General features: G+C 40.9%; 1 protein-coding gene across 2 annotated transcripts; it reads left to right on the top strand.

The window, feature by feature from the left end:
- Nucleotides 1–18175: 18175 nt before the first annotated feature.
- Nucleotides 18176–59166, top strand: RFX7 (regulatory factor X7). Of its 2 annotated transcripts, none has more exons than XM_026060865.1 (9): nt 18176–18237; nt 27688–27721; nt 35248–35330; nt 36113–36235; nt 43588–43704; nt 46121–46205; nt 46880–47087; nt 50560–50855; nt 51853–59166. In XM_026060865.1, exons 1-9 carry the CDS (start codon nt 18191–18193, stop codon nt 55144–55146), a joined length of 4287 nt encoding a protein of 1428 aa, XP_025916650.1. In that variant the 5' UTR covers nt 18176–18190; the 3' UTR covers nt 55147–59166. The 2 variants fall into 2 exon arrangements, with proteins under 2 accessions (XP_025916650.1, XP_025916651.1); XM_026060866.1 differs by lacking the exon at nt 18176–18237 and adding an exon at nt 18977–19112.
- The last annotated feature ends 11682 nt before the right edge of the window (nt 59167–70848 follow it).

Here is a 70848-nt window from a genome sequence, read left to right as displayed (position 1 = left end):
GGGGGGGGGGAGATTGTTTGTTTAACGCGCCCGCCCGCAGGCGCCGCGCTCCCCCCGCGCGAAGGTCGGTTACGCGCTGCTGCGGGGGGGCGGCGCGGGCGCCTTTGTGCCGCGGAGCGCGGAGCCTTCCGCGCCCCTCCGCGCCCCGCGCAGGTGGGCTTTCTGCGGGGGCAGCACCTCCGTACTTCATTTTATTTCATTTCGCTTCATTTTGTTTCATTTTATTCCATTTCGGGTTTTTTATTTTTTATATTTTATTTTATTTTATCTCCTCCGGGAACAGCCTGCAGCCCCCGGTGCTCAGGGGCTTGGCTGGCGGCGTTGCGTGTTTATGTGCATTTGCATTCCGCGATAATGGCAATTTCGGCGTGGCCCTGTGGGGAGCGACGGGGACGGTCCCACCTGCCGCGGCGCGGCGGTTCCGCGGCGCGGTCCCGGGCTGCTGCCTGCGAGCCTGGTTTCTATATTCAAATGAGACCCCAAACGCGGAGCGCGAATGCAGCAAGGAATGCAGCACGTCGCAGTCGGGGGCATTTCCCAGCCCTTACAGACCTCTCCTCCTCTGAGTTTGCAGGCTGGCAATTGAAGTGCAATTTTGGCTGAAACTTGTCACCGTGGTCTGCAAGTACCTGCCCAGGAATCCCGTTTTTGTTTAAAAATTAAAACAATATTCATAATAAACCTGCATTTTGCTTAACTATGATACTGATTTTATGTGTGTTTGGGGGAAAGAGGTAAACTGGGTTTAGCTTGCCCTGCAAATAAAATTTATTATTATTTTTTTAATTCTGCAAGTGGCTGTCACCTGCAGTATGTACATTTTTTTGGTATTCTTTTAAAAGCTGCTTTTACCAGAGAGGGCTGATACAGTATTTTGAGTCTGGACCTGTGTAAATACAGGTTATTTGTTGTATATAGTATTTATGTATAATATACACATACACACATGTATATGCACTTTGTATGTGTGTGTATATATATATGCATTTATTCATCTTAATAAAGATATATTGATCTAGCCTGCATATTGCTTCATAGTACAGTTAGCTTTTATAGTCTGAGCTGATGTGGCTTTAAGAGAAAGAAAATCTAAATATAATGTTTCCTTCATTTATTTTACTGTATGGCATAGTGAAATTGCATTTATTCTTTTTTTTTTTAAATCTAAATAGTGAATAATAATTGTTACCTTTTGTTTTGTTTTGCTTTTCTATGCAACAAAGTGACCTTAAGAAGGAATACAAACTGCAGAATTTCCTGTCTATTTAGATGGTGAAATCTTCACACTGTCCTGATTTATTATGGGATTTTGTGATGTCCGTTTCTTCTCTGTCATTTTCTTCTCTTTCCATGAACATGCTGTCTGGAAAGCAGCCTGAGAGCGTGTTTACATTGCATTCAGATTAGGTATCATGTCCAAGTTGAAGACAAAATGGCTACTAAGTAAAACCTCTCCTTTTATTATGGGCTTTCTTTTAAAGGAAAACGAGTGCACGTGTTAGCATTTTATATCAGATTGCTCATTTGATTCAGGTAGGCTCGATGAACAGCCTGACTTTGCTTTCAGTGCACAGGAATGTAGAGTTTTGCCTCATGTAGGTGGCCAGGCTGGTGCCAAGTGTCTGTGTCCAGCAGCGGCTCCGCCAGTGCCTCCAGCCCTGTCTCCTGGCAGTTTAATAGATATTCCCCACATCGGCCTGACCTTTCCTCCCTGGCCACCCGACAGCTTTCTGCACGGGGCTGCAGCTTCTCTGCTCCTTTCAGACAGTATCAGTTCCTCGCAGCTTATACTCTAGATATGTGGTATTTGGAGATAAGGTTATTTTTATAATAAAACTTTTCTTTGATATGTTCAGATCTTACTTTTGTCTGCAAATAATAGAAATTCTGTGTGTTTCCCTGCTTCTGGATTACTAGCAAGCAGTCTTCATTTGAAACTCCAGTTTAATGTTAATTTGTGTCTTAGTGTAGATTCAGTTATTCTTTTTAAGCAGAAAGGATAAAGAGCATTGCAAAGGAAGTCATGCATGCTGCATTTAGAGTAAACACTGGAAGGTCTCTTCTTCCCTATTTGCCGCCTGGGATCTGGTATTCTTTTAGTAGGTGCAGGGTGCTGGTAGTTAATAAACTGCACAGGAGATTTGGGAAGGCTTGCTGTGAAAATGGCAGGACTCTATTGTTAAAAAGAACTAGGTATGACTTGTTGAGGAGAGCTTCCTCTTTTCTGTATTCCCTCCTCTTCCTCCCCCCTCTTCCCCTGCCTTTCCAGTTATATGTGCTGGGAGGCTGGTGGGTAGAATTCCTCCTTTGCTTCCCAAAGGACTTAGCACATCTAGATTAGTACTCTTTTGTGTAGTTTCCCCCACTCCTTCTCCTGCACTTGTTTGTGCATAGTGGATGGATGTTTTTAACTTTTTTTTTTTTTTAAAGTTTCTAGTCCTCAAAATGATTGTCAATGAAAACAGTATAGCAAAATATAGCAGCTACTAAAATACTGGACTTGAGGATGACAAACAAGTCTGTGCTTGTCCTTCCACTGTACAGACAAATATAAATATAGTATGTGATGTAGGCCTCAAGCGGGACAATGAGTTATTCATTATCGCAACTCATACTTAATTTGTTCTGTTTATTAAATTAAGATGTAGTTTGACAAAAGTAGCTCAAGCAGTTGTGAACATGCAGTGTCCCTTAAAATCAAACAATAGATGAAGGCCTGCTGGTTAAATTTGACGGCATGGTCAGTATATGTATTGAAGACTTTAAAATGTGCTGTCTGTATTTTTTTTTTTTTTTTGCATACCAAGTCACCATTAGTTTGGACAGAGGAGAGGAAGACAGGAGTTTGTATGCTCATGGTTAAAAACAAATCAGGAAGTATTTATTTGCATTACAACTGTATGTACAGGTATGCCAGATAGTTACGGCTGATTAATTATTGTAACCAGACAGATGTTGAAGTTCATTACTGTCTAACCACATCTTTTTCCCAGCTGCCCCACTTGAACACATCCAGCGAAGTGTTGTCTGTTTTTATTTCTTATTATGTATATAACTTGCTCAGACAGTTGGATGTGTTCTTGCAGTGTCAATGAAAAGGACAGAAATAATATTAGACTTCTTTTCCCACTGATGGATTAGAAGTCTAGACGAGAAAGGCTACATCTTGTGGAGCCTAGACTGATTAAGGTCGGTTTGGGCGGGTTTGTGAATTGCCCCAGTCTTTGCTGGACATGGGTCCTTAATCTGCCTGTGTTTATTTCCCTTTAGATTCATTAAAGCTTTTTATATTTATTAATAGCTTTTTGTCCAGACGTTAGAGCCTGAGGGTGGGAAAACCTCCCCAGTCAGCTGTCTGAGCATATAGACTAACGGGCTTTCAATTATTTTCTTCGGTTGAGAATACCGTATTACCAAATGTGTGTTACTTGTGTGTGGTGCTTCTGTACACAAACATGTATTAGTAAAGACCGAGTCAACTCATTACTCCGTTAGGTCGCTGAAGAATATCCTATTGCTAAAGACGGCCAGTAACGTACATACGTAAAAGGAATGAGGCTGGAGGACTGAGCTGCGCAGATGACGGAGGGGGAAAAGTGTCTGCTGAGGTTCTGCTCTGACGGGGGTCAGTGAAAGAGGCCAGGGACTTCAGGCACTTCGATCCCTTTGCTCACTGCACTGAGCTACAATCCAGTCTGTACACGGCCTAGGAGCATTCAGACAGTAGGGTTTGTTTTCTTGTTCACTGTTTTGAATAACTGGGGATGATTCTTAAATGAGTACTTGTTTACTGTTGTAAATAGTAAACTACTGTTTGCATCTGTGCACGCGCTGGCCCCAGTTTCTTTCACCTAGCCTGGATCTCAGCTTTTTTGTCCTAAGGGCATCTGTTCTGATTTGAATATAATAATTTTGCCTGAGATTAATTTCCTTCCTCCCCCTCCCCAATATTTCACGTGTAAAGCATGCTGGAGACCAGGCAACGTGGATCTTGAAACACAAAGCGTTGCTGTTGCAGTATTTTGAACCAGCCGTGGGTGTGGGCTTCTGATCATAATTTTGTCCTCAAATCACTCTTCTAGCTAGTAGTTTTATTCCAAAGCCACATCAGCTGGGCCGCTTAGTGCCAAAATTATATATGTTCTAGGGCCCAGTTTGTCTTGTGTTGAAGGGAGTAGGAGGTGAATCGTGCCCCTGTTAGTTCTTGACTCGTGGTATTGTGTTAGAAAACCAGATTAGCTGATTTTAATAGCAGTATTTTCTAATCTTTTGAAAGCTCCATCCTTTCTTATGACTGAAATGAGTCCTGCTCCCTCCTGCAATTGCATCTATCGCTCCTCATTAGTCATCGTGCGCGAGTGGGGATTGTTGCTGATGGCTCTGCTGTCGAGTGAGCGTCCCACCATTTGGAAAATGCCATTGAGACTTCTCACAGTCGGAATTGCATCTTATCTGTATGCTTGGATGAGCAGGAAAAATGACTGACAGTGTTGGTATTTTTAATGAAATACCTGGCAATGAAGAGGGAAGCTCAGAGGGTATGTGTTTCAGGCTCTTTGCAAATGCAGGCGCAAACAACTTTTCAGCTGTTTTCTTCTGCAGTTGAAATTCCTGTAACACCCTTTTTTTTATGTTGGTTTTTTTTTTTGTTTGTTTTTTTTTTTGGAGTCAGGTTGGATTTGTGTGTAGCCAGTCCATCTGTGTTTCCGTTTCCTGTTGCTTGGGAGAGGGGTGCAGGGAGTAAGAACAACAACTAGATTTTGTTAAGCAATCTATCAAAATTGAGTGGAGAACTTAAAGTTCCTGTAACTAATTACAGATTCTTTCTGGTTTTCCTGTGCCTTCAGCCCCAAATCCACCAACCACCACTGTTCCCTTCTTGATCCTTGTTAGCTCACTGTTGGAGGTGGGAGCAAAACTTGTAATTCTTTTTTTAAAGATTTCCCTACTGTTGTGAGGAACAGTGGATTATTATTGACAGATATAACAGAAGGCCACATTTATTTCAGTAAATCTAAGTAACATTAGAATTGTATCTACTCCTTCTCAAAAAGTACTTTGAGCCCCTCAGTTAAGAGGTGCTGTAAAATTGTGAATATTTCTTGTCACTAGCCCAGTTTTCCCTGCCTTTATGGTTGTTATTTACAGATAGTTGTGAGACTTCCCTGTCCTGAATGTGTTTCCCTACGTGGTGTACAAGCAGTCAAATACAGGGAAAAATTTGAGTGGTGGGCTGTATTTCAGACTTGTTCTTGATTATTTCCATGGAGGCCAGCCTTCCTTGGCATAGCGTTTAGCTGAGTGTAAATCTCCTTCACCCTGTTTCCACAAATGGACAGGAACAGAAAGAGAGTTTTTTCATCCAACTCCATGTGTTTCTGTATGAGTTGGTCAAGGTAGCTCCTGGCAGCCGTTCTGCAGAAACATGCCCCGAAGGTGAGGGCCACCTCTAAGGGCAGATATTTCCTTTAAAAAGAGTCTGTTTTGTGCGCCTGTTTTGCTTTGACAGTAAATGAAGCTTAAACAGTGTGCCCAGGCATAATCATATGTGTTGCTGATCTCTCCAATTTGAGGGGAAAAAATCCTACACCATTTGTCACTTTTTCTCCTTGGTGTCCTTCCCTGGAGGATGGCCGCTCCACCGCTGTGGTGGGCATCCATCCCCTTGGGCAAAGCCCAGGTAGGGCAAAGCACTTGCTGTTCCTTGCTGAAAAGCAGCCCCTTGCTATTGAGCCTGGTCCTTCTTGGCAGCGTGGTGGCACGCGGCGGCCAGCAGTGCCCGGGCAGCGTGGGAGATGTGCACGGGGCGGCAGCTTTCCGGACGGGTCCTGGCCACCATGGTGGTGAAGTTTCTGGGTCAGCAGGTGTGGAAGCCAATTTGGTCTGCAGAAATTTTTACAAGGTTAGAAAATAAACCTGAATAAAATGAATGCTGACCTTTGTATAACCTTTGGAGAATGGAGTTGAGGTTTTATAAAATATCCTGGCTCCGAATATGGCAGAACAGCTTTATAGAAAGAAGCTGTTGTTAATTTACTTTTAGGAAGACTGGGACCACTCTTGTTTGTGATTTTGTTTTTCTTTGTTTTAAGAAACAATAGGATCTAATAAAGTATATGGGGGAGAAAAACAATATTTGAGTAATAAAGATTTGGCTAAGTTTTACTACTGTTCATTTAAAATGCATAGGAGTGCATTAAATTGTTGACTTCACAGCATCAAACATATGCAATTCCTTGTTTCATAAACATTTCACTTTCCACCATTGGAGTTCTCTTTACTGAAGAACATCAGACAGTGCAACGTTGTGGTGCTGAACAGCATTTCTAATGAGTTCTTAATAAGCACCAAATTGCAGGATTGTCTTCTCAGGCCTCCATAGCTGGATTCCCTGAACTTGGGTCAGTTCTGTTTGATTGGCACCCGTATGTATGCCATTGGCAAGTAGGACTCCAAATCTCTATCTAAAAAGAACACTCAATCCCTCCTGAAATTTTCTGGATGCTGTATAAATTTATCAGAAAAATACTGTACCTGGGTAAGATGATGGTACACCTCAGGTTTGGGTGATCAGATTTATACTGAAGAACTGATTATTCTTTTAATTGTTTGGGACTTGGGGTGGTTTTCTTGGTCCCTTTTTTTCTTTTGTCATTTTGAGAGAGGGTGTTGAGCTTAATGTTTTTATACAGATCCTCTAACTTATGTATGTTGCCTTCTCTTGTTACTCCACTCTGCAGCTTGCCAAACAGAAGTATTTGGAGAAGGGCCAGAGCTGCAAAATTCAGATCAGGATCCAAATTTGGATTTTTGGTTCAAGCCTCTCTAATATCTAATATTACAAAGCCTCGTATATAAATAAGATACTTCTTATTTTTTAATTGCAAAGATGGGGAGATGGACACAGCTTTCTCGCATGCCTCTCAAGCAAGTCAAAATAGAATGTTGCATTGCATGTTTGAAAAGTTATCATCAGGTCATTTAAAAGGTAAACTGAATAGATAAAAATACAATGTTCTGTCATCCAGAAGGAGCCCAATCAGAAAACCAGCACAAATTGGTTCTCTCAAGCCAACAAGAAAAATCCCTTGAATGCATCTAGAAATTCTGAAGGTGTTGGAATGTTTTGGGATTTTAGGGGGGTTGTTTTGTTTAAATGAAGTTAGTCAGTATCTCAATTTTAATGCTTTCTTGATTTAATGGAAAAAGGATTATCTGTCATCAAGTAGGATGCTCGTTATCAGCTGCTGTGCCATCAACAGGCTTTCTGTAAACTGCCAAGTGGTTTTTTTGTGTGTGTGTGTATTTAATCATTAAGACAGTGGAAAAACATTCAAAACTTTCCTAGTATTTTCCCTGTTGCCTGTTTTTAATTGCTTGTGGTTGCTGCACTGACGTTATTATCGGTGAAAGGCTGGGGAGACGTTGGTGTGGTTGCAGTCAGGAGAGGAGATGGTCTCTGTCCATATGTGACCCACCCTGTGAGAACTCTTGCACTGCTCTTAAATGACCTGTGGAGTTCTCATTTTGTAGCTGTTTGGACTCACACCTAGAGAAAGGTCTAATTTTTCAGTTTAGAAAGGAGAAATAAATTTTGGGTACACAAACTATTTTCAAGCTACTTTTTAAAGCTGTTAAAAATACAGACTTTTTAAAACACCCGGATTCTGTTTGCTACATAATGTACATTACTAGATTCAGAGATTTTTGGAAGTTTTGTTGTGTGTTGTTTTTTCCGGTAATGTTTGTTACTGATACTGCAGTATTATGTGACTGTCTGACAGATTTCTCTTGAAGCTCCCTACTCTGAGGTGGCCATTTAGACAGGGATAATTTTAAGTCTGTTTTTCAATATATACTTTCAATATAATGTGCTCTCAACATTGTAGAGACAATTTCTTTTTTCATAGGTGAGCATAGGAATTGGCCCTTTTCTCCTTATGCTGCTTTAAATCTTTTATTTTTTTTTTTCCCTTCCCTCTCCTGACCCTAGAAATAAATAAATTCCCAAACCACTTGGGAAAACATCAGGAAGCCCAAGTAACTGGGAGACGAAAGCAATACACACTAGTAAAACAAGAGTGGGATAGTAATGTTTAAAACTTCCTTTAGAACTTTGTGCATAGTAAACAAGGAATAGAATGTAAACTAGATGTTCTTTTTACATAAATGCTTTTATTTTTGCATCACATCCCATACATTAATTTGAGAAAACTGAAGGGTGTTTTCCTCTTACCTTTTAACAAAAGAATATACATTGTTTGCAGCTGCCATTTTAAGTGGGTACTGCTTACAGGCTAGAATATAAGTGCTTAAAATTGGCTGTGGATATTAATATGAACTTTTTTGGGAAGTGCCCCTACCACCCTAAGCATTTTGCTAAACAAAATGTTTTAACTATCTTATGTATAATGATAATTTGATACAGCTGCAGGGGAGAAAGGTCCTTGTTTTGGTTTTAGTTTAGCCCCATATAGTAGTTATGATGAGGAGCGACTTTCTGCTTGTCCAAAGTGGGTTGGGTGCCATTTCCTCCTTACTGAGCCAAGAGGCAGTCGTAAATTAACTTCAGCTATTGGTTCAGTGACTTACGGACACTATTGGTGTGTTGAGAATGATGGTCTAGTTTGGTTTGTATGTAGAAGGAGATTAACCCAGCTGACACTGTAAAGGGATTTGAAGTGTGGCATCCTTTCAAGTTTTTATCTTGCCTTTATATATTGCTGAGGCTACGTGAGATGTTATCTTTTTCTCACTGTAGCCTATGAATGTACTCCGTTGTGAAGTACGTGGCTATTGCAGAGACAGAGGTTGTGTCTAAGGGCAGATGTTTCTTCGAACATGCCAGTGTTCCTCCAGAATGACAGATTCTGCTCTACTTTCCCTGCAGGTGAATGTGGATTATATCACTTACTGATTGTTAGGTACTTCCAGATTGGGAAGAAAATCTAGTTACTGGAGAGAGCTCTGTTATTAAATGAGGCATCTTCGTATTTCCCCTTAGAGGAAATTTGTGGTTAAATGTCAAGGTCCATAATTCATGGCTGTCCTTTTTGATGGATAGTCTCACAGGCATGGGCAATCCATATTTCTTAGTCAAAAATTCCTAAGTGCCATTAAAAGCTTGTTGGGACTCTTGCCAGTGAAAAAGTTGGATTGCACTGGACAGCAGGAATTACAGCAATTGCATTCATTACTTTGGTTGCCTATAAAGCAGTGAATTAACTTATTTTTAAAGCTGTCAGCAATACAGACAAACTATTGGAACTTCTTAATACCAGGTTGTCTGGAAGTGTCTGCCTCAAGAGCATCTTTCTTGGGCTTGAGCAAGAGTTAGCTTGTGCCTGTGTTGTGCTGTGTTCCAGGATAGGCGATTTGTTCCGCATCACCACCTTCTTGCCCTTGTTTGGAAGTCACCTGAAGTTACTTGGAGTAGTCTTTCTGGCTTTAATGAACCAAATCCTGTATATTTTCTCCTTCCTCTTCAAAAATGTTACCATATTAAAATACAGAGTTAAAAGAAAGTTATTCAGTACCAGAAATTACAGCCTACTTGATTTGAAAGCCCGAAAGTAGAAAGAAAAAAAAAATTTATCTACTACAAATTCCTTTTGTTGATGGAATCATAAGACCTTTTTAAATCTGTTTTGAAAAATAGTCATGGCTCCCTCCTCCAGAACCAGATGTTATGTTTTATTTCTAGTTCTGTTGAGAAAAGTATTCAAGTAGCTTGGCTTAAGCTGGGGGAAGAATTGGGCTTGGTGGTGCTTGGTCCTGTTCAAGTATGGAGTCTGAGGTATTTGGGAATGATCTGAAATAGGACTTGAAGCTTTTACTTCAGGGTTGGACATCCATTACATAGGACCACTTTATCATTCGTGCTGGGGATGTGCATGCTGCGGTTTCTTTAGCAGTGCACATCAGCATCAGGTGCCCGTGCGTTTTCCTGTTCCAGCCACGAGAAGGAGGCTGCCTTTCTGGACAGAAACGCTTGCCGAAGCGAGCTGTGTTTGTTGGTACTTACATAGGCAGGAGCTTCCGCCTACAACTACAATCTCCCACGCTCTGTTTAGATTCAGATGTTTCGTACTTCTAGCAGTGTTTCTCAATGAAAGGTAAACAATTACTCCATGAGCCTTATGCTGATTATATAAAAGTCTGTTGCTGCAGATGAGGAGCATGTGATTCGTCCCTCCTGTGCTCAGCCCTGGGAACCGCAGCACAGGCGTCTTTGGTGTTGGTGGACCTGTGTGAGTCGGCATGCGTCGGTTGGGCGAGCGCCTGTGGGCAGTGCTGTGCTGTGCACTGGGATTCTGCGTTTCTCTGCCTGCGCTGGAGCATGTGGTCTTGTAGGAGATGGCATGGGCTGGGCATAGCAGAAAGTGTAGACCAGGGCAGGGCATTCGGCTTCTGAATGTAAGATCATGGGCTTTTGATGCTCCAGCTAAAGAAACACCTCTTTGGAGTAAAGTAGCGCCCATCACCTTGGGATACAGTCCCAAGAACAAGGGCAAGGAACCTTTCTTTTGCTGAGGGCTAAATGAACCTTAGGACTTCCAAAGACATTTGGTGGGTTGCAGATTTGTCATCCAGTGAAAAGCATGAGAAGCCCCTTGGGACTATGGGCCACATCCCTCCCTTCTGCTCTAGCAGGTTAGAGCAAGTGAGGGTTGCAGAAGCACTTTGCTGCTGTCCCCCAGAAAGAGCGGAGTGTCCAGATGAAGACCAGATTTGGATGTGTTGGAGCTGGGCCTGCTGAAAGGACCGTTGTGCCAGCTCTTACTCCATCTCTGATATGAAGAACAGTAGTGCATCACAGAGCAAGCAGTGTGAACGTACAGGTGTTGTAAGAGACACAGAAGGCCAAGTTCATGAAACGCTGGTGTTGGAGTTGCTACCAAGCTTGGTTAGTCTCACCCTGAACTACAGGTCATTGCGTGTGGAGTATGTCTGTGACTGTCTGTCTTTCCTTGCATGAAAGCTGCAGTTCTTTATACTATGAGACTGCTGGAAGCCAAAGCCAACAATCATTTTAAAATAATTTTGCAAGAGTCAGAGACTGTGCCCCAGGAACCTTTTATCTAAGCTCTGATGAAGTATGGTGTTTCTTTGATTAAGGATACATAAAAAGTTAGTGTGTTTTCTTTACAGTTTTGATTTTTTTTTTTAATTAAACCTATTTGCATTTTAAATGGTAAGTGTGTTAGGGCCTACACTTGTTATTAGTGGTCATGTAAACTAAATAAATCAGTTGATATTTAAAAGACAAATTAGTCAGCTGACAGTAATCACTAGTTACGCACCTGGAACCATGGTGTGCGGGAGAACTAAGCCAGCTTTTGCCTTCAGGAGCCTGCTCTGCAGAAGGATATTCATTATGTTTGATTACAATGGTATAGTTCAATAATCATTTCATATACAGTTGAGAAATGAATTGACAGCTGAGAGAAAAGTGTATTTGCCTCTTCAAGTCAATGACCGAGTAAAGTGGGATTGTCAGATCTAGTTCTAAAAACTTGGAAAAGGGTATTTTGAACAGTTGAATTCAACAACTAGAGATAGCTTACTGAGTCAAATAAAAAATGCTAAGTAATTAATAAATGTGCTGAAGACATAAGAAAAAACTTTTTCACTTTTTACAGCCATTTGGAAATGCTGGTTTGTGTGTGTTTAGTTACAATGGACCAAAGTTTGTCTAAATGCAATTTAGAGTGGAATTTCAGTTAAAAATCAGTCTGGTGAATAATATTTCCATTTTCTCATACAAAAATACTAAAATGCTGGACCTGAAGACTTGGTAACCTGAAAAATTAAGTCCCTGACCCATGAAGATACTCAGACAACTATCTGTTATTGATTACTTCTGAGTAAAAGTTAGGTGTCTGATTACCTTTATAGATATGTGCCTGAATGTACACTATAAATAGTCAGTTCTCCTGGTTAATAAAACTTTACAAAAATTGTAACACCACTGAGAATCAGCATCTTTCAGACCAACTAAGAATAAAAGTGTGAAAAAAAGATAAACTTTTCTGTTTAGTACTATTAAGTTTAAGCAGTCCCCACTTAGCTTTCATTACACATGAAATGGGCAGTAACCTGCATCTTTTCCCTCCCAGAAGCTTGCTGCTTTTGGAGGCATCAAGAATGTGAAGGTTTCTCGTCATCATGGTTCTGTACATTGAAGTCAGTGAATCTTGTAGCTTAACTAAAAACCATTAAAAATTAGATGCATGTACAGTGCTTCAGTGTGTGAAAGTCCAGTTTCTATAAATGGTTAGACACATATGTACATACTGGGATGTTGCCTATCAACAATTCCTATATGTTCAGAGTAAACTATTTATCATGGGGTAGGTGTTTGCAGCACAACCTGATAATTTGTATTTGTCACTTTACAGTGATTCTTGTCATTTCAGAAAAGTTCTTAGTTACTACTGAATACTTTATTAGCTTTGTGTCAAAAGTTGACCCAAGATATTCAAGAATGGGGACCTAAAATTGAGCTTCTAAACCTTTGTTTGTGACACCACTTGGCTTCAGACTCCAACATGAATCTGCTGATCGGAGCTTTTAGATCTCTATTGGCAAAGATGGAGCTGCTTATATGTTTAGTAAGTTTATCTGCCCCCATGTTTGCATTTTGAGCTTGTGACTTTTTTATTACATTAAGAACATTAATGAGACCACTGATTTGTCCTTCAAAAACAGCATACAGTGTGTGAGGCAGAATTTTAGATTTTATGTAATAGTAGGACAATTTTAAGAAACAAGTAATAACATTCATATTAGTTACCTCATTTAATAAATTGTGAAGGAAAAACGAGTAGTAGTATGTTACTTGAGCCATTTTATTGAATCCATTTTGTTTCCAGAGCAAATGCATTACCCTGTAGAGGTAAGGAAATAGCTCAAACACACTGTATTTTTCTGGAGGAGATGGTCCTTTCCTCAATTCTGTCAAACTCAGAAAAGTGAGCTACAATTTTGACTTCGTTAATTCAGCTACTCAGTAAAGAAGTGACAAAGCAGCATACAGTTCACCCTGAAAATTGAAATCAAACTTAGTTATAATAATCAGTAAAAGACATTTTAATTTCCTTAACAGAGGCATCTACTCTCCCACTGGCACGTTCACACATGACCATGGTTCACTGGAGTGAAAATCCGGAGTGACTGATTCTGTAGTGCTATTAGACGATGTCTCTTTTCAAAAAGAGCCATCAGATAGCAATCACAGGTAACATTAGTGTGAGACTTCCGTACAAGTATAGTTCAGTAAATTGTTAGATGCTTGATGATAGCCAGTTGTCTGCTGCAGCCTACAGGTGAGTTTCTACAGTGCAAGAATCTCAGTACATATTGCTTTAGTAACTTTCTGTATAAATCCGTCCTAAACTTAATCTCTGGTGTTACGATTTTTGGAAATTCACAAGTTTAATGCAATTTTTCTGAGATCTGTTCTAGATTTAGTGATGGGCAGCCTTTTTTGTTTCTGCCTGCTTTACTAAGTAAGTCATGGTATAACTTCACAGTCTTTTGGGAGAAGTTTGGGATGGACATATTATGAATAATGAAACCATGAGAATGTTCTGCAAGTCATCCTAATATGGTGCTAAACCCAATTTATAACCTGCATGCTTTCAATATGCCATACGAGGGCAGAACGCGTGCTGTCTGCTATGTTTTTGCAAAGAAAACTGATAATATGAGAACTTTAAAATAGATATCAAAATGTTTACTGGCAACACTATGCCTGCAAAGCAGGAATATTACTTAAGAAGATAATGGCCAATTTTTCTTTCTTTTTTTTTTTTTTTTTTCAGTTGTCTACAGAAGTAGGATGGGCAGTAGATCTGTAGTGCGATCTGCTTACAGGGCTGATACAGACTGCATAGGTGGTCCTCTGTGCTGAGGAGATGAAGCAGGGAACCCTAAAATTGTGGGTATTAAGTACTGATTAAGTGCCTGCTATTGATAATTTCCATTCCAAAGTTAGGTTTTAGAGGAAAGATGTAGTCTGATAGACTTGTTTGTTCATTCATCACAGTTGCAGAAGAATTCTAGCAATGAAGGAGGCAGTGGGTGGAGTGAAGGTGATTGAGTGAATGGTGCTAATCTTCCTTAAACTTGTCATTTATATAACACTGACAGTGCAGTTGCTTGTTCTGGTTGCTGTGAAGCTGCATAAGCCTTATGGGTTCACAAGTCAGGTAGTTTGCAAATGTAATCTTGTGTCAGAACAATTGGTTGCATAGCGCAGGCTGACATGCTCATTTGACACGTTTATTTAAACTCCTACCACCTCTGAGTGAATGCAGCTGTTCAAACGTAGCTTTGTAGGTACAGACTGAATTAGATGCATGCAGGTACGATCTTACATTGCTTTAACTTAATTAGATTTTGTATGGCTTTAATTTTAAGCCAGCACACAGGTTTAGACAAGCTCTTGAGCCTGCAAGTAAACTACAGTTCATCTGGGTTGCAAGTTAAGGGAGCTCAAGCTTTGCAAAAGAAATCCTTCAGAATTGGAGTAGCATGTGTTTGTAACTCTTCTCTGAAGTTCTTAAGCTTTGGAATTAAAAGCATTTTAAAACATGTCATTAGGAATTTTTCTTTTTTTCCCCAGAAAGAGGGAGGAAAACTTACAGAATACACTACTCTAGTGTTCCATGAACTGACCTTTGAGGCAGGCAAGACACTTCTGGCTACTTGCCACTTCTTATTTGCAGATACCACACAGTTTCTGTGTTTGGAGTGGGATGAAGTCTGTAACTAGAGGCAAGTGAGAGATTCCCCAAGGTGCAGGTACAGGACTGAAGGATGGAGGCCTGAAGGAACCTATGACTGTTGAATGGAGATGAGGAATTTTTTGGTTTTGAGATGAGAGGTTGTATGGCTGCCACATGTCAGGCAGCAATGCCATATTAATCCTCTATACATTCAGCTTTTAAATTTTAACCACTCCAAAAAAGTCAAGAACAGGCAGCAGGGTTATGGGGTATGCCAGTGAGCCCTGGCATAGGTCAGAGAGATAAGTTGGTTTTCCTGTGATGGAGAACCCATGCCCATCTAGCGTAAAATAAATGAACCTTTGTGAGTAGGCAGGTGCTTGGAGAGTGCTTGTAGATATTCAGGGCATTACTCAGCATAGGGAAACCTCAGAGGTAGCAAGGATTGCATTCCCTGGAAATAATCAAGGTCAGCAGTTGGATCTGGCCCAAGGCCTACAGGTTGCTCCTTAAGGAGGGAAAAAAGTATGTAGAACAATTGTGTGGTGGAAAGCCATGAGAGGAGAGGAACTAACTGGAGAGAAGAAGGAAGACTGTACAAATACGGAGATCAGGGTGCTGGCAGAAGTGGTGGGAATAGGATATTGCAGGGAATGTCAGGAGGTGAGGGCTAGAGAAAAAGCTGGATTTATCTGTAGAAAAACAGGCTGTTGCCTGTAGGTGGATTGTTCAGTGTAAGAGAGGAAAGAAATGGGTGGCTGTGGCATGGAGGAAGAGGAAAAAGCGGGAGCATCAGAGAAGACAGCAGTGGGGTGTGCAATGGAGTGATTGTCCTATGGGTTAAGCTGAACCTCCTCAGTGCAGCATCTGTGGGGGCTAACCAGCCCCTATTATAGCCCTTAAAATCCTTTTGTACTTTCCTAGCATGTTTCAGGCCCCAGGTAGCATTGAAATAGTAGTGATAGTGTAAAGGGCCGCTTATACCTTGAGATGGGATCAAGCAACCTTTCCAGATTGGTAGCAGGAAACCTGCGGTTGTTGCTGACCCTGCTGGTTTTGTAGAGGGGCTGATTGCATGGAGTGTCTGGGTGCTAGTTTGTCGCTTTGAGACTCCTTGAGGCGTGGCGGTGGCGTTGGGTGCATGCTCAGCCCTGGCCTTTGGAGTATGGGAGGTGCTGCTTCGCTTTGTGGGCTAGCCCTCACTGGATAAAGCCATGAAAGAGGTTGGGTATGACTGGGTATGGCACTGCTAAACAGGGGATCCCTTCCTGGGTACCAAATTAACAGCTAGTAGCAAACCTGTTTGTTAACCTGTTTGTTAACAGAAGGCGACTAGGAAGGCTGCGGGTAGTGGAAGTGGCTAAGGGCATCATGAGGAGTAAACATGAAGAAACACACCTGCTATCAGCAGGCTTAAATCTGCTGTCCTGGCACCTGCGCCAGCATGGAGGAGTGTGTGTGCTTGCAGCCTGAAAGGGTAGGAAACCATTGGGATAGATCCTGTTAACATCATAGGCTTTTATAGTGGATTAATGTGAGCTTTGTATAACTATCTGTGTAATAAAAAAAAACAATCTGATGCAGATTTTTACATGTATGGGTGTGTATTAAAGCTAAGCAGAGTGTAGAACCATTCCCATCTTTTCAGGAGTATGTATATCATTTCATTTTGCCATCAGCCGTTCATAGCCACCATTTCCACAGGAGAAGGATCCTACAGCACTAGGTCTTTATTCTGCTGCGTGATCTGTTGTGTAGCAAGGTGCTCCATTCTTCTCACCGCGTCCTGTTGGTGAGGGTGTATGGCTCTAAATTCATGGAAGTGAAGTGTTTTTGTCTTCTCTGAAGTTGGTAGTACAGGGGATTTTTGTGTGCACGTGTTTTGTGGTTTGTGTGTTTTTTTTCTTTTCGGGGTGGGGGTGGAGGCTGTGCTGATGGGGAACGTCACCTCTTTAGTTCACAGGGATTCCTGTCTGGAGTCTTGTAGGACAAAGGCCCGAGGCAAAAAATCTCATCAAGGTTTATAGCATCTCCAGTTCTGACCCCTTAGAAATACTGCCCTTGAGTAATAATGTTGTAACAGGATAAGGCTTCTGCTGAATACGGGCAAAAATTCTGTAGCAGATCTTTTAGCTGTCTTTAGACCAAATTTAGAAACATCGAAAGATTTTTGTTTTAATTAGTTTTGAAACCCAGAAGGCTTCATCCTGAAATAGGTCAGCTATTATGATAGATGATTTGACATTTAGCCACAAACCTGCCTATCTGGTGACTGTATCCATGCTTTCTGCTTTTAGCAGGACCTACTTTAGATGCAGAGTTCCTATTCAAGTAGTCTTCCCCCCCACCCCCACCCATGTAGCTTTAGTGAGATCACCGTGTGCTTTCTGTATTTAGCCTTTCTAGGCAATTGATCTTTGCAGCCTGATCTTAGAATACCCTGCAGTGCCTCATCTAGATTGTTAATAATAAATATAGGATGCAGCTCCTCTGAAGTCGTATTATCTTCCCACATAATGTACAGAGGGCATCACATCCTTCGAATAGTGTGTCCTGGCTGGAGAGAGACCTCCTGAATACACACTGAACAATACGCACTGATTTTATTTCAGACCAGTGCTGAAAGAACCAAGGTGAAAGGTGCGTATAAGCATTTTCTTTGTCTATTCTAAGAGTTCATTAAAGTAACTTGTGGCAAAATACGTATGTTAAAAAAGACAGGTACTTCAAATGTGAATATCTTGTTGCTGAAATAGAGCACCTGGCAGTAAGTGGTTGTATAAATTCTTCCCAGTTATTGTAAGAATTGTGGGACAAGTCTTTAGTGTTGAATACTGTTAGATTTCTTCAGAGAGCTAAAGGCATTGTTTAGAGATCTAAATTTCAGACGCAGGCATTCTGCTGTCTGCCAACTAATTACTTCTTGGTTGTTCTTCACAGTTCATTACAGTGGACTGAATTTGAGATTTGGGCATTTTATTAGCAGCCTTACCTTCTTTTTTTGTTTAGCTATTCATATAATTGGCATTACTTAGTACTCATAAAATTGTCATAGTCTTAGAAATAGTGAAGGGATTAAATTTAATGTTTATCCTGTGTTAAACACTTTGCTTGCGTTTGCTCTAATAACAAGTATTGAAGCCATATTGGACCAATTTTAACCTGCACTAACTTAAAATGTAGCAGCATGCCAAATATTACTTTTTTCAGCACTGTGATCCAGTATTGTTCCTTTTTTGTGTCTGATCTAAAACCGGTCTCACTTACTTTCTTCAGCAAGTGGAAGGACATAGGTTAGGTTACAGGGTACATCAGTCAGTTGCAGCTAGCCCTTGTTCCACTGTTTTATCAGTTTGCTGTTTTTGTTGCTTCCTTATTTTGCTAAGAAAAGTGGTTTGACTTGGATTAAGGAGGAGTCTGCCTTCAAGCTGAAAGAGCCAATATTTACCAGTTGGTGAATGCTGCCTTTGTTTACTCTTTGGAGACCTGAGAGTTGGATACCTCTGTAAGTCTCCAGTGGAGAGAACTCTGTGGCTATTTTTATGCTTTAGGGAAATAACAATACCTCTTGTACTTCCAAGGCACACTTAAAGTCCCTGTAGCTTTTATCTGGAGTAGGAATATTTTTGCATTTAAATACCAAAAGATTTAATTTGTCTTATATTAAATGTTTTGCTTGTGTTTGCTTGCTTTTGTACTATGTTCAGGCAGCTTAAAAGAGTAGGTTGAGGTAAGTTTGCCACTACTGGTAGCTGTCTTGTTTACAGTTCTGGATCTGCTTGAGACCAGGTCTGTCTTCGCTTGTACTAATATTACACTTATTCAAAGATTTCATGACCTGATGTTGTAAGTTGGCATTTTAGAAGTCAGCTGGGCTAGCTTAAAATTGCAACATACAGCAGAGGACAAGGTGCAGCTGGATGTGACAGAAAACTGCTGTTGCATATAAAATGAGTTATCAAATTTACTTTAACATACTTATTTCAGCGGATCTCTTGAAAAATTCTTGAGAGAACTTGGAGCACGTGCAACAAGTAATTGTTTCCTTTCCGCCAGGAAGTCCAACTGTGTTTCCGGCAAGACGTGTGGCTTGTCTGATAAAGATTTTCTTTTTCCCTGTTTTAAAGTAGTCTTCAAATACAAGGAGGACTGTTATGTTCCTGTCTTCAGAACTTCCCCTATGACTCTCACTGTTTGTTTGTTTGTTTGTTTTTGTGTTTGGAATAGTGAATAGTCTGTTTTAGTAGTAGTATCCTGTGGTATCACTGAGAGGCTATTTCAGTGTTACGCTGAACAAGACCTAGCCACCACTGAAAGGACCGATCCTGCAGCTCTGCCCTTCTGCCTTGTGTTGCATCATGGGGCTGTAGGATGAGAAGGGTAAGTTAATTGATTCAGTGGAAAACTGATCTGTTAAAGAAATGATAAATTTTCTGTCAGCAACCAGATCCAACACAATTGAATCCAGCTTATCTCTGGCTGTGCGATTTGCGTGATCTTGCAGAAAGGCATTCTGATGTGGGGAGGAAAATGAACTGCTCCTGTTCAGTAACAGCTCGCAGTTAGGTGGGACTAAGCCTTGCTTGGAGTGGCGCCTGCGGATGAGTGTACTAGGGTGTGACTGCATCTTAATATATGTATTGGCAAGGTATGTTTTTCCCACATCCTTCTTCCTTCAGTTGCACATGGTATTTAGCTGGAAGTGGGATAGGTAGTCTGACATAATTCTGTCTAAACTGATGTTTTGAGAATTCAGAAATAGAGTTTCGCTAATATAAGCTGGATTTCGGTGTATTGGGGTAGGAAGATTAAATAGTTTTGGACTAGATAGTGCTAATTTAATCCTTGAATATGTTTAAAGTCACATGGGGCCAGAAGTCATCGATTATTTTTGTTTACAAGTAGGCACATCTGAAAAGACCAACTTTTGTACACACTCAAACACCCCACCACACACACTGTCACTGAAGTCACTGAGAGCTGCAGAGCTTGAAACTTTCAAGGACTGGCCTGTAAAATGTCCTAACTGGTCTTTAAGACAAGGTTGAATATCTGCAGGGAGAGGAGGCTGCAGGCAGGGACAGAGCCCCTAGGTGGCATCTGAAGCCGTGATTTTTGGCTCTTTCAGTGTCGCACGGTAAGAGGTGAGGATGGGAGGAGAGTGGGTAATTCTGTAATGCCAAGGTTGAGCTGCGGAAGTGAGCTGCCCGGGTGCACTTTCGATGTGCAGTAACCATCTATAGCAGCCTTAGCTAGCCTAAACTCATACTCCATTAACTGGAAGCGTATGTAATCATCACTTCAGTAATTCAGACACATGTATTAACCTTTTGTAACTCTGCTTTCTGAATATTTAATTGAAATGCTTTTACAGCCATTTTACATCTTGTATCAATGCGAGCCAAGCCAGACAATGTAACGTGGCATATGTTAAGATGTTAATTGAGTAGCAACACACATAGGCGGCTGTTTCATAATTTTCTCCTTAGATGATCCTTGGCTCCCGTTTAACACTTCTTTGTGCTTCTGAGTGGAATGTTACATGAAGATATATTTAGAGCTGTTACTCTAAGAAAGAAAAGCATTAATTTAGTAAGATTAAGAATTAAGGGCCGAATCCTGCAGGCACTGTTGGGACGCAGTGCTTGTCATGGTAAGTCTGTAGTAATAGCACCTTTCCGATAGTACCACCTACTGCAGTGCGGTTGGTAATCCTGTTATTGAGTGGTTCCTCACAGCATGCAGAATAAATAGACTTTTCTTAAACATCCTCTGACATTGTCGGAGTTCTGGAAGAGGTATCTGGATCTCTCCAAAAGGATGTGTGTTCAGTTTAATAATTATTCCCTCTATTTTAACATGGCTTTCGCAAAGATGACTTATTCTAGATAAACACTGTTGGTATTTAGTAATGGAATATAACTTGCTTAACTTGGGAACGAAACAGATTTTTGGAAGAGTCAAAGAGGCAGCAGGAACCCGAGCAGGAAGAAGAGCTCCTGGTTGCTCTCAGCACCAAAATACCCCATGACCAGGAGGCAAGAAGCCTGCTGCCCAGAGAGGCCAGGCCGGGCTGCGCACGTAGCATTGGCCCTCCACAGGAGCAGCCTTTTAAAGACTGCCTAGACCTTATCGTTAAATAGTTTGACAAATGGCTCTTGGCGATCACCTGGGGGAACGACTGATGCAGTGGGAGATGGAGACTTTTCATAGCTGAATAATTTTTAAAAGGCCATGTGGCCACAATATTTCTTCCTTGGCAGCCGGCTCCAACTGTTATCTTGGGCATTGTTCATTTTCATATGGAAGGCTTGTTTTCAGACAGCTGAGTAAAAATACTGGGGCAGCATTATGCCACCATACGGTATGAGTCGTACACGTGGGCTGCAAGTGAGCTTTTGGGAGAATTCCTTACGGCTGTTTGAGCAGGCCCTGCTCCTCTTCCTCCTTCAGGGCTCTGCTGGATGATTGCCTTTTTTCCTCTTCTTTCTCCCACAGAAAAAGAACTTGTGTTTTTTCCCACTTTTGCCAAAGAAAACTAATTTTAGAACTTTAGAAACCTCTTATTATTTTTAAAAATTTATTGATTTGGTTAGCTAAAGAAGCCTTTGTTAATTCTGTAGTATCTGGCACTAACAAGAGACTGTTCTGTGAGCATCAGACTGCGGACAGTGGAGTAATGTGATTAACTATCTACTTTAGAGCTTAAATACTGGAATTTAGACTGGGTACTACAGTGTTCACTGTGCCATCTTAGGGTGTCTGTATGACCTTAGTATCAGCGGCAGGAGCCTTGCTGCTTCAAGGTTTTTCCTGCCCTCTTAGAAGGTAAGCTGTGTGTGTTGGTGGGTGGTTTTTAACCAAGAGGAAGAGCCAAAGCTCTTGCACCAATACTTAAATGGGAGAGGTGATAACCTTTAACAGACCAGATCCTGTGGTTGGTCTTTGGCATTAATGCACCCCGTCTGTTTCTGGTTGTTATAATCCTTGAGACTGTGAACAGTTGTAGGTGGAAGCTTTCAGGGAAAACGGCTTTGTGCCTTTGAAGAGGGTGCCCTGTTGCAGGCACTCTGGAAGGATAGGTGATGGGAGGTTGAAGGCACTAAACCCGTCACCGGGGTTTGGAGAAAAGCTGCTGTGTGGAAGCTTTAGTAAACTGCTGTTACCTGCATGTAGGGATTTTTGTTTTTGTGTATTTCCTTGGGGTGGTGATTAGTTAACAGTGCTGGTGATAGGTAACTGCACACTCTGTTTTCTTTTTTCTTTCTAGCTTGCAGTTTTTCTTACTGTATACTGTATGGCAGGTGGTAATACAACTAGATGCATGTGTATTGGCAGCTTGGAAGCCCTGCAGTGGGAAATCCTTGCTGTCCGGTCAGCAGTGGTATCCTGTCTTTGTAATATCTGCGATGTGGTATTAGCAGTGACAGAAAGTGGTTCCTTTTCATGGATTGCATTAGGGTTAGGCACAAATAATGTTTTCCTTAGGCTGTCCAAAATGGAGCCAGCACAAGTAATAAAGCTACAGAGTCTGTTTTCAGGAGGATGTTCCAATTTTATGCAAATATTTGTAGTATTGGGCTAAAGAGGATACAGGATATTTGTTGTAACTTCACTGATAGTATTACAATCTTAATGAAAAAGTGACTCTGGGCTTCCCAAGGATCATCTAGTCAAGCTGTTAGGATGTTTTGAACAGTAATTGTGGCTCCGTTTCTCCCTTGAATTTTGCCAGATTGAATTTATTGACATTATTCACATCTTTCTTCGTCTGAGGGTTAATTTTATTACTCTATGGTCAAAACCTTGCCCTGTGTGACTTTTGGGGCTGGGACCTTCCCTGTGGGAGCTGTGTGCCAGTCTCCTCCTGGAGGTGGTGCTGTCCCACTCCTACCAGATCCAAAGCTGTGAGAGCTGGTTTGCTGGTGTCACCTGTACAGTGGGGCCTGTGAAACAGGAATGCTGCTGCAGCTGATTGGCATTCAAACAACGTGTTCACTGTGCATGCATGCTTCTGCAGGATTTGTTTTGCTGCTAGCTTTAATATTAAATGATGAGCGATTTGCAATCAAAAAGCTGATAAGGGTTAGTTCCAGTGATTGCACAAGCTCTGAGAAGGCATATAGAGTTAACTGGGAAGTAGCTGGTAAGTTTGAGTGCTTTCTTTTTCTCCTCCCAAGTACCTTCCTTTTTCTGGTCTCAGACATAAGGCTTCTCATATCGCTTGTGGCTATATGACTTCAACTATTTACAGCATTAAGGAAATACTAAATATTCTTCGAGCAACTGGATTCTGCTGCCTCTTGTAACACGATATTCCCATATTGCTTAGAGTAGTTAAACTATTCCTGAAAGTTAGGTATTGCTTAATTTGAGAAAGGTTGGCAGCATCTGGTTTTATGCCACTTCGGAAAAAAATTAATTCTCCTTGCCCTCTCTCCGACTTTCCCCTCCATCTCTCCCTCAGTGCAAAATAAACCCAGCTGAGCACCTGAGAAGAGAACACACTCTTCATTCTGCTCGTGCCAAGTCAGGGTCATTAAAATGGAGCTGTTTGAGTAGAAATACATAAATAGGTCAGGGAAAGCAGACACACATACTTTGGCATAAGATAGAAGAGCAGTTTGAGGAAATGCTTTAGTCTGATTTTTTTCTTTTTTTCTTTTTTTTCTTTCCTTCCCCCAAGGTATCTTCAGGAATTTGTCAACGTGGCTTCAGCATTTAGGAGCTGAAGTTATTGCAGCATTCAAAACTTAAGTTCAAAATTCTCTCAAAGGTCTCAGGCTGGTCTCAGACCTAAAGGTTAAGTCAAAAACTGAGGATGTTAAGACTGGCTAGAGTCAGCTATCGAGCAAAAGCTGTCACCATGTCTTCCTTGAGAAGACAGAGGGCTGGAAGTCTCCTCTAATCACAGTGGGCTTTTGCAGGAAGCAGCTCTCTTAAGCACTTCTAAACCACAGGCTAAGAAATGCCCTTTTCTGTGCTGTTTTAATAGAAGCTGAGCTCTTGTTTTTGAGAATTCTGCCTGATGGCTGATGATATTTTTTCAGAGGTGTATTTGTTGAGTCAGGCTGTAGTTTTATTTTGGCGGAGTTCATGTTTTTGAGTAGGATTTCCCTTGACAGTAGAATGGAATTACATCTCTTAAGTAGTTTAGTGCATCTTAACTTTCCAACAGTTTACATGATAGCATCCACTTAATAAAAGTTTCGTCATTAATTGTGATAGTCATTAATTCTTTTGTTATAAAGTTTTGATTTATAGTTTTATACTGTCAGGTTCTTATGGTGAATTGAAACCTCTTGCAAACTGATAATTTGAGAACAGCTGTAAAAAGAAGTCTTCTTTATTATCACTCATAGGAGACAGCCTACCCTAGATTCAGGAAGGTTCCTTCTTATCCTAGATAAAATTGCTCGACTATGCCTGAATTAAGTTTTAGGTCTAGTAAGTGAACTAGTTTATTTTAACTTCAGGGAGACTTTCAGCATAAAGAGCTGCAAAGGAATGAACAGTGTTAGCTGTGCTTTTTGGTTGGGGCTGGTTAGTGACATGTAGATCACAGCAAGCCCCCAGGTGCTGCTAGAAGCAGCTGTCCAGGAGAAGCAATGTTAACTGTTGGCTTATAGTATAATTTCTATTTTTAGTTTTCAAATGGGCTCAAGTCACTAGCAGATTCAAATAGTTATTTTCATTAGTGAGAGCATTTATCGCTTTTGGTGCTCTCCTGCAGCCGTTACGAGACATGTAGCAAAGTGTGTGGATAACAGCCTCCAAATGTTAGAAATAACATCATATAGGGCTTGATTCTGCTGTGCTTTTGTGATTGCTGGATATAGGAGGCCTACAGAATTAACAGTTGCTGGAAGTTTTCCAAGACAGTTGACCAAGTTAAATCTTGGTGCCGGTAAAACTGAGCACAACTGGTGCAGTTACTGCAGCTAAAGTATTAAGTAGTGGATGCATTTCACAGAGACAGAAGCAGACTTATTTGTAAACTAACTTTCAGCTTTCAAAATACATCTGTCCTGTAAGCCTGCAAAGGAAAAGGTAGGGTGAAGTAAACAAAAGTGGCAGATAAATTGCAAATAGGATGATTGTTCCTTCACTGCATCTGTCACTTGCCCTTTTATTTTCCTGGTATAATGGAGATGGTGCATCTTGTGAGTTCACCAGGTGGAGCTTCTCTGGGCGATGTTCCGGACCATGGAATGGTCACTGTCCCAGCAAGTTCCCAGTATAAAGACTGGTTCTTCAGAGTTGCTGTTGCTTAATTTTCACATGGAACGACTCCACTGGCAGTAAATAGGACTACTTATGTTAGCGGGCAGAGGCTTTGTAGAATCAGGGTATGCTCACCTGTGCTCTGATTAGGGTGGAAGAAACCTCAGTTTACCAGTAAGAAATTTTAACAATGTCTCTCCTAATAAACTAGGGAGCACAGAACAGGAGATAAAAAAAATTGCTGTTAAAATAGACATTATGCCTGCTTAACGCATAGGACCTTTGCCTTTTAAATGGCATGACATCTGCTTGCACGTTGGAAGACATGAACTTGGCTATGCTTTTTGTGCCACCATTTGGCAAAAAGGAAACATTACTCCTGCCCACCAGAGTTCAGTACAGGGGGTGTGTGTGTGTATATGTATATGCATACATATATGTGTGTGTGTGCGCGTGTATATATATGTATAAAAATTGTATTCACTGGTCCTATTATTGCTCTTCTGCTTGTCCTTCCAGACACTATTGGTCAGTACTGTGGGAACAGAGGTCAAAACTAGAAGAGCCTGAACCAAATTTGAGAGTTTCCATTTAGTGGCTCAGACTGATTTTTGGAGATAAAAGGAGAGCTCTAGGGGTCTCCTGCCCAGTTGCCTCCTGAAAAGAAAGACTTGCCTCTTTCTTTTTGCAAGAAGAAAATATAAATGCAAGCAGGCATGCTTATGGGCAGTGTGACACAGTCTAGTAGGGCTGTCAGTCATGCTGGCCGAAGCATATTCTCCTGAAAAATTTAACGCGTGATGTTGTGTGCAAGCCTGTGGAATACAGGCTGTGTTCAGCCTGAGTTTGGTCTGTTCATCTCCCTGCATCCCCTTACCTTCCACGCTCCTTTTCTGCATTAAGCTAGCATGTGAAGCCTATAGCAAGGTTTAGGTACCAAAATGGGCATGTGCGCCTGAGCCCTGTTGCCCACTGTCATGAGCAGCACTTTGTAAGAGAGGCTGTGGATTTGTAGCAGCCCGGGGGTCATGAGACCTGATAGGGACACAAGACAGGGGAACAGGGTGCATTCCTGGGTGAAGAAAGTGCTTGTGCCCAGAACAGTCGGATGTTTCGGTTGACTTTTGTCAACATGCCTTGGTCAGCTTTGAGTCTGGAGCAGTGATCTCCCTTAACAGCAGCAGCAGGTTTCTATGCTTGGTGTCATTTGATTTTTGTAGTAAGACAGTGAGATGACATTTGGGTGCTCTTTTCCTTCTTCAGATACTACATTAGACCTAGGCCCCTTCCCCGGGCTAAGAAAAGCTTCCATTTTACTGTCTTTAACACTCTCTTCTCACAAATCCCAGATGCTCTGCTTTATCCCTTCCTTGTCATCCTTGAGCATCTACCCAACTGACTGTCTTCTCCTAGTGCAAAATCAAATGCTGGTGTATCTGCTTCAGTAGATGTCTGCTCTTCTTACCTGTTGAAGTTTTGATTAAATTCTGTTGTTATAGCTATACGCAGTTCTTGTATGGGAATGGGCACTTCCACGTCAGTAATAGCAGCTCTGGCAGAACAGAATTTAGACCTGGTTTCAAAATGAGGTACTGTAGCAGACTGGACAGCCTAGCTCCTGCCTCTGAGCATCTGGTGCAACAGTAGATGTTGTTTCAGTGGGTCTGCTTTCTGTTTCCCCCCTACCACCCCTCCCCCCTGATACTAGAGACTTTTGTTTTCTTTATTTCTTGCTTGTGATTTAACATTTCCATCAGATACCTTACTTGATCTGTCTTGGTGACGTAGCGATGCCTGCATAAAAGTAAAATAATTGATAGTGATGGGCTTTGTTCTGTGTTAACAGTAGGCTGACTTGTATTTTATTCCAGTAGGAAAAGATTGCTCCCTAAACTCAGAAACTAGTTGTTTTAGTGCTTGTTCAGAAGGTGTCCAGCATTACAGACTATTGTTTTTTGCACATTAAAGCTCCTGCTTCTCTTCACAGCAATGGTAAATACCTTCAGATGATGCAGAGTCAGACCAAGCATGTGAAACACAGTCTTAAGAAACACAGAAGTTGCTTATGGGTGTGTTTATGTGAAGTATAAGAAGTTCCATACCATTTGCGCTCCTTGGCACATTTACTGAGGTCATTTATGGCATACTTTAATTTGAGTCTCCACCCAGTCTCTTTTTAATAAACCAACTGGGAGGTGGTGAGATGAAAGTGGAAAACTAAGTTTTCAGTGGAATACCAACTGTGCCTGCTTTGTACTAACTCTTTGGAAAACTAGAAACAAATGCCTTGAGGTGGTGGGATTTTTTGAAGCAGGGTTTTTTTTCTTTGTGCTCAGAGATGAACAAGTAAAATGCATCTGCATTGTGGAAGAGCATACAATCATCTGAACCCAGTGCTGCGAAGTAGTGACATCCCTCCCGACAGTTTGGCTACTTGGGTAGTAGCTCCCAATTGCAATGATACTTAATTAAAACATATACACAGTTTCTTATATAAACTGCTTTTATATAAAAGAGCAAAAAGGCAAGTATTATGACAAACAGTTACATTTGGAGTGACTTTCTACAAAAAAGTAGCAGGATGAGTATTCTTCCATAGATTAGCAGGATATTTCACAGCAAGAGATTAAGCCTCTAGTATAGCTATAGCAATTCTAAAATGTAATATTTTTGTCATTACTGTTTAGATTAATTCAAGATTTCTATTCTCTCTTTCTTCCCTCACATCTAGCAAAACTGTACAATCTAAAGTGGACTGCATTTTGGTAAGTACAACTCCAGAATGCTTTTTAATATTTGATAAAATTGTAAGGCCAAAATAGATGGCTCTGGAGACTGACAGCTATTATGAAGCCTTTTCTTGGTAATACTTTAATGTACTATGCTAAATGTGATCAAAAGTAGTTCCCATTGCCAAAAGAATATATGATGTGGGTTTAGTGTTCATTTTCAGGGGGATTTTGCCCTCTTCACAAATCAGCAGCATGATTACTATGCTGGCCATGGTTTCCACTTGTAGAGCTGTCCATATAGATAAGGCATGGAAAATGTGCCCTACTGCTTTTGTAAGCATGGTTATATTCAATACAGGGTTATGTATTGCACAGATCAGCATCTGCAAGAAGCAAATTGTGCCCTCAGGTTCCATTGCTCTTTTGGCTCTTTGTTTTGTTATAACAGTGATTATTGCCCTTGACTACTTGTTGCTGCTTCTTTAAAGCAGTTGATTAATGGCCAATATTACCTTTTAGGGAAGGAACTGTATTGAACTGCGTGTTTTTACAAAACCTGGCATGCTAATGTCCTGGTCCATGAAAATCTTGCAGGTGCCATAATTGTCAGATTTTTGTTTTGTTTCTTTAAATCCTGCCAACCTCAAAAGTTGCACACCATTTGAGGTATTTTCCCAGAAATGAGCAATACTACAGGTGCTGTTCAGTTATGCTTCTTAGGACAGAGAGATGTGCCATTTTTGAAGAAGAAAAGCCCTTTAAATGTATAAGCATCTCCTTCCTTTGTGCATTTGAAATAACAGGATCTAGACTGTCAGAAAATATTATTTCTGGGAAACAAATACCTAGGACTAACTCAGAAAGTGGTTTTGCCTGCTTCTTTAATAGTGAGCAAGCTCTAAGTTTCTTTAAATCAGAGTCTGAGTTCATAAATCTTAAGACTAGAAGGAACTACTTACTCTGACTTTCTGTCTTTGGCATTTCATCCAGAAGTACCAGCAGGTAAGATAAAATGATGACACAGACAACCATCTGGATACTATCAAATAGAATCTATCCAGCTGAGCAGAGCAGGAATACCTTAAAGTCAAGTTGTCAAAGGCTAATTCAGATGGCACGGAATTCTTTCCTTACAGTGTTGTCTTAATTGTGTCCAGAAGTTTAAAGCTAACTGTATTGTTGTATTGCAAACAAACTTTGGACCCAGTTTTACCTATGCTTAAAAGAATTCTTGGCTGCATCTGACTAAACAAATGATGCAAAATGTCCTTTTTTGTTCCCCTCTTTATTTTTCAGTGGCATCTGTGGACACAAAGTAGGTGAATATAAGATCTTAAATTTGTCTTCAGTGGCAAAAGGGCAAATTGCGCTTGCAAAACTACTTAACGCCAGCTTTTTCTGCAGTACAAAATGGGAAGTGGGGGAGGAATTCTTTTGTAGCATCAGAGAAGGAGTAAATAAGTAGCAGACTAATCTGCTTCTTGGAAATCATTTTTAAGATGAGAGTACAGTAGGACTATTCTTGTATTAAAATCTGCAGACTTGTGGGCCTAGACCACTGAAGCTGGGAGTAGGTGGCAGTTTGTCTAAGCCAGTATTTCCATTCACTCGTATAGGTCACTTGTGGTCCTCCATCAGATGGGCAGGCCGTTTTTCTGAATAGCGCCCTTGCACCCGAAGCAGGCTCCGTAGCCTGACTTTGAACAGAGCAGCAGTTTGATGGTCCGATTTTCTGTTTCTGATGCTTCCTTGCCTGTCCTGCTGATGAGTTCAGAGGAGTCCCATCAGCAATGGCAAGGCCACTCTAGCGTAGTAGAGGTTAGATCTAGTGCTGTTCAGATAGTTTAAAAGGCAAAATCCAAGGTCAGAATAGTTTCAGGAGGTAAATATGAAAGCAAGGTAAACATTCCAGAGAGAAACATTCTGCTAAGATGGTTTCTGCGGTTTCCATGGTTTTTTAAAGCTGTGAGCTGCAGCACAGAGTCTAAAAGTGTTTAAAACTAAAAGGCCATGAATAAATTGTTCTAAATTGCTTGTGAGGAGCTTCCTTTCAGGCCTTTTTGTCCTGCAGAAGGTGAATGAGCAGGCTCCTCTCTGGTTGATATGATACGTATGGGTTTGTCGGAGTGCTCCTGTGATTGGGGTATTCAGACATCATCAGTACCCAACTGCCTGCAGAGAGTCTGAGTCCAAGTTTATGGCCAGATCCATACATTTCCTTTAAGTGCGTGTTCTTACACGTTGAGTTCAGATAGAAACCTCGTCAGAGTCTTTGAATCAGTCTCATGAAGCCTGCAGGGGCAATATCTGTGTTTCTTTTACCCTGAAAAGGAGGTCTGGGAGCAGCTTTCAGTTATATTGGAAGGGTGCTGATGATACCTTAAACCATTTAAACTTCATCAGTTTGCCAGCAACCTTAAAATAAAAAACACCAATGGAGGAAAAACTCAAACTGCACTTACTGTTGTTTGTGTTTGGCAGCACGAGCCCCAGCCGCAGTGCGCAGAGTAGCACACATACACGCAGAGACAATGCTCTTTAGCGTAGAGGCTGCCTAGTTTACAACAGGGTAACAACAAAGAAAAGGGAAGAGACAAAGCTAATGGCAGTGGTCTTTGCTGTGGGGGCAACTAACAGCAGAGGACTATAGAAAACAGCTAGTAGTAAGGGTACTAAGACTGCAATTTTTATTTGTACAGGAGACCAGAGTTACCTGCCTTAAGTTTTGTGCTGCACCGTTTGCATTCTGACATATTGTCAGGTTCTGGAAGAGCATAAGAAAATCATTGTGTGCTGTGCAATCCAGAAAAGATAATTAGCAAGAACTGTGGTGTAAACAGCCATTAAAAATTCATTATAACATCTTTTTAACTGTAGTAAACGTGTCTAGAAGTAGATCCTCTTATGACTTTGCTTGTTATGTTTGTTGCCACATACTAATTGAACTCTTGAACCTGATTTAAAAAATGGTGTGATCCATATAATCACTTAGCAAGAAGGTGAAGGCTTCTTTCCTTAATCTGCTAAAAAGAGGTCAGTGCTGGTGAGAGATTGCTGGATAGATGGCAGTAATGACCAAAGCCACTGATTGTTGGAACAGTTATAGTGTAGGCAGCACAAATACATGGTCTGCTGCTGCTGAAGCAATATGCCCGAGTCCTGCTGCAGACAAGGTGGTTAGCTTGTCACTGCTTTTTGGCCCTACAGAAAACAAGCAGAAGCTCTATGAAGCTTTGGCAGCTGTACTTGGATGCTTTGTCAGTACAAAGCTGCCATGTATTTTTAGGGCTTGTTTGGAATATTTAGCACCTGAAGTATGTTTCTGTTGCTTCTGTTCAGATATAGCATACCAGATGTGTTTATGAGCAGCTCTCTTTTAAAAATAATAGCTTCTGTTTGAAGTATTAGCAATCTTATAGCTATTTTCCAACTTGATCATATTCCCAACAAATCACCTGACCTTGAGCAAATTATTTAACCTTTACTTCTTGCTTCCCTTATTCAAAGTGGGGAGATTATTTGCTTGTCTACTTTGCTATTCTTAGTCTGATTGTTCAATAATAGATGTTTGTTCTGCTGAAATATGACAAGATTTAGAACCAGTCTGCCACTAGGTGCAAGTTACATTGCCATCACAATAGCCTTTTTTACTTTCCAGGCCTGAGAGTTTAGTTATAGTTGTATATAAATACCTAAAAATGTAGATCTGAATATGAAGATCAGTCCATTTTCTCTGAAATAGTAGTATTGCAAAAAGCTTGCAGCAGTGCCCCTGGCCATTGACTCCTCTTCACCAAAATTCTAAGACAGAAATAACTTGTAGTTCTACCTTCATTATGGAAATGTAAAATCATTCAAATTTAATGCTGTTCATCGCTGTGTTAATTAACGAAGCTCTAACTCTGCTCACCATTCCTTGTATTAGTAGTAGTATCCTTCCTCATCTTATTTTACAATTGGCCTGACTGAATATTTTCTTCTTTAAAACAACCCAGAAAAAGCACAATCCCTGGAGATTTCCCTGGTAATTCATTTTGACAACTTTAGGGTGAAACTTCCCTAACAGTTGAGAGCTGCCAGCAGATCAGCAGAGTGTTCTGTGATACTGGAGACTCAAGTTCAAATCTAGGTTCTCCAGTTCAAAGCAGGAACATGAATAAACTCATGTTTCCTACATCACAAATGAATTCCTTAGCCACATTCTGGGTTGAGCTGGTGTTTGTCTCCGTGTGCTGTGAAAAGTTTCAGTGTCTGGTTATTGTCACTCAGAATGGAACCAGATGTCAAAAACTGCTATTAAAAAAAAAAAAACGAAAAAATTATTTTGGCCATCCTGTTTTTCAAACCTGTTTATTTGCCCAAACAAAATGCCAATTAGAATGAAAAAGAAAGTTACTTTTGTTCCTGAGAGCCTTGTTCTGTATCTTTCTTAGGCAGCAAAAGGACAGATTCGTTTGGATCAGATCTGTGCAGTTGCTGTTTTACAAAGATAAATGGATCTCTGGTTTAATTTGTTTGCTATATGTTTTGTGTGTTTCTTTTGTGGAATCATGACTATTGAAACAAACAAACAAAAATCTCAGTAAAGACACCTGCTTCTTGATATGACACTTGAAAGTCTTTGCTGATCTGTGAGTTCAGGTTTCTAACTCTTTGTCCTTAGTTTTTCTGTGTCAAAGTATAAGATAGATAACTAAGATATTTAGAATAATGGACATATTTTTTGTGTTAACTGAAGGAAAGTTGTGAAATAAGTATGAACACTGCCTGCTCCACATCTTCACCGAATCTTCATTTGATGTAATTCCAGTTAGAGATTATAGGAGATGAACATAATGTGTGAAGACCTAAAATAGCAGAGGTGGTGCTTTGTGAGGGCTTTACACCTTGGTCCTGCAACCAGTTTAGCACTTTTATATAGCTTTCTAATGCAGCCTCAAGAAGCATGGTTTATAAATAACCTTTGGAGAATTAGACACCCTTTATTTAACTTGACAGAGAGACTCAAGCCTTTAAGGTCAGGAAACTTGAAGCAAAATTTTTGCTTAGATCCTTTTAAGTAGTGGAAGAGGATTCCCCAGACATTTTACATTCTCTGTGGGTTTTAAAAACTATTGTAGCATAAGCTTTGAAGGGTTACACAAAGGGGAATGTTCTTCCAAGAAGATGCCTGCCTCGCAGTCTTCTCTTGATGGTGTGACTCTTTTCCCTGCTGTTCCACATAATACACAATTTTGATTTTCACCAAACATGATATTGACTATTTTCTTAGGAGAAAAAAGAAACTTTATATTTTGTGGTTTTTTTACTCGTTTATGTACACATCCAGCTTACCACAAAGGAAAACTCAGGATGAATGAATCTTTTAATTATTATTTTTTTCCTCTTTTTCTTTTTCCCTTGGTCAGAGATTCCTAGTCAGTAGGCCAGGTGAAATGATCCTCTGCTTTACCAATGCTTTTATGACTGCATTAAGAAATTCAAAGTTTTGATACTTTGAGCAGTCTCAATAATATAGTTGTTATTGAGTTTGCTGGAGACTTGGCACTGAGAACTGGTAGGTGTCAGCTGAGGTTAAAAAGAAATTATACTTACCAAGGTTGTGAACTAAATTTTGAGAGTTTTAGAAACATTTGGAGAAAATAGTCTACACAAAACATAGTAGTTCTGTTTCCTGAATCTACTTGTGCTGATTGCCAGGTTCCATCTCTTTGGTGCAGCTCCTTCGTTTTTAAGGTGGTTAAGTCTAAATAGATTCAGGCTCATCTAATAAGCTTAGGTTTATCTAATTATCACCCAGGTAGGATTACCTTCATGAACGGCCTCTGAATCCCGGCTGCATATTAATGTTCCTCTCTCCTGGAAGATCCTGCCTCCAGGGCTCCCCCCAAAATGCTGAAGGAGTTGTCCAAAATGTGCTGCCGGTGGCAAGGGGTAGAAAAGAGTGGGTTTTCGATGAAAACAGTGAGACAAAGTTATTACCCAGCTTTCTCAGCGGAAGACGTGAAAAATTCATAATCCTTAGCTGTCTGAACATCAAGGATGCAGTTTTGCTGACGAGTGAGTTGCTGGGTAGCTTCCACTGTCGAGAACGGTTTCTCTAATGTAATCCCAGTCACGTTTCTTCTCTTGACATAGGTTGTTTCTCAAACGAGGGGCTTCACCATGGTGGCCTGCATAGCCGTGCCTCTGCCACTCGGGCAAGGCCTCCTGCCCCCAGCCCCTTCTTTCTGCCAGAGCTGCAGCTCCGGGAGAGCTAATGGGTTTAATATTTCCTAAACTCTTAATATTTCCTTAAAAACCTCACCCTTTATGTTGTACGGTAACACATTAGATTTGAAAGAGAGGCTATCTTCTAAGTCCTTTTGTGGATTAACACGTACCACATGAGGTTATCTTCTTACCTGAACCGTGTCCTGGGGCATGCTTCTCTGGCATTTGCCATTTAAACCTTTCCTTGAAGCAAAGGCGACATAATAAATGCAAATTTTCTTGCTGTTGTTATATTTCCTTTAAATTCTTTCATTGAAGAATTTGTTGCTGTTTTCAGTAGTTTCAATAGGGTTTGTTAAAGGGAAGACCAAAGGCTGTGATTTGTGCAGAGAGAATTTTGCAAAATGCACCCATTAAGAAATTGCTCTTTGGCTGTTTGGTGGTTTAAGCACCATTGCTGTGTAAGCTGCTGCAAAAGCCGCACAGAAATCGGTGTCAACAAATTTCAGGAGTTTGTCAGAGAAAGAAAACAAATGTTGTGGTTTGCTGCAGCTTATAGAAGCAACAAACCTAGCGTATGTTACCTGGCTGCTGCTGGAAATGTTTCTGTTGGCTCTGAGAATGTCTGTCACATTGCTGGTGGCCCACTTCTGTGAAGCTGTTTCTTCGTCATGTTAGACAGCTGGGACTAGAAAGCTCCTGCGTTCTCCACGCTCCCTTACCAGGCAGCGCTTTCCTGGTGGCGCGGGTGGCTTAGGGAACCCCCATGTTCAAGGCAGCCGCCAGCAGAGAGGAGGTGGGAGCTCGCCTCTGTCTTCTCCTCTCGTTAGTTATGAGCCACTGACGGGCGATGGGTCTTGACCTGGCTGGAGCTTGGGAAAGACTCTGCCCAGCCTTTGTCGGGTGGGGACCCCTGGCTTGAAATGCAGTTCAGGTTTTTAGTTTCTTCACTCAATTCTGTTCACTGCTGAAGGAAACTGTCAGGTCTCACTGGCCATTAGCCCTGCCGCCTTCTTTTCCCTTTAGAAAAGGCTACATTGGTTCTGCAGTGTCTTCCTGAAGGAGTATCCCTTTGCTCCTTGCTGCATGGAGGCCAACCGATAAGGCTCAAGTACGTTACCACAACTGATTTTCCTAGTGTGCATAGAGGAAATCAAGGGTCTGCTCCCAGAACGCTCACAATTGCATTCTTTCACATCAGTAACTACTGCCGTTATCTGGAATACGCTGTTGTGTGACAGGTTCTGACTCTCAAACTCAACTCTTATTGTTTGGTTCCCCACCCCCTGCTTTTTCTCCCCCCTCCCTTTTTTTTTTTTTTTTTAAACAACATTTTTGTTATCTAGCAAGAAGTTGAGAAGTTTACAGACCTAGAGAAACTCTACCTCTACCTTCAGCTGCCTTCGGGTCCCAACAATGGAGACAAAAGGTACGTGTGTGACTTGTGTGTGCGTAAAGGAAAGCAGCTAATTCTGAAAACTTTAACTTCCTTGGGACTTATCTGTTCAGAATGCATTTACATGCTGTGTTTGATAGAAACAGTCTTTAATAAATGTTAAGGACTTTTTTTTTCCTGTAAGTTTTTTTTTTTTTTTTAACTTTGAAATCTTTAGTGCGTGGGTAGTTTGTAAACATAAATCTCCTACCACATAAGGCTCATCAAAGAAAGTGTTTTGCAGTCTAAGCATGATTGTTCCTTCCCTTCTTATGTAGGAAGTGATAATGCAGCAACGCAAATGTGATGGTAGGGGAAAGAAAGAATTCATAGTATTTCTGGTAATATTTGTTTGGTTAAAGTAAGATCTAGAAAACCAACCTGGAGATCACAACATCCCCAAATAGCACAGGATAATTATAGGCAGACAGGCGCCTACTGGAAGTACTCTGAGCTCTGCTGAGAAAGTTGGATGTTTCCAAAGACTGAGCAGGCTGAAGCTCAGGTGGTCAGTAAGAGACAATAAATGTAAGAGGGGAAATAGCTGAACTCTCACCCGTCAAAGACCCAGAGTATGGAGTCACTTTGCTAAACTGTAGGTGAGAGAGGAAGATGACAACTGCCCACTTGTGAAGGAAGAGCTAAATGTGTGAGGTGCTGGCTCTCTTTCTCTCTGGTATCTCTCCATCTGTGTAGGTGGTCCATTTTTAAGTTTTGTAACCAAGGAGGAGCTATAGAGTGAAGTCTTTTATCAGAACTGTTTCTTCTTTCACTAGTGATCAGATCTCCATGTCATCTAGCCGTGCGCAGCAAATGCATGCATTTTCTTGGATACGGAATACCTTGGAAGAACACCCTGAGACATCCCTTCCCAAACAGGAGGTTTATGATGAATACAAGTGAGTGCTCCTAAACTGAATCCATATATGCGGCTATAGCAAGTTCTGTGACACAAGCTCTACAGATACTCCGTTGATGTACATGTACAAGTGCATATAGAAGAATTAGGCCTTAGGTACTAATGTAACTAAGAATATGCTAGCTACAGCAAGGCAAATCCTGTTCATTATTTCTGCCATTGAGGGTAGGACTGTACTGTTTAAAATGTGCATTGCATACGCTGAAATAAATGTATAAGTATTTCTTAAAAGGAAATATCAGTATTAATATTGCTTTTTTGTGAACAAACAGTGGCATTGGTTAAAAAGCATCAATTATTCTCTTACAATAAATTTTTCGTCTGGCTTTATGTACATATATACACATACACGTGTGTGTGTGTGTGTGTGTGACTGCCTTACCAGGATGAAGGGTTGAATTTCCAATTTCCTCCTGGAAGTGGAGCTATTCAAAACCTAAGATCAAGCCCATCATACCTTTCTCTCTGGAATAATGCATAACTACTGGACCTTCCTGTGGCAACCCTGATTTCTCTAAAGGCACAGTATATCTGAATGTGTATGGCACCAGTAACCAATCCACTGCAAGTCTGTGCTGTCAAGTCTCAAAGCTACCACGCAGCAAGGAAAGCGATTAGAACCGAGGAAGAGGGAGTATCTGACAGAGGTTGGATTTGAATTCATTTACAGTATGTTCCCCACAGGAGGAGGGGAAAAAAAAAAAAAAGCCCAGTTGCCTGAAGATAAATAAGAATAACAGATCTGTGATCTAGTATGAGTATTTCCATAATCTGAACAATTACAGTAATTTGCAGGGAGCCGAGTCCCTTCACCTCCTAAGTGCCTACAGAAATCAGCCCTTAGTAATTGTTATTGCTGGGTTTCCTTATGTGAATACTTCATTTTAATTAACTCTCTCTGGTAGAGTTTTTTTACTCTGGCTGAGCTGAAACATGATGGCATTAGCTTGCCTGGGGTTGATAAACATGCACGTACCTATTTCTGAAATCTCACCATCAACTCGAGCGGTGACGCAGCCTGGAAACACAGCCAATAGCACAGATGTGCTGGGCTGGCCAATCCCCGCACAGACAGCTACTCACGCAGACACAGCAACAGCGGCAGCAGCTGCTGGGCGGGAGAGGAGTGGAAGCGTTATTCTTAAATATATTTCTTATTAAATAATTTATGGCCTGCTTCAGCAACAAATCTGCTTGGCTTCCATGCTGTGCCAAGCTGCAGATGCCCGGAAAAAATCATCATCTACAGATTGTGTGGTGTGAAATTTGGATGGTTTTTCTATGTAGCTGCATCAAGTATTTGTGTATTGTATTTTTTCCTAACAGAATGAGGGTGGTAAGCAAATTTTCAGGAAAATATCAAATGTTTGGAATCTGTTCTCTTTGAAAGCATCTGTTCTGTTTTTAAAACACTCAGTTTCTCTGAATATTTTCATGAGTTATTCTTGCACACCAACGGAAGAATAGGCTTGGAGTGGGAGGTGGGGAGCAGGCATATAAATAGATATGGGAGTGAGTTTTGATAAATCATTTTCTTTACCTAGGGGGTTTAAGATATATCAAAACTCACTTCTGTCTCATTTATGTTACCATTTTCTCTCCTCTGCTTGCAAAGATAGATGTTGCTTGAGCTCACAGTAAGCAATTTTATGCATTCTACACACAAATCAGTGTTTCAGAAGCGTGCTGCATTGTGCTAGCATCTCAATTCCTGCTGTAAACTTGGGTCAAAATAAATCTTACAAAACTGCTGGGCTTCTGCATCACCTTTGATGTGATTTTTCTATCTTACTGAAATGAGACAGACAGGTACTCACACTCTACACGAATCCAGCATTGGCAAGTGTTAATAGCATTGCCAGCTCCTTTGCATTTCTGTAGGCTCTTGTCTCTGAACTAATTTAACACAGTGATTCTTCCTTTCTGTATTCTTTCTGCTTTCTTATTCTTCTAATTGTAAGCCCACGTCTCTAGGTAAAAGTGAATAGATTTATCTTGCTTTTAAAGGGGTAAAATAAATGAAAAATGCATCGGAGGATAAGGTACTAGTGCTTAAGAAGGTTGAGACCTCGCAGCTGAATTTCAGATGGGAGGTAGATGAGAGATACTTCATCTCTCTTGTTGGCATTATCGTGATACTGTTTACACTGACAGCGTAAGTTGTGCCATAAGAAGATTTTTTTTCTATAGGGGACACGTTTCTTCTGTCAGCTTTGGGACTTATGGGAGAATACAGATTAGAAAATATTATAGGGACTCATGGGGAGCTGCTTAACATGTAATACAGAATGCAGAGAGTAGATGCTTCTGCCCATCAAATCCTTCCACTGTTTTCCTACAAATCAGTTTTACTGAGGCACCTTCTCCCTATTAGTAAAAATCCTTTCACAGGAATCCAGGTGTAGGTCTAGTTAAATCTAGAGACTTAGGATTTAGAGTCTGAGTGCAGTCCTGCAGTATTTATGCAGACAAAACCCCCATTTGCCCACAAAATGATTTGTTGAGCCTTCAGTAAACAGTTGTGTCCTCTTTCTTGCTGCTACTACAGTGATCCAAGGAAATGAGTCGTATCATTCATATTTATTTGGTGCCCAAAGATTCACTTGATACACTTAAGTACAAATTAGGAGGTCTTTGAGTCAGCCCATATCTCTTTCTTCTAGTCTGTAAATTGTTAATTTTTGCTTTACTGGCTGCTGGGCCTGCTACTTGATGTATAGGTTGCATGCACTAAATGTTAAGGATGTTAACCAATAAGTTAGAGGAACATTCAGAAGCTAGAACAGAAGAAGGCAGTAGATCTAGGAATACTATGTATGTTAAACAAATATATAGTATGTTAAACAAATGAAATGCACAAGAAATATGTTAATCTTGTTCGATAACACCTAACCAGTGTTTTATATAATACTCCCTGATAGGAACAGCATGGAACTTACTGTACTGTCAAGTCTTCTGTCACGAGCAACTTCCTATATATTCCCTTTAAAAGCTGGTCAAATTCTGTCTAAAACAGTTGTTTCCCACCTCCGTTGCTGCTGTTGGAAGTCTGACCTAGAATTTTATTTCTCTGATGGTTTTAAACCTTCTAGTTTCCATCCTACCTCGTTTGAAGGATTCATTTCTGTGCCAGCATTGTTCTTTTGCTTAAAGAGAGCCAAGCTCTTCCTAAGGTTCTTCACTCTAATCCATTTTTAGAGACCGGTTGTTTTGCTGGTTTAAGCCAAGGTCTTTGTTTCATCTCATGTAATAGGCTCTTTATCAATTGCTATTCATAATAACCTTTCTGCACCTGTCTTGTTGAATTCATCTTTCCTGAATATGGCATGCAGAATGCATACAATATTCTGTGTGAGATTTTGCCTGTACCTACAGCGACAGTAATACTCTCCTATGTCTGCCTCAAATTCTGCTGTTGTTTTGCACTGAGATTGTATCCACCTTTTTATCAGCTGCTATTGATAGATCATAATTAATAACAGGATGACTAATACATTCATTTTCTCTTTTGCCATATTCGGTTGATGAGTGCCTACTTAACAGCAACAACTCTTGCTGATTCTCATGTGTATTATTTTGCATTTTGAACTATTTAATTTATTCTTTTTCTATTCCTTCATCAAGGCTTTTCAGCTTTTCCCTGTAACAACCTAATCACTTTCTGTATTAATGATGCCTCCAAACATTACAGAATGAGATGATTTTGCCACTTTTTTCTGCTGACATCATTTAATACAGCACTAAGCAAGATCAGTAGCAAGACAGATTTTTGAGGCACTGTGTATGTAGCTTTTCTCTGGCCCTTCTGTTTCAATACAGGCTTTTATCTCCATTTTATCCAGTTCCGTGCCCAGGAAGCTGTTTAAGCTGGGCTGTAGAGTCTGATGGTCTTTGCTGGCTTTTAGATAATCTTTTTGGTCATTTATTTCAAGTCTACGCTCATTGTATTTTATGTCTTGAGTACATTTAATTTGAAGATCTCACAAAAAAATACTTTTCTTGCCAAATTTACTGTGTGGGGGAGCTCTGTGCAAAGGAACGCAAGCAGTCGTGTGTCCATTGTGGTTCCTGCCTCTGATTAGCGTTTCCCTCCCCCATCCGTTTCCCACCCATCCTTCGAATCGGCAGAACCGCTCCTGGGCTCAGCGATGTGCCAGGAGTGCAAGTAGCAGAGAGAAGAGCTGCAGGCAAGAGGCTCCTGGTACGTGTTGTCAAGTCAATAACAGACCACAGATGGACATGGAGGGATCTCGGCTGAGCCAGGAGGAGGAGGGGCCGTATGGAATGATCTGTCTGAAAACTGAAATTACATGATAATAATAATAATAGCTTAGAAATCACAAGCTTGCAGGAGCTGCCAGTATGGATACAAGGGGACCGTGTAACTGTATGTTTACTGCTGCTAGCAAGTAATTGTCCTGAAACAGATGTGCTAGACTTGAGGGGCTGATTTTTTTTCCTTTTTTATTTATTCATTTTCTCCTGCGTAGAGAATAGTTTTCACTTTAAAACTGACTGACTGATAGGCTCCTAATTCTGTTGTTTGCTAAATTACTTTTTCTATTTTGTTTTGCATATATTGTATATTTTTCAGTCAACGATATTGCTGACTGCAGCAGAGAAATTTAGAGAGCCCTCCTTGGCGTGCTAGTTGAGACTTAATGTCCTGTAATCAGCATGACCAAGTGACAGTGTCCTACCTTTTAAGAATCTCCAAAGTGTAAATTTAAAATCTAGTGGAGCCTGGTAAGAGGCCACGACAAAAGGCAAATAGAGACCTGTCTAGAGCAACATTATAACTGAAACAGCTTCTGATTTCTAAGAGGATGCAACAAAGCTGGAGAAGTATCCATTCCCTTGTATTAGCTTCAAAGGGACTTGTCCAGAAACCAGATACTGTGACTGAGGTTCACTTTAATGAAATTTGGTATATTAAATAGGTAAAAATTATTCAACAAACTTCCTGGATGTCCCGTATAGAAACATAGAACATTTCAAGTTGGAGGGGACCTCTGGAGGTCACCTGGTCCGGCCCCTTGCTCAAAGCAGGAGCAGCTTCAAAGTGCCATTAGGTTGCTCAGGGCTGTATCCAGTCAACGTATAAAGAAGGATAATTAAGCATTGGAACGGGAGCCCAGAGAGGCTGTGAAACCTCCATCCTTCTTTGCAAGACTAGGCTGGGCAAAGCCCTGAGCAGCCTAGTCTGGCCTCTAGCCGAGCCTGCTTTGGGCTGGAGGTTGGGCTGGAGCCCTGCCAAGGTGCCTTCCCACCGAAGGAAGGTGTGATGCCATGCCTCCAAGGATGGAGCCTCCATGGGCTCCCCTTCCCGTGGTCAGACACTTGTTGTGAATGCTTTTTTCCCCCCCTACTTTCTGTTTCATTCCTGACTTTCTTTTAAATAAAAAAGGGTGCAAGTCTTCTCACAAGAGTGGGCTGAAAGTTTCCGCAAGGCTGACTCCTCTGAATTGCATTGCATTCACTTTTTTTTTTTTGGCTTTTGGAAGGAGAAATAAAAGTTTGGAGTTTTCTTAGTCTCATGGATAATGGCTGTCTATATACAGGTCTGCAGGTGACATCTCATGGTTTGGGCAATGTAGGCCAGGAGCGGTGGGAAGCGGGTGTAGATGAGCTCTGCAGGGGAGTGCTAGAACCAAATAGCATAAACCTTGCTGTTTATCATCAGACAGCATGACATTTGTGGTGGTGCTTTCCATGTGAAGGATACCCATCTCCAGCAAGGATAAGTGCAACAGATACCTACTCTGTAATAGCTAGGATTTTTGACAGAAAAAATAAATGCAGTGCAATATCTCAAGAACTGCATACTGCTCTATATACAGCTGAAGTTTTCAGTCCCTTTGGCCTACTCTGATGCAAATGTCATTATTAATTGTTATGGTTTTAGTAGGTGATGATGGAAATGAAACTTCTGTTTCAGGAATGCTTTTTCTTTCTTGCCTTCTTTCTCTATGAGCAGAAATTTGTTTGCATACATGTACCTGGTTAGAGTAGCAGGCAGGTGGTGTATGAGGTAATTGTTTTTCTGCTCTCCTGCTATGATGCCGTACAGAACTGCATACAATCACCTCTTTTTTCAGAGACAGGTTGTTTTTATGTATTTCTGGTAGGAATTTTCACAGGAAAGGAGGTCATTGCTATCTGGTGCCGATTCCGTGACCTTGGGCATGTCATGGAAATCTGAATGAGAATGCTTTAGTGGTATGTTTTGGGACGTAGTGCATTAACATCTGTGAAATACCACAGGGGTCTTAAACAAAAGACAATATGTAATAGCATTCATATCTTTATGCAGCCTTCAGTGCTTGCTACATAGGTAAAAGTTCCTGAGCAGCTTCCATTTTTCTCCTGTGCTTTCATGTGATTGTAATTTTCCAGATTGTTCACATTTTGCAGTGAAATTAGCAATTCTTGTTCTCTGCCTCAAGGAGATATTTTTAAAATATCTCAGATGTTGAAACATCTGAATAGATGTTGAAACAAAATTCCTTCTGCAGTTTTTTGAGAACCTAAGACAGATAATTGTGCCCATTTCACTAGAACAGTGCCTTTAGAAAAATAAGCACCTTCTGTTGCTTTTTCTCCCCTATGTTCTCAGGAAGTATAGTCAGTAGTGTAAAGATTAACAGGTTTATGTTTGCAGTGGCCCGCAGAATCTCTGTTAATTTAGAACTGATTATAAGGATGTCTGTAAGGAGTTGGCATCTGCTTAATTTAACTTACATAGTTCAACGTGGGCAAATAGTTGCTTGTGCACTGGTAAGAGGACTAGGGCCTCAATACATGTTTGTTATACCTTATAAAAGCAAAGCTGGTGCCTTGGGAGGATATGCTTTAATAAATTGAGGTTGTCTAGGCAGAATGTCTGTCTGTACATGCAGGCAGATCTCTCACCTGCTGCTTTTCGAATAGCCATGCAAGACGTCAGGCCTTGCCACACACAAACCACGCTTCTGCCTAGAGAATGTCGCTGCTTTATGTCCTAAAATAAATGAATTGAAATGTAAGCTTCAAACTAAGTTGTGGAGTAAATCTTAACTGTGCCCTAGATAATGCCACTACTTGTTAAATCTCCACGTGACTTGCCTTTGAACTCAGAAGAGAACAAGGCAAAAACTATGGTATTAGTAGCTCTGACTATACATTTTTAATGTATTCAATTCATTGTGGATAGCTTCATTAATGTTAAATGTAGTTCTGAACATGGATGGGTATGAGTGTTTTCTTTTAAAAACCTTTGATGGAGCCCAACGCGTAGGCTGGCCTTTTGTATTAACTTTGGTTCCATTCACGTTTTCTTTCTCTTTGTTGCAGGAGCTATTGTGACAATCTTGGCTACCACCCATTAAGTGCTGCTGACTTTGGAAAGATCATGAAAAATGTCTTTCCAAATATGAAGGCCCGCCGTCTAGGCACAAGAGGCAAATCAAAATATCCTTTGCTAGAACACTTCCCAGTCATTTCTTCTGCGCTTGCCTGGAGAACATCTGTTGTTATGGCTGACCTACCAGCTAAATTTAGAAGTAATTTTAAATAAAAAATGCAAACATTTTCCCCAAAGTTCTTTAGAAGTTGTTAATCACTGTAGCATTAGGTTACAAGACATAACTTCAAGAAACAAGTGCTTAAGTTTGGGTTACACTAGTCCTTGTTGTGTTCTAATGCTTAGCTGTCAAACAGTGAGTAACCAAAGAAGCCTTGTCATTTAGTGCAAAGGAGGGGGGGGGAGATAGTGGAAAAAAGGGATTTGCCTTACATGTGTGCAGTAACTAATAATTTATTAGTAACACAGGTCAGAACTATCGTAACATTCCTTGCTTGTTACATAATACCTGTGCACACCAATAACTTAAAAAGCTGGTTGTAAAGCCAGAGATCTTTCTTAAGCTGTGCTACAAATATAACATAACTAGACATACTGTTGTAGGCAGAACTACAGGCATTTTGATCTTGGGCCAAATTAGTTAATCAATTGACAGGCGGCTACTGTGAAAAATTCAGGAAAATGCTGTGCAAAAGTGTCTACTCATACCGCTGGTGGTCCTGCTGCTTCAGTGTAAGGGCACAAAGCTCTGCTGGAGAAGAATTGCAGTGATCAAGTCTAAAGGCTGCAAGGATGTGTATTTTCCTCAGGCTTTTCTGAAATAAAGCTATTGTATTAAGTATATGGATAACTCCTTCCATCTAGTCTTTAGCACACTGAAGTGTTCCACTGGAAAATTAAAAGCTAGTAGTGATTTTTGAAAGGAGTTTATTCACCAGCAAAAATTTTGTCTTTCCAAATTTGAGAATCGCACCTCTCGAGTATCATCAGAAATCATTGTGAAGTAATGTAATACCTGCTGCCTGCTGTTGCCCCCCGCTCTATGTGCTTCATTGGATGTGCAGGGTGGGCTATGTCACTGCCGTAAGGTAGGGAGGCAGAGGGCATGAGAAGACCTAAGGGCATCAAGGTGCTTGTGGGCCCTAATTAAAAACCACTCAAACGAACCAGCAGTGATGATCAGTGGGCTCACTGTAGTACTGGTCTTTGCTAAGGTCTTACTGGAAGTAGGCACTTACAGAGAATTAAATGCTAGTGGGCAGCCCTGTATTGCTTGTCTTCCCTAGAGAAAAAGGTCTTCATATAGTAGTAAACAGGCAAATTTTGGGTCAGATAAATTGTTTCTTTGAATACAACATTGGATTATTTAGCAGTGGAATCCAAAAGTTATCAGTGGTCTTCAGGATGGAGATAAAGAGGTTTTAAGGAAGAAATTGTAACGTAATCATAAGGAAGGAAGAAATCATGGTATAATTATAGCTTGGCCCAGGGTGTCTCTTTCAGTTCTGTTTCCTAAGTCTCTAATTCAGGATGATTAAAACGTGACCTTACTTCACACTTCTAAGGGGCTAGGTATTAAGACATTTAACTCACTGTAATTATACTCCATCCATGTTAATGCAAGCAAATGCAAGCTCCACTGTATAGTAAAGAGAAATAAAGACCATGTTTGCAGTGAAAAACTAGTGATTCTGGAAAGGATTTGGGGGTCATAGAGAACAGACACTGTACGTGAATTCCCAAAGAAATGCTAGGGAGAGGAAAAAAAGCTAATCTGACTCTTACATGTATAAACAAGAGAGAGTAAAGTAGGAAGTATATTTTTATGTACAGTGTTGATGAGAATGATGTAAGAATAAAGCTGGCTTTTTGTGTCCATATTTTTAGAGAATTGTCATGGGTGAGGAGAGGTCCACAAAAATGGTATGAGATCTTAGGAAAAAACACCTTCCTGTGAGAGGAGTTCAGTCACTTTATCGCGTCATGAGGCAACTTCTTCAGTTTGTTCAAATGCCTTATGAGAGGGAAATGTCAGTTACTTATAAAATTTAGCAAACGGGCAAAGTAAGAACTAAAACTGGAAGTAAAAACTAAATACAGGCTAGAAATTGTGCACAATTTTTTTTATAGAGTGATTTGCTTCTGAAAATGATATATTTTCCATTTCTTTTTAGGTCTTGTTTAGTAAGGGCGTTTAGTCTGAATTTTGATTTACATCCAGGGTAGCTAGCTGAAGTTATTTGGCCTGGGCTAGTGGTTCTCGTAAGCCAAATTCAGATGAAGTTCATCATATCCAGCCTCAGTTGCTCCTCTGCGTAGTTGGGGGGCCACCTGTGTGCCCAGGAACGCAGCCATTCGTAGCCTTCTGGTCCTGGCCTGCTATGAGATTATGTTAATGACAGTAGATTTCAGATCTATTTTTTCAGTTTGCTTGAAAAACTTCATGGCGGGTGGGGAAGGAGTTAAAGCCTTTTTTTGTCCCCAAGCTAAGCAGAGACAATTTAGACCTTAATTCTTGATCACATATTGCTACAGTGGACTGAGGAAGAAAGCTTTTGTGCATATGCCAACACTGCCCAACCTTGACTTTCATAAAACTGGAGATGGGGTATGGTATATACTTGCTTATTTATATATATTTTTGCAAAATTACATTTCTTATGTTATTTTTACTGTCCGTCTAAAGTTTTCAAAACAAAATAAAGAGCTATGTAGTTTTTAATAAGATTTTTCTTTACAACACTCTCATACTGGAAAACAAACCTTGGTTGATCTTTTTTCTTTAAAATTCAGAACAAATTACAGTGCTTTTTACAAAAAAAAAAAAAATTGGAGGTGAAGCAGATTTTCACAGTGCTGCTACCCACGAGTTTGTCTTTTTAACTCTGATTCTCTGTTTTGCTTTTGCTGTATATATTTTTAAAAATATCACTGTTGGAACCCCAGGGATAGAAGTGGTTCTTGGGTAAGAGTGGCTGCTAAGTTGACTAGGATGCAGGAGGCATCAACTGTAGGTAGTCTGAATGTTAGGATTCTCTTTGCAGTTTTCTTCCAAAAATGTTAACTTCATATAATGCTTTTGGAAACAAGCAGTATATTAATGTTAAAGCATTTGATTTTCAATTGTATTGATGTTGTGATCTTTTTCTCCCAATTTTAGAAAAAATGAACGTATTTACTTAGAGCTTTGTGTGTTTCTGATCATCATTTGCTCTGTATTCATGTTGTTTTCACTCCTTAATAACTTTTAATATAAGTAACCTTTCCTTTTTCTTTGTTTAGTTGGATGGGACAGAGCCATCTGGGCAGCTACAAAGTGCTGATGAGGAAGTTGTCTCTGCGGCCTGCCGGCTTGTTTGTGAATGGGCCCAGAAAGTGCTAAGCCAGCCTTTCGATACGGTCTTGGAATTGGCTCGTTTCCTTGTAAAAAGTCACTATATCGGTACCAAGTCAATGGCAGCTTTAACAGTAATGGCAGGGGCACCAGCAGGTAATGGGTTAACTTAATTCTGAATCTATGAAAAGGGGGATCTTTAAAAAGAGGAATGCATTTTATGTAAGAGGGATTTCTTTAACATCAAATCTGAGGATGCCAAAGAAAGGGAGGCGTGAAGTGAGTGGGCAGCCCAGAACGATTAGGGGTGGAAGCAGCGTTTGTCCCCACCCTGTGTTGCAGTGTATCCCACTTCAGGCAGTGACATTTCAGTCCTTTCCCGTGAGTGTTAGATGAAATAAGGGGTGATAGTTCAGTTGCTCATGGTGACATGAGTAATAATCAGTTTGAGGAAGCACCTCTTTTCAGGACAGACTTTAAATGCTGGCTGGGTTTGACCCTCGAGCATGCATTTAAGCAATTTTTTTAGTCCACATTGCTGCAAGTTACTTTTCTTGCTGGTAGTCTGGAAGCAGGGGCTGAAAATAAGCTGTGGTCTAAGGTCTAGTCTGTGGTGTTAGCCTTACAGGCTCTGAAGGTGGCTTCATATGTCACTGTCATCTGTTTGACATTTTTTTGCTGCAGTTTAGATTTGTAATGTTAATGTTCATTTTGGAAGGACTGGGGGTAGGAATGTTTAGCAAAATATCTCTTGAGAGCTATTTGCTACCTGAGGGAGGAGAAGGGGAAAGGAAGAAGGGAGAGAGAGCTCTCAGGTGGCCTTGAAGTGATTACCTGATCACAACCAGCGTGAACCGTAGGTTATCTGGAGGGTGATCAGTGAGAGGACTTTGGAGACTTGATTACTTCTCCAGAAGTCGTTAGATTTCAGTAAACACCTTAACAGCAGAGAAATCAAAGCGAGGAATACTGAGTCAAGGAAATTATTAATGGGATAATTCAGAGTGGTCTTTCACAAATCAGTTTTCTAGTTTGTGTTGTCTGATGTGAGGAAGGAGAGGAGTTGATCCATGATCGGAAACGGTCAGGATGTTGTGGGTCTTCCAGTCCATCCTGGCCGTTCAGATCAGCATCCACTGCCCAGAATTGAAGGCCGGGTGTGCAGCGCAGGTGGTGGGTTACTGGCAGTTCTGGGGAGGCGGCCTGTAGTAACTGTGGTTGTCGCTCGGATGGAAGATTACCTGTCCTTCCGGACCGAGTCCATGGTCTCCTGCGATTCCTCCAATAAGGACCTTGATCTTGCAAAGCACTTCAAGGCATGATTAACTTTAAGTGTGTGAGTAATGGCACTGAATTTCAAGTACTTTGCTAAATCAGGATTTTGGTGCCAGTACAGTGGGGGTTTGTAGGCATACTGCTGGTGTAGCTGTGTTTCTGTCTGATAACTTGTCCTAGTATGGAAACAATTGTCTGTCTTAATTTTCTCTCAAGAGCAGATTTTCTTACGGGCATTTTTGATATGTCAGATGCAAATTTTCCTGAGATGTTTGATCTGTGTCAGGTAGTACAACTAGGTCAGCTCTTGTTGTTATTGACCACATTAGAAATAAGGGTCTGAGGGGCATTGAGAGGGACAGGAGGGCCTTGTCTGGGGGCGCTTGGGTGACTGAGATTCCTGCACTCTTTCACACCTTTGTTAAGGTGAAGGGAAGAGGTGTTTTTTATTTCACTACACCAGATTAATTCCTGCAGTACTCAACCTCTGGAACAGGTTATATCTGATGTGGTTGTTTGTACATCTACATTTGTATTCTGTGTTTTCCTCTTCATTCTCAAAATGAATCATCAAAGCATCTGAAGTTTTCTCTGGTTGTGGATGACATAAATTGCAAAAGTGAGGGATGAGGAAGGAAGTATAGGTACACAACGCATCCCCCAAACTTCCCCCGGGAGGTTCTCCCCTACATCTCTTGAGAGAAATGTGTTTGAACCAAAGCAAATCTCTTGACTTCAAAAAGGGCAATTTCAAATGGAAGCTGATTGTCAGGGCTGTGGGTTCTGGTGATCCCCTTTTCTGGCCACTGGCTTCCGCGTCTTGTTCTTTCTCCTTCTAGCTGTCTTGTCTTTATTACAACTTAGAACCGAGAAATGATAGTGGAAGGCTTTACTCTCTGTACGCTCTTCTCTTTACATGTCCTTGCTTGGCTTCATTGGCTCTGCTAGCCATGCTGCTACAAGGAAAGTTGCATGTATGTATAGCTCTTTCGTTCGTACAGCTCCTCCCTGCCCTTACTTCCTCTGAGAAAAGATGGTGTTTCAAGGAAATGGGCAGTTATTTCTCTTTTGTGCCTCTGAGGCTTGGATGGTCATTTCAGGAGAGATGCTTTTATTGGTATGCACTAGAATGGCAAATAAAATACTCTCATTGCTCTTTCTCACAAGGAACTATAGTGTCTCTGTGCATTAATTGAGAAAAACAAAGTTTTACCCTCAAAGATGGTAAAAAAAAAAGGGGGGGGGGAGGTCCTCATAAATGTTATTTGCCTTCAGTATTTAGCCCACATAGCTCTTTCATTGTTTTCCAGATATTGAAATATATTTGGGCATTTCACTGCTTCTGTGAAAAAGGAATTGAAGGCAGAAAGTGGAGACATGCTGCAGTATTACAGTTGTCATGGTACATGCAGACTGCTGCTGAGAGCATGATGTTGATTAATTTATAATTAAGAGTTGTTTAAAAACTGAGAAGCCTACGAAGTATAAAAGAAAGAGTGTTAAAATTTCTTGACAGGGCAGTTCAACAGGATTAGGTGGTCACTGAGGGAATGTGCTAATCCTCTTGACTGTTAATAAATGAAAGATCATAGTTATGAGGTGATTTAGTAACAGGGATTGGTACCAGCTGCACCGATCAGACCAACTGTCTGTTGTTCTTCCTGGCAGCACCATTGCTTGTGTGTGATCAGCAAAGGCGTTGTCTTCAGAAAAAATATTCTCTCGTTATAATTTCCATATTTTTTTCACTTTCTCCTTCTTTTGTTTCTCCTTCTTCTCTTGTCATTTCTCTTCTTGCCCTTTCAGCATTATCCCTGATCACACACTGGTTGTGATCCATTCCGACATTGTTATATGCGTTATATTTAACGTCCTGATCATGAGATAATATCATCTGCTCAGAGCTGCTCATCTATGGCACAGATCCACAGCTTTCTACAAAGATTTTTCATTTTTAAAAGTGCTTTAAATATTGATAACAAAACAAAAACATGATAGAAGATGAATTTTAAAGGTTCATATCCACTGCCCTCTACTGTCAGTTTAATGAAATGCATTGGTTTTAGATTTTGCTGGTAGAAAAGATGCAATTTGGGATTACTAGAAACAAGATGCCAGTACACAATATTTAGCTGCTAATGCCCAGCTAATGCCCCAATAGAGGATTTGACAGAATGTTGTAAATAAACTGAAACACTGAACAGATTTGAGCTTGAAATGCCCTCGTTGATGAGGTAGTCCCAGAATGGTTGTGGAGGTGCTGCCGTGTATTCTGTGTGCTTACATGCAGAAATGGCACTGCAACAGACACGGTATGTTTTATTATAATACTGCCTTTCTTTTTTGTGTTCAGGAATAAAAGGGATCCCCCAGCCCTCAGCTTTTATACCTACTGCTGAAAGTAATTCCTTTCAACCACAAGTGAAAACTCTGTCATCTCCTGTTGATGCCAAGCAGCAGCTGCAGCGTAAGATCCAGAAGAAGCAGCAAGAACAGAAACTGCAGTCTCCTTTGCCAGGGGAGTCTCCAGCAAAGAAAACGGAAGGCACCACAACCAACAGCGTGGCTAGTATATCTAATGGAAGTCCTGCAATTCTGTCTCCTCAGCCTATCGGTATTGTTGTGGCAGCTGTCCCCAGCCCGATACCGGTAAGGTCCTGCAGCGATTCTCTAGTGAAACCAACTTATGAAAGGATGGATTGTAAATTGTCAGTAACTAAGCAGTGATGTCAGTGGGATAGAAAAATTATTTCCTTCAGTTATTCAAAGACTTGGGTCCATTGACGCTTTTCTGTCCCAGTGACTTTGTTGTACCACAAGAGTAACAGTACGATCGAGTTTGTGATGGACATGGAACCAGTAGAATTTTAATTATACAGAATAAGCCAAGTTCATCTTTGTGGTCAGTGACAGTGGGATTTAAGCTTGCAATAATTTAGTTTATATATAGGAATAATCACCCTTGAGGTGAACTTTAACCAGACAGGAAAGCCAGCACAAGCAGTGTGGGTCACTGAGCCCCTAATATGGGATGTAAATTGACTTTGGTTGGTCGAGTGCATTTAGTGATGGCAGCAGTTTCATTTTTGCACAAATATCTGTAATATCCTTGTCTTTTAACTGTCCTTGTCTTTCAACCATACAAAAAGTCATACAAAAGTGGGGTGGGGGGAAGAAGGTTGTTTGTTTTTAAGGTGTTAGGTGTGTTGTTAATTTCAGTAGTAAGTCAGTTTTTCTGCCTGATACTGGGTTTACATTTAACTCACTTTAGAAACCTTAAAAATGATCAGTGTTTGAACATATCCTCTCCTCTTTATCCTTTTTATGTCTTTTTCTTCCATGTGCTGAAGGACTGCACGAGAGTGACCCTTTCTTTAAGGTCATGCAGAAGAGCAGAGTAGTGTATAGACCATTGCCTCATGCCTTAAAAATTGAGGCCATGTATCTGTCCACCAGTGCTAGGCAGCCAAATACACAGTTGTCTGTACATAGGTTGAAGAGCTTATTTTGTTTTGAACTGATGTTCACTAGGTTTGGTATATTCATCTGTGTTGGCCTTCACCTTTGAAATGCTTGGGGATGCGATTGTGGGCTTTGGGGACTTTCATCCTTCATCAACACACCTTTTCTTTTTCTCTCTAAACAGGTGCCAAGGACCAGGCAGTTGGTGACATCTCCAAGTCCTATGGGATCATCTGATAGCAAGGTCCTGCCGCTCAATGTTCAGGTGGTCACTCAGCACATGCAGTCAGTCAAACAGTCTCCAAAGACTCCCCAGAATGTTCCAGCCAGCCCGGTTGGTGACCGCTCTGCCCGACATCGCTACCCACAGATCTTACCGAAGCCAGCAAATACCAGTGCTCTCACCATCCGCTCTCCCACGACGGTGCTCTTCACCAGTAGCCCAATCAAGACTGTTGTGCCAGCTCCACATGTGAATTCCTTAAATGTGGTAAAAATGACAGCAATATCTCTCGCTCCGAGCAGCAGTAGTGTGCCCGTCAAACAGACACCTTCTGTTAACAGCAGCACAGGAGCAGGAGAAGAAGTGAGGACTGCTCCTCAGATCAAAAATGGATCTGTTGTTTCACTTCAGTCTCCAGGTTCCAAGCCTAGCACTGTTGTAGCTACATCTGCAGTCGAGATCAAACTGGAACCAGAAGCGTTGCTGGATGAGAACCCAGTACAGGGCCAAGAGAGTTCTGATGTGTCTAAATCCATAAAGGGAGCCCCTGGCCTGCCTGCTGCTCAACAAATTAATTTTGAGGTTGCAACCTTGAAAGTTTCAGCTGATGGTGTTGTGGAGGCAAAAACAGCTAAGGGCTGTGATCAGGGAGCTGAAGAAGCAAGGACCAAATACAAAACACAGTCTAATGAGATCACACCAGTTTCTTCAGCAGGCAATAATCAAAGCACTCTAAAGCTGTCAGTTGCCAGTCAAAACTTGTCCAGCACCAGCATCAGTTCACCTCCTGGTGAGTCTACAATTAAAGACAAAACGTGCACTAAAAGTCCAAGAAAGCGACAACCTTCTACGCTTCAGGATTCCCAGGTACCACCTGTAAAGAAACCACTGGTGGGGCAGCTTTCAGCTGGTAATGCTATGGAGGGTCAAAAAGCCAACAGTGTTAAGAAAGCTCCGAAGGTTGTATCATTAGCAAACAGTGACAGTACCGCAACACTTGCTCAAGTTCCCAGCAAGGTAAATTCTGCAGCTTTAGCAAACTTAGTGACAGACTGTTCTTTGAATACCAGTATAAATACCAGTGATTCTACTTTAGGACAGCAGCTTGCAGCGACAGCATCTCCAGATATAAAAGTAAAATTGGAAGGAAACATGTTTATCATAGAAAATGATTCAAAATCTGATGGCAGCTTTAACCCAAATACATGGCACCATGGCACCAAAACTTCTGACTTTGCATCTGTGAATTGTGAACAGCAGCAAGATATCAGTGTTATGACTATTGCAGCGCACACTGTCTCTAGTGACTTACCAGAGTCAGCCTGGGAGGCAGAGCACTGCGAAGGTATACAGCAGGATGCATACAACCAGCAGTTACAGAGCCAGATCCAGGACTCCTCCTTGGGTCAAATACAAGCACAGTCTTCAAATCAGTTACCTCTGCAGTCTGAGCTGAAAGAGTTTGAACATACAGTCCCTCAGTCAAACGAAAACTTCTTTTCGTTTGATGATGACCTTACCCAGGACAGCATTGTGGAGGAGCTGGTGCTAATGGAGGAGCAGATGTCAATGAGTAATTCTCATCCTTACAGTGGTTGTCTAGGAATGGCACTTCAGAGTCAGACAGCAGCGCAAGGAGCTCCCGTGTCATCTCATCCAAGCAGTGCGCACTTCTACCATTCGATCCATAACAACAGCACTCCAATTCACACTCCCACCCCCACCCCAACTCCCACCCCCACGCCCACCCCAACTCCGACACCCACTTCTGAAATGATTGCTGGATCTCAGAACGTGTCACGAGAGAGCCCTTGTTCCAGGCTGGCTCAGACGACTCCCGTCGACAGTGCTCTAGGAAGCAGCCGTCATACACCCATTGGCACGCCACATTCGAACTGCAGCAGCAGTGTCCCTCCGAGTCCTGTGGAGTGCCGAAACCCATTTGCATTTACTCCCATAAGCTCCAGTATGGCTTACCACGATGCCAGCATTGTCTCAAGTAGCCCTGTGAAGCCAATGCAGCGGCCTATGGCTACCCACCCTGACAAAACCAAGCTTGAGTGGATGAATAACGGGTACAGTGGTGTTAGTAACTCATCAGTTGCAAGCCATGGCATTCTCACGAGCTATCAGGAGCTAGTGGAAGACCGCTTCAGGAAACCTCATGCTTTTGCAGTTCCTGGCCAGTCATACCAGTCTCAGCCACGGCACCACGATACTCACTTTGGTCGCGTGACTCCTGTCTCGCCTGTGCAGCACCAGGCAGCCCCTGTTAGTAGCACCACCAAGCAAGAGGGCTTTGCTGTTCCTGCTCCTCTTGACAACAAAGGAGCTGGCTCCTCTCTCAACAACAGCCTGAGATGCCGGAGTGTGAGCCCCGCTGTCCATCGCCAGCGTAATCTCAGTGGCAGCACAGTCTACCCTGTTTCAAATATACCGCGCTCTAACTTGACACCTTTTGGAAGTCCAGTGACTCCTGAAGTTCACAATGTATTTACTAATATCCATGCAGACACCAGTGCCAATAATATAGCGCAAAGAAGCCAGTCAGTCCCATTGACTGTGATGATGCAGACGGCCTTTCCGTCTCTTCAGAAACAAACAAACACTAAAAAAATAACCAACGTGTTGTTAAACAAACTTGATTCTGATAGTGATGATGCAGTGAGAGGTTTGGGAATGAACAACATGCCCTCAAATTACACAGCCAGGATGAATCTCACTCAGATTTTAGAAACATCCACCGCTTTTCCTAGTGCCAACCCACAAAATATGATCAATTCCAGCACTTCAGTTTATGAATTCCAAACACCAAATTACCTCACGAAAAACAGCAGCACCGATCAGATCAGTTTTTCTTCTGGAGATAACCAAGCACAATCAGACATTGGAGAGCAGCAATTAGATTTTAGCAGCACTGTAAAAGACCTTTTAGGGGAGGACAGTCTGCCAACCAACCAGCAGCTGGTGAATCAGGTGGCATCAGATCTCAATAACGTTGCATCTGTCTTTTCCAGCGACATCAGGTTGTCTTCCGACCTCTCAGGCAGCATTAATGATCTGAACACTTTAGATACAAATCTACTGTTTGATCCAGGTCGTCAGCAGGGACAAGACGATGATGCTACACTGGAGGAATTAAAAAATGACCCCTTGTTTCAACAAATCTGCAATGAATCCATTAACTCAATGACTACATCTGGTTTTGAGTGGATGGAGAGTAAGGATCATCCTGCTGTTGAAATGTTGGGTTGATTTTGTTTTATAGTATGTATGTAGCACACTGTATCTAAAAGACAGACGTATTGTATTTGTCTTAATGGAAGTGCCTCCTGCAGCAGAAACACTTGCTATGTATTGTGGCATTTTTTTAAAAAGTTTGCTGTACCAGTTGCTCATTCTTCAGCAGGGAAAAGGCAGTCTTACCAATTTTAAATAGATCTCTGAAGGTGATGGGCTATCAAAGAGCCAGTATTAAAATTTGAATTTTATAGTGTTCCCACTCAACATTTCTTATTGTAGCAAATAAAGAAGTGGTTAATAGCCAGCCAGCATTGACAGCTATGGCTGAGGCTTTGGGAAGGTTGTAAGTCCAGCTTGTTACTAGGCTTTCCATACTTCGTATTGCTTGTTACTTCTTAGTAGATAATTCTTACTGACCTTTGTCATTCAGGTCTGAAATGCAGGGTGCTTGCAGATGTGTAGGTGATGGGGAATGGATGCAAGTGAACTATGTGACATGCAAGTGCTCGATCAGTGTGTAGCAATCTTGGGTACTGCGCAGTGGTGAACTGTAGGAAATCTCTGTAGCACCAGTGCCATTTACATCTCTAGTAAAGCACAGAGATAGGAAAAATTAACAGGAACAACGATCCAGGAAAAAGAAAGATGCACTAAAATTTTTATTTAAGAGAAGCAAATCTATGTAGTTGTTTTATCCATTAATATCCATGACATCACACTTGATATTTTAGTTCTCACTTCAATGTTTATATATTAGGTAAAATTCATGGAAAAAGATTTTGAGCACTGAAATTTAATCTAGGCATAACACCCTATTTTAAGATGATAGGTACTCTTTAATTATTTATCAAAGCTAGAGAAGGAACGTGATATTTTCCCTCTTTTTTAAAAGAGCTACTGGAGCTCATTAAAATACTATTTTTAAAGATTCATTTTTAAGTCCACTCTTTTCTAACCTAGTGGAGGGTGTAGGAAGATGTTCTTTTCTCTGTATGTTTCAGCAGGTTGAGCCCTTCTGTCTTTTTCACTCACTCTTTCTCTCAAACAAAAGATGATTAAAATATTAGAAAATGTGGTTGATCTAAAAATATTTTGTATAGAGCCATAATGCTGCCAGGCACTTTACAGATATACAGTAAGACATGTGAGCTCTCTTTTGGTAAAACTTCTTTTAAAAGTGCATACTGTTTTAGGAGCCTGAATTCCATTTTCATAAGTGATTTGATGGAACCGATAGATCTAATTTTTGTTAGAAGTCCTTAGCTCCCCCTTCCTGAAAATGGGATTTAGACTTTTACCTCACTAGCTCACTTAAACAAAACAACAACAACAACAACAACAAAACCCTTTGGTTTATCAGCATGGCATCTATCTCTCTAATGATGAAAAGAGAGAGGTACTTAACCAGCCATGGCCCTGATCCTACAAAGAGGACTTGCACAGGTAAGCTTTTACATTAAAAAGCACTGAGGATGCTATAGTACCATTCCTTAAACTTAGTATAAAACTGATTATTTCTTCTGTAAACTGATGCTTATAAAACTGAAAGCAGAGCAGAAAACATTTTCCTGTCTTGTGTTACTTCTTTGAATGAGAGGTCATGAACTCATGAAGGGGGAGGCCCCCTAGATTTAGTTAAGGAAAAGAGAATCAGATTTGTAGCTGATTGGAGTTTTTCATTTAAGTGTCTTGGTGATCTTCTGTTTCTACTAATGACTTGAGATCTCAGTTTTGTTTTGTTTTGTTTTGTTTTGCTGGTGCTGATTCGCTTTGTGCTGCTGCATTGGCACTTGAGATGCTGATACACCACGGCTCCTCTTGCTCGCGTCTCCCGCCCTGGCCCCTGACCAGTCTGTGGCCTCTTCTGCAGGGACAAACAATAGTGTCAAGCTGTAGCACCTTGCATGGGGCCTGATTTCACTGTGCTTAACATTAGGAGTTTGGCCATTTCATCAGGAACAGACTTATTAAGTGCATTGATGTACGATGGTGTGATTTGTTTTGTTCAGGATCAAGTGCTCCTAAGTTTTGTTAAGGAAACGGGGAGGAGACTAGAAGCTGGGTGGGAAAGTGCTGTTTGTGACCTTGTGAGGATCTGTGAGCAAGGCTGGGACCCAGGTCCTTTCACGCAGAGGTGGCTTAGGGCAGGGCCTGAACTCTACCTGTTGATGGCCTCTAGCCAGTGATGTGCTGAGCATCCTCCTATCACTTTGACTTCATTGGGCCTGAGACAGTCAGCACCTCTTTTTCTGACCCTAGATAAAGTGCCAGCATGACCGTGAATTTGTGAAACCCACCTTCCAGTGGAGATCAGTGGGGGAAAACGGGAGCACCGGTGCTGCAAGGAGCACCCACAGCATCTTGGGCAGTCTGTGCGTTTGCATGGCGTGCTGCCCTGACCTCCGCATTGCTAACACGGAGGCTCACACAGGCTTGGTAACAAAAAGTTCCTGCCTAACTCCTCTGTTTTTTTAGGAACATTTCTCAGTAAAGCAAGAGTCAATTTAAAAGCTGGTGCATTCTAAATTATGCAGTCATCACCAAAGGTTTTTAGAAGTGCATTTAAAATTATATTTAAATACAAGCATTACATTGGGCCTAACACAAGATTTAATTAGCAGGAATAATCTGTAATCAGTGTATTAAAGCAAATGTATTTTTAATTTAAGAAGTGTTCAATTCAATAAGGATTGTTTCAAGTAAAATCCCAGGCACAGAGGTAAAACATTTTCATTTCAATAAATGGTGCTAGGGCTAGTTCACACAGCTTTGTACATTGGTATGTATTATTTTAGAGGTGTTTGTGTGTTGGTGTTATAATCTGTTAGGTCCCTGTTCTTAGTGCTAGTTAGTTCTTTACTGTACATTGAGACAGAGCACTAGTGCACACCAAAGTATGCAATACCCAAAGGAAAATTCTGTGATTCTAGCAAATGGAAGCCTGTCTGTGTCAGATACTCCAAAACTAAGAATTTGAGACAGTTCTGACCCCTTGTTTACATTATTGGCTTCCTACTAACATAAGAAATAAATTATTTTGATAGCATTTTTTGCTAAAGTATACGAACTAGTGAATTTGTACCCTATGTACAGTATTGCAGCAAACACTTTAAATTTGGTTGGTTAGTCCAGCAAACTTTCTGGGTTCATATATTGCACTAAAATTCTGTTGAACCTGTGGCAGGCACATTCCTTAGGATAAATGCAACAAATACGGCCCACAGATTAAAAAAAAAAAAAAAAACTTTTTAATGTGTTTCATTATTAAAAGGCAAAATGTCATTAAAAGTGACAGGTGAAATTGTCTTATGTAGCAATGTGCATTGATCTCAATGAGATATTTCTATTTCTTATTCTCTTACATGAGAATATTACAGCAGGAAAAATTAAGTTTAGTTTGCTTCACCATGTTAATACATGATCACAAAACGTGCATGAGTGTTAATGACTTATCTTGTACAGTACTAGATATATTCCTGTAACCACTTTTATTTTTTTTATTCTTTTGCTGTATTGAAACTGGTTCAGTGTTAACCAGGTGAGCATAGTTATTCACAAGTTATTTACTTTTTTATGTTAACTAATTCAGCTTAGTTATTGTTGAATATGTTCCTTTCTTGGATTATTTTTTATTGTTCTGGTGTTGAAAAACATTTTTGCATCATTTTATCATGATAAGAATTCATGAAGTAAATAATTTGCAAATAATTGCAATAAGCACTGACTTCTGAACTGAAAAGAAGGAAAGCGTTTTTTGTGCAGTGCATCTGAGATTCATATAATAGTCTTGTACTATACTGTGCTTTCTTTACTGCACCATAAGGAAAGAAAAATCCCTGTTCCACGTTTTCATTTAGTGCAGGAAATCTAGTTTCTCCCCTCCTCCCCAGTGTTTTGTTGTCTGTTGTACTGCTGAAACTACAGTAGTTGAATATTGCAGTAGCATTTCAGTTATTTTTTTTATTGAAAGTGCTCAAAAATTGTTTTTTAAATGTTTTCAAAAACAATAAAAAACATTTTATATTAAAATGACTTCTGGAGTTTTTTATTTATATGGAAAATGTGCATTAAGGTTGACCAAGCTTCCTGATTTGCGTGAAGACAGATCACAGCTGTCTAGTTGTACTGACTTACTGCAGTTGCTGAGCCCAGTTGTGTGCTTAAAGTTCAGCAYGAAGCTCAGTCTTCCTAGGTTGGAGGCCTAGGTCAGTTTGTGATCTAAGAGTAGTCTTCTCTTGAGACAAGTTGGTGGTAACAGGCCTCTGATTATTCACTTTGTCTCTTTATATTCCAGTTCTGCTGCTATCCCTTTTAAGTGGTAAGTACCTGAGTGATAATACTTCTAAGTTTGGGGGCAAAAAACAGCTGCGACTTACTGATGAACCTGACAGTAGTTCAAATTTGCTGTCAGGCATTAAAGTAATACTTTGGGCTGGGCTGTATGTTGGAATGTAGTGGTGATAGCTGTGTTGGTTGGCACTGTGGTCATGGCCAGCTTGTTTGGGCAGCAGACATCCCAGTGTGGATATTGGTCAGAGAGTTTGTTTCACACCTGGGTGGTGGTTTTCACCATCGTGGCACACAGCCTCATTGATGGCGTAGCAATCCACTGTGGGAATGCTTGGCTGCTTTTGCTTTTTCATACTAGTAAAGCACTCCTGCAACATACTGTTATGGTCCAGCTTGACTTGCTGCCATCCAAGCAGAAATACATTGTTTGATGCCTATGAAGTCCTTTACTTGCATTGTAAAATCATACATAAAATCCTATAGCAACATTCCTAGCTTAGTCTACATAAACACAATGGACGAGTATTGCCACTGAGCAGAAACTGGCTAAGAGAAAACAGGAGTAGGGATAGATAGTAAGTTTTGCATGCCAAGAAAGACAGCACTGGTTAACAATTAGACTCCATCCCAGACTACTGTGGTACAGAAATCAGCTGTCAGGTGACAGATTTCACGGTGACACAAAATCACTTAGATTAGTCAACAGAGGAGAAGACTGAGAATCATCAGGGAGACATAAATGAGGCAGGTGAAGGAGCATCAGAATGCATTTTAATGTAATGGTGGAGGGAACAGTGTTAATATATCTCACTGAGCTCTAAATTAACATGCCTAAAAAAATCCTGTAACTATGAACAATGCACTTAAGCTCTTCCTCAGTGTTCTACAGTCATAAAAAATGCAAATTAAAAATCCCCAAGGAATGGGATGGAAAAAAATATAGGAGATATAACAGGCTATTTTAAAATTGACAGTTTATCTTCATTGGAAGTGATAAAGTTGCTTTAAACAGACCCTCTCAGCCATAGACTGAAAAGAATTGGGCTTGATGGTAAACAAAAAGGATCAAAGGAGCAAACAAAACTATGACCATGAATGGAACTGGCATAACAGTAAAGACTTTGTGAAATAAGAAGGTGGAAATGTTGAACTAACTGCATGATCAAAATAAATACCTCCAAACATTGAAGTCGAGAACTTTGTACGTTTCAAAAAGACTGATGCTTATACGTTTAATAAGGATATCCAGAGTGTAAGTTCCAAACAATAGCTTAGAATTACTTACACATCTCCAGAAATACAAACCTGCATGTATGAATGCAGCTAGTATTCTGGTAAACTGAATTCCTCCTTGAGAATCGTAGGGATTGCTGTGTCGAATGAGCCAATGGTCCGTTCCATCTGTATGGTGTCTCTAGCAACTGGTGACACCAGCTACTCCAGAGAAAAAAGCCCTGCATGAGGTGGTTACAGAATGAACTGCCCCTGAGAGAGCTGCACTGATAGCTGGGTGCCCAACCTTGGCGTGGCGCCCGAGGGCAGGGTGTTGGACTAGGGGCCCCGGGCTCCTTCCAACCCAACTGCTGGCAGTGCATGCATCAAGGCTGGAGGCTTGAGCAAACCTGGCTGAGTCTGGCTTTGTAGCACAGCTGCTCTTATTCAAGTGAGTCCTATCTATGCATATTTGATGATCATCAAGTTGATTTGGCAGCAAACTCTTAATAAACCATGCTTCTTTCTTGTGATGGGTAGCCAGAAATAACCAATACTTGGATCTTGCTGACCCCTTCCCCCGTTACAAATGACTCGAGAGTTATACTTGGATAAAGAGATGAAATACAAGAAAAATGTGTAGTGAGATTTAATAAACTGTGGAGTAACTCCCAAGAATATTTTCAAACTTAAGAAACAAGCAGTGACCTGACTATACACTTCAGATGTAGTTGATGTTTCTAAATAATGCTTAGAAGGGAGTAAGATTTGTAAGTAATTTGCAAACTTCATGGTTTATGTAATATAATATATAATTTTTATTATATTTATTATATATTTATATAATATATAACAATGTTTCTAAGCTATCTAGTAGAATTACAAATCTGTTAGTCTCTTTGGCTTTTCCTGCTCAATTTGTTAAAAAGTAAAATGTAAACTAAGTATAGCTGGATCAATTAACGCAAGTCAAAAGTGAACTTAGTGGATGTGAGATTTGCTTAAAAAACAAATACTGCTAAAGAGACTGCAGTTTTGTTCCTCCAGATTGTCCTGTTTAAACACCTAAAACAGAAAACCACACTGATATACAATGCAAGTGATTATAATTCTTGATACGTCTTCTGTTACGTGCTTTGAATATGCAAGAGAGATCCTACTAATGATGTAAACACTTGAGATGTGTCGCCTTGGAGCATTTGCATATCTGTTCTCCAGCTGCCTTGCCCTGGCTCCTCCTGAGTCTGTTCTCCCCGGTTCCGCCTACCCATTTTCTATATCTGGTAATGCCTTGGCTTTGCAATCATGAAAAAGTTCCATTTTTGTCCCTGTGCCTCCTTTCCTCTATTATCATTTTCATTTTAATGAATTGCTGCTTTCATATGGATTATGATAAGCTATGTATCATTGAAACCTCGTCTCTTCACACTAGCTAATCAGATGATGCCAATTAGGAAAAAAAAATTTCAGTGGATCTCAAGTAGCTGCCTCAAATAGTGTTCTCGCTTAGCAATATGCTACTGGTCTGGAGCACGTGTTAGGTTTTGTGGACCCAGACTTGAAAATTGTACCTGAAAAATGGGCCCCAAAATGGAAATGAGACTCAGTAGCTTGAGAGAAGGTTCCATTTTAATCTACCTATCCATGAAAGTAGTCACTTTTGGTAGAAATATTTTCATAGTAGTACAGAAATTAAACCAAATAAATTCATTTTTAAGGCCTCTAAAGCCTGTAAGATGTATATCTTACAGGTAGGAAAGATGAGAGACATGGGCAGCTGGAACTGCATCTCCATATATTGAGGAGCTGATAGCCTTATGTCCAGTTATTAACTCTGTGCTAGGGGAACTCTGTAAAGACTAAATTGAACTGGGCATTACATGGCTGCTGCTGGGGCTGAGTCTCTGTGTCCTCAGGTTTTCTGAGGGCTTGTGGAGGTGGCTGGTAGGAATCAAAAGACAAGGTGTCCCTGTAGCGTTCCCAGGTAGCTGGCCTAGCTGTCTCTACAGGTGTGCACATCTCAAAATATTTACTTTAGATGCTTGTTGGGCTCAGTCTTCTCAAATATCCTTCTTTGTTTTTTTAGTGTGGATGGGAAAACACAGCTGTATAAACTAACTGATTAGGACTCACTCATCATCTCCTTTCCCTATCAGAAATACCTTTGAATGTTCAATTCATCTGCTTCATATCAGTACTTCAAGAAGACACTTTTCCAAAGGCTGTAATAATCAGTTCCCAAAGGGATCAAGCCCAACTCCTCCTTGCTCTGAGACAAGAGGCATTTTGAAATGCACTGTTTAAAAAGCTGTATATAAGCAATGATTATTTCTGACCAAAACAAAATGCTCCTTGCTTAGATTTTAAACTGCTTTGAAAATCAAAACACTCTCTCCTGGATAAAAATATCCACGGATACCGTGGAGATGAGATAGGAGATGAAACTTCGTCTCCTAAGAGGCCCAGTTCAGAGGTTACTAATTGAAATCCTCTCTGGCAAAGTTTGCTTGTGGAAGGAAAAGCCAAGGCTGGGACCTAAAACTGCTGCCTCTGCAAGAGCAAAATAAGAGATCTCAATACTTATTAATATGGAAGGACTGAAGACTGTTATGCTGCACATAATTTTAGAACTGGTTTGCTGCTTCAGGAATTATCTGGAGTTGCATTTTTTTATAAATAAGTTTTAACAAAAAGGTAGCTACTTAGTACAGCGGGGTACTTGCATTTCCCTTTGTGTGGCAGAAGTAATAGCCTCACCAGTGGGTATCCTTCTAGGGCATGCTCAGAGCCCTGCATCCCTGCCAGTCATCCTCCTCTTCAGGAGTACTGTCTTGTGGGGGGTTTTTTATGCCAGACCTGAAGATCCGTGGGACACCTTGGATGGCGTCCTGTTATGCCTGATTTGTTTGACCCTACCAAGAACTAATGCCCTGTGGCAACATTTTCAAGGTTATTGAAAATCAATCAGCAGGCCAAGGACAGCACATTGAAAATCTGTGTATTTTTAAAAGAACCATTTAGTATTTTTAATTAGAAAAACTCAAAAGTGAGTGAATTCAACTTATAATGGCAGTTATTTACTATTCAAATTTTCCTAATGGAATAAGGGAGCAACACTAAGAGAAGGGGATTCACTAAACATCTTGCATGAAAATGAGAGACACACAAAGACGAGAGTGCGAGTGCTGCCCCTCAGTCCTGTGTCCTAGTCAGAACAATAGGTTTCTCTGGTTTTATCAATGTTTTAGGCATTGGCAAAGAGCATATAGTGCATACTGTTTTATATGCATATGGAGAACAATAATCTGAAGGTATTTAAAGAAAAAAAAGCCAAAATACGTCATCCCCTAGAAGATCTTATTTCTGTAACATCGTGAAGGGTTGAGCTTTTAGCAGACGTACCCACAATGACTGCATTAACCATTGGATCACTGATGGTGAATTAATCTGGGAACAGAGTGACAGCAGTTGACTGGAGCTCAGCACCTCCAGGTTTCTGTTCTGGCAGCTCTCCTCCCCCTCAAGCTGAAAATAGAGAGAGAGAGATGACATTTGAGTGGTGGTGATTCAGACAAGTGTTTACCACTTCATTCAAATGCATATGCACAAAAGGAGTATGACTTACCACCTCCACCGTAGTTCTTCTTACTATGCGGGTTTGCTCATCAATCAGGAGAGATCTCCAAAAGAAATTGCTTGTAAACTGCTATATTAGTCACAGAAATTAGGAAAAACATTTCTTGCTGTACATCTTCCCCTTCTCACAGCCTTCCTCTGTGAGAGTTGGAGCTCTCCGCAGCAGCTTTCCTCGGGACAGGGAGTCTGCTGGGGGGATGGAGGGACTGGCCTAGGGCTGCTGTTAGTGTCTTGGGAGTACAGACCCACACTAAGAGAGCAGTGTGTGGAGGGGTGCTTGCTGCTAATCTTAAATTTTGTCTGCAAGCTGCCCCCAAAAGAAGGTATTTGACAGGGGAATTTCTGGTTCACATCTGGTCCTAAGGAACAAGAACCCAGGAAAGCTGAAAGGGAGAAAAAAATGGGGGAAAGCGGTGGGAGGAACTATAGCTTTTCCTCTGATACTAGCTGTGGACATTTGTAGATAACCCTTTAACTGGGTGCTGGTCACACTCCAAATCTGCAAAAATTCTTTACTCACAGCAAACGGAGTCCAGCCAAGGGTGTCCCCATACTGTTGCTGCATGGGAATGCTTCATGCTCCTGGTATATTTGAGGGTTCTGAAGAAATTTTGTAGCTCTTCCTTCTAGTTTTAGTCTTGATCTGGTATCTTCTAGGCCCTGAGGTGTCCACACTCTTGCATCTGTGAGAGTTCCTATCATCCTTGAAATACCACCAAAATCCCTTTACATGGATTCTTCTATCCACGACCTGGGCAAGTCTAGTGCCTCTGCCAGGGTCCATTTAGGACAAGAGCAGAAAATATGTAGGCAATGCAAATGTCTTTGTTCTTTCTCTGTCCCTAGATGACTGGCGATGCTTTGCTGTCATTCAGCATGGACAATCTGGGCTGCGGGGTTTGAGACAGCTGGAGTCAGCAGGCAATGCAGAACACAACAAGCATCCAAAGGGAAGAGAGGTTGCTTTTAAAGGAAAGAAGGGGCATTTAGAGTTGAAGAAAATACTCAGAACTGGTGACTTTGGAGAAATGAGAATGAAAAAGAACAAGAAGGGACTAGCAAAAAATCTGTGCGTTGGTTAATGGAAGTCTAGTTACAATGCAATGCAGAGAAAGTAGTCAGTCTGGGGTCAATTTTGCCAGTGAAATTATCACTTATACAATTTTAATTTTCTTTTTTGTATCAAATTCACATCTTGTTACCATGGTGTTTGAAATCTACTATTAAGGGCCAAGATCTAGTAAGTATTCGCACTTAACTGTACAGCTGAGAAAAGTGTTAAGTCCTGGGCTCTTAACTGTATCTCAGACATTAGTCTCATTAGTGAGTCATTGCCATGGTAGTAGGGGAATTGAGATTACTAGACTATCAATAGGTATTTACTTCTCTTAGTCATAGCAATGACTCACTAGCATATATTTTTTATTAATTCCCTCTTGTATGTAGTTTTCCATTTACCTGCCGCTGTGACGCTGTGAGTGGTTCATCACAATGTTTTCTATTGTATGACTCAGTAGAACAAAAGATAATAGGACAAAGATCTATACATGTGCCATTTGCATCCAGATTTTTTGTTTAATTGCAGTTAAAATCATTTCTGATTTCTTTGGTTTGAAGTAAGAGCAGTGAAGATATATTATCTGATTTAATTTAAAATCCTCAGTAGCAAAACTGTATCCTATTGAAAGATATTTAATAAGGTAAGACATACTTTGGATGTCCTGGCTTTTGTAACTTAACCATTACCACTGCTAATATATATTCATAAACTGAAGATTATTTTATTATCATAACCCTTTGAAATCCTGAAACCTATGTCCTCTTCTGACATTATTTCCTTCTTTAAACACAAACACTGGTGTGGGTTTTTTTCAAGACAGTTAAGTATTAGAGTGGTATGGATTCTCTTAAGGCCATAAAAGCATTTAGTATAAAGAAAGAAACAAACCAAATGTTGTAAATGTATATAAGATTCAGGCCACAAATTGTGTCTATCAGGCTAAATGCCACCATTTAAGAAACAGAAAAAAATTAAAAATTTGTAATTTTTCAGCCTTTCATGTGAATGAAGGTTAATTCAGACAGCAATAGAAGTCAAATTTCTTTGCTACCAGATGAGAACTCACTATTAGGATAGAGTAATGAGATTAAATATTCATTTGTTTTTAATGGTCTTGATGTAGGAGAAAGTGTTCCATAGTGTGCAAATGATCCAACTGTAGGTTTTTCTGTCCAGCTGAAAATCAATTATTTGCAGAAAGAAGAACTCTCAGAAGAGATCTCTTCCACTATTAGTTTGTGACTACGTAAGACTATAAAATATTAAATGCTGAAGATATATAAGAACTGAATGTATACTTAACAAACAGGTTGTGGATTTATTTTTCTCCTATTATTTTTTAGTACAGGAGAATTATTTTAACTTAAAACCCTATTTTGGGTGAACTGCTAGATGGCTTGCTGAGATACTGAAGACAATTCTTGATCCCACTGAAAATGCATGTAGACCTTTTCTCAGTGTATGCATGCCTCTGCATAACAAGATTGGAAACACAAGCCTTACTGATAGCAGGTCACTAGCTACGGATTTGGGATTTGACTGTGTTGTTGCTCCTGTTCTGGACACTTAGTGATCTTTCCACACAAAAATGAATCAGTGGGAAATAATTTGGGGCAGTGTTGCAATCTGCTCCTTTAAAAATTTGATATTACAAATTGAGTAGGCGAATGTCCTGTTATAAATTTCAGCAGTTCTTGAAATGACACTTTACTTGAAAATTAATGTTTGAGTTTTGATAGCTTACAAAAAAGCCCAATTACTTATATTGTGCTAGTAAAATATTCACAAACAAAATCCTTGTTAAATGGAACTTCAGGCTGCTTGAGACTGCTTCTTCTCGTAGCCTTCTAGTGTACAGAAAAGCTGAAACTTAAACTGCAGAAAAACAGACAATGCAGAGTTCAGGCAAGTGACAGTAGTGTTGTAGTAGGAGAGAAGTAGTTATAGGGAGAAATATTGTAGTTATAGGGAGAAATAAAATAACATCTTTTACTAGATTAACTGATGTAATTTGGAAAAACAAGCAAGCTTTTGGGTGAATTCAGAAGAAACAGCCTTTTAGGGTTTGATTCTTTCTCCCTGACTGGGTTTGTGCACAAACCCAGTGCAGAGGCAGCACTGCAAAACCAGATATTCATGCTTAACAGCAGCAAACCCACATGTTTTTCTTGCAAGCTGTAAGAAGAACAATTTACTAATCAACATTAGGCTCTATTACAGCACCAAGAGTGCTTTACAAAGTAACTGGACCAAGAAATTGTGCCTGCTGTAACTTAGGCAGGTTGTCTTTGCTTGGCAGTCACCCAGGAGCTTTCCTGCTTAAATTTGGAGACGCCTCTACATTAGTGCTGGGAAAGAGTGCTTTAAGCAGGGCTAAGTGAATGAGACTTGGAGAGAAAATGCTGGAGGTTTGACCCAGAAAAGGAAGGGGACTGTTTCTTTTGAATTTACCCAAAAGCTTATCCGGGTCTTTTTTCCAAATTTTATCAGTTGGTCTAATAAAAGGTATTGTTTCTCCATATAAATTTCTCTCGTTCATATTCATAGACCATCATGACTACAACGACACTATTGTCACTTGCCTGAAGGCCACATTGCCTGTTTTTCACCAGTTTAAGTGCGCTCACCTGATTTTTCATAGGTTATACCCTACACTCCTTTCTGGAACACGCATAAACTGATGCTGGCAAAACAGATCTTTATTCACTGGCTGGTACTAGCCCTTACTCAGCTCATAAACTGGTGAGAGGAGAACAGGCCAAGGTACCAGCGTGTTTTGTTATCAACCTGTTAGGAAATGTCCCCATGGGAAATCTACACAGCACCTTTTCTGAAGTTAGGAAGTCTACTGAGTAATGTTATCAAGTAAACAAGCATACATGTGGTAACAGAAGTGCCCCTTTTGAATAGCTTTGCTCTGTCTTTGGAGGCGTGTTTACCTTGGTACTGAAAAGTTCCCAGGAGATTGTACATATATGATGTGATTCAGCATTGCTAAATCTTGCTGAACAGTTGTCATGCCCAGACCTAAAAAGAGGTTGCCTTAGAAAAGATCCTGCCAAGCAGAGTGCACAGTTAGGGAAGGTGGATCTAGACTGTATTCATTGGCATGGCCAACGGGCAGAGACCTCGTTTAAGGCTGACAGAAGCAATCAATCTGCCATGGGCTCATGAAGTCAGTTATCTGAAGGAAGCTCTTACAAGAAAGACTCCCAGATAGCTTTACAAAAGGCATTGTTATATACTACTCTTGCCTTCCAGTTTCTGCTGTAAAAGTAGCCTGAGAATGGTCAAGGACTCAGCTAGTCTGTTTTGATAATAACAAGCTTCGGACATCAGGTGAGAATGTTTGAAAATAGAGAGAATACCCGGGACTGGCTACAGTCTCCGTCTTGAGTTCAGTCTCAGCTGTTGGAAAAACCTGTCCTTTTTCATACATAGACAAAATGTATATTAGGAGCTAACAGAACTCTCTGGACAAAAGCATGTCCACACTCCGGGCCCTTGTGATCTTTCCACAACAATTCTTACCAATAATTAACGGAAAAAAAAAACATGAAGCAAGAGACAAGCAAGTGCAAAAGCAGGAGTTAATATGGATAGTCCAGACTCCACTGAAAGCAGCAGTGCATGTTGCAGCAGTAGGCTACAGTCCAGGCTGAGAGGACTGCTGGAGGAGCGAAAACTTTAACTAGAGGCTACATTATAGACCCAGACAGATACTCACGTAGAAACCGAGGATGAGTGACTAGAGTGCCTCACCTAGCTATACTGAAAGCTCTTTTCCTGTATCTCTTCCACGATGAGAACTGAAAGACTGCAATGATGAAGGAAGGCTGCAGAATCCACCCTGTAAGTGAACAAATGAGAAAAAGCTGAAAGCAAAGGAGCACCAACATATGTTACAGATGATTACTAACTTTCTGTTAATGGTTGGTGACCTAAACTTCTGCAGAATGTAAATGATGCATGAAATACATAATTTCCTGAAAATTACCATAGCTAAGGTTTAAACAGAACATATGAGAACACTGACCATTAGGGTCAATGACCATGTATCATCCGGAGCTACCTAACTAGAGCTGCAAGCTTTCTATCCACAGACCTCAAAATGACGGACCAGGAAACGGGATGTGTAAACCCTACACAAGCTTGTCAGTGAGCTGCTGCGGGCTCATCCCTTCCCATAATATGAAGCAGCAGTCAGGCTCCAAGGCAGGAATTAAAAGAGTATAGGTTCGCTGGTGGGAGAACAAGTGTCTTGGGTGGTCTAGCTCTGTTGCTGAGACTGCTTTTTTTCGGAGCCTCCTGCTAGCCCTGGGAGGAGAGCTAAGCATGTGTGATAACTGGCACGGGCTTGCCCAAGCCCTGGCGTGGATGTGTTAGCTACCTGGGTGTTTTGCAGTCTGCTAGGGGCATAGCCCAGAGAGAAGAGCCTGGGTCTGTGTTTGTTTTGAAAAGGGCATGTTTTTTTCCTCATGTGATGAGAGAAGTAGATGTGTGAGGGGCCAGGCAGGATGGGTGCAAAGATGGTGAAAAAAATTGCTTCTCTGCTAGCAGAGGTGCTGCTACATTTGCCCACCCTCAGGTACATATGTGATTTTCCATGTGTTCATCCTGAAATGAAGCTGTTTTCCAGCTTGCAGCCTGCTCAGTACCTGGAGAAGCTTAACTCAGGCTTGTAGGAACACAACTACAGAGCTCAGACTAAAACACCCCGCTTCATTTATAGCTTTCCTAGCACAGCTCTTCGTGTTGTTCTCTGCTGGTTGGGAAGGCCAGTGGGCAGGGACTCCTGTGTGAAAGGCAGGACAAATTCAGACCATGTGCAAAAATATCATGGAACCAGACCCTTTAAATGGGAACGTATATAAAGAAAGACTACTCAGAAACACCACTGAATGGTGATTTGAGAATGACCTCAGATGTTCACTAGAAATGCTAATATGCTCCCTCATTAACATGCTGCTGCTGCTGCTTGTAAGTTTGAAAAAGGGTCTTTGGGGGGGGGGAAGAGAAAATGGAAAGTCTTCATGACATTGTTACACTGATTTCAAAGTAGGCTTTTGCAAGCTTTCCCTTTTCCTCCTCTGGTGCTCTAAGGCTCTCCAGGCTTGGCTGCTACCTCAGGTCAGCTCCTTGCACAATACGCGACTTCCTTCCTCCGCCGCGTACCCTCGGAAGGCAACACTGCCTCGGCCCCGCGTGGAAAGTCTTTTCTTCCTGTCAGTGATGGCTGTTTTCCCCTCCGCCAGTTCCTACCAAAGTTTGCGATTCCCCAAGGCGCCCTAGACTTGAAGCGGCTAGGCAGGACCCCCTGGCGCCCTGAGGAGAAGCACCTGGCCTTCAGAGGCGCGGGAAAGACACGAACCATCTCAACAGCACGGTTACGCAGAACATTAAAAAAGACAAAAACCCAGCCGAGGACGTCTTTTATTCATCTCATGGCTTGTGAGCTAAAACGAGCTCCTCGGCCAGGGGAGGGCTCGGCGCTGCCTCCGCGCCCCGGGGCCATC

This window comes from Apteryx rowi, unplaced genomic scaffold (assembly GCF_003343035.1).
Source record: "Apteryx rowi isolate R43461 unplaced genomic scaffold, aptRow1 scaffold_172, whole genome shotgun sequence".
Lineage (NCBI taxonomy): Eukaryota > Metazoa > Chordata > Aves > Apterygiformes > Apterygidae > Apteryx > Apteryx rowi.
Note: the sequence above shows the minus strand (reverse complement) of the source record. Positions and strands in the feature narration are given on the sequence as shown.

Coding starts and splice junctions, on each gene's coding strand:
- RFX7 (XM_026060865.1), top strand. CDS start 18,191: ATGCTGCCTTTGTTTACTCTTTGGAGACCTGAGAGTTGGATACCTCT. Junction 18,238..27,687: donor CCTGAGAGTTGGATACCTCT/GTAAGTCTCCAG, acceptor CCTCACATCTAG/CAAAACTGTACAATCTAAAG. Junction 36,236..43,587: donor GAGGTTTATGATGAATACAA/GTGAGTGCTCCT, acceptor TCTTTGTTGCAG/GAGCTATTGTGACAATCTTG.